Source organism: Candoia aspera, chromosome 5, assembly GCF_035149785.1.
Source record: "Candoia aspera isolate rCanAsp1 chromosome 5, rCanAsp1.hap2, whole genome shotgun sequence".
In the NCBI taxonomy this organism is placed as follows: Eukaryota; Metazoa; Chordata; class Lepidosauria; order Squamata; family Boidae; genus Candoia; species Candoia aspera.
This window is the reverse complement of record NC_086157.1, coordinates 33,582,781-33,643,728: the sequence shown is the minus strand read 5'-3', so window position 1 is coordinate 33,643,728 and position 60,948 is coordinate 33,582,781. Positions and strand designations below refer to the sequence as shown.

General features: G+C 38.6%; 1 protein-coding gene across 1 annotated transcript; it reads right to left on the bottom strand.

Annotated features, from left to right (window-relative positions):
• Nucleotides 1-721: 721 nt before the first annotated feature.
• Nucleotides 722-27,977, bottom strand: ST6GAL2 (ST6 beta-galactoside alpha-2,6-sialyltransferase 2). The gene is made up of 5 exons (XM_063304354.1): nucleotides 26,990-27,977; nucleotides 19,548-19,645; nucleotides 17,271-17,372; nucleotides 6,796-6,970; nucleotides 722-1,837 (listed from the first exon to the last, which is right to left on the bottom strand). The coding sequence occupies exons 1-5, from the start codon at nucleotides 27,924-27,926 to the stop codon at nucleotides 1,575-1,577; spliced, it is 1,575 nt and encodes a 524-aa protein (XP_063160424.1). The 5' UTR covers nucleotides 27,927-27,977; the 3' UTR covers nucleotides 722-1,574.
• Nucleotides 27,978-60,948: the final 32,971 nt, after the last annotated feature.

Here is a 60,948-nt window from a genome sequence, read left to right as displayed (position 1 = left end):
ACAGTTCTCTTCCTGCCCCCCTCCGCTGCTTTTTAGTGGTTCTGGCTAAAAAAACAACCTATAAATGTCCTCCAGCTATTGTCCAACAACTCCTAGGCTTCTCATATTTTTTAATTTCTCTTCTTCTTGGTTATTCATTATTACTACCTTGGGCATAGCTGTTCAGAAGACTGCAAATTCAAATGGTCAAAACAACTTCCGATAAATGATGCTGTGCCTGGATCCTGGGAATCCAGCAAGAAAAAATATGGCACAGCCATTATAAAACAAAAAGGGATTAGAAATTACCTGTTCTGCTTCCCTACATTCCTCTACCTCCTTTATTCCAGGAACAAGATTCATTTTCCCCCTTTAATCCAGTCCTACCACACAGTAGTGACAAAGAACAGAGACTGGGTTGGATAGCTGTTAAAGACAGAAATTCTCTCCGACAGCTTGATGTATGCTTTCGTACACAGCTATTTTCATACAACAAGAGAGAAAGGAACTATTATGCTCTATGATTATTCTTCTGGGAGCTAAAATCAAGTTAAAGTCAGAATATGTTCCAAACAACATACCCCAGATCTGATTTGAAGAGGAAATCCATAATGTTGACAATCTATTCCATGGGTACTAACATTGTGGTACTGTGATGACTAAAATTATAAAGGAATTTATATTGACACCTCTAATTAATAAAAGTAATGATTTCATTGATGTCATTTAAAAAATGCCCCACTTTTAACAATTAAAGTTTGATCTATGCATCAGTGGCATTATGAAACTTCGCAGTTTTGCGACTGCCCACTGGGGTTTTCAGACAAAATGCAGGAGCAAAGACCAGAGTGAGCTTTGTGAGTATCTGGCTCAGCATGGCAGGCCAGCAAATATTTTTCTTCTGGTGCCAGAATCAGGATAATGCATCAGGACAAATTTTAGTATGCTGTTTTCTGAGACAATAGATAGTTTCTCTCTCATCGGCCTTTGCTATACATAAAATCTATCTATGTATTTAATCAAATACAAACGGTCTTAATGCATTTTAAAACAGACTAGCCCCAAACACTTTTAAGCTGAGGATGCCAAGTTCTATCACTAGAAGAATTGAAATAAAGTGTTCCTAAATGAAAAGAATATGGCTCATTGTATTCAGTACACACCTAGTAGTTATTTTTTAATTTCTTATAAGAGGGAAAGGACAGAAATCTTAGGCTATGAACTTTTCTCTAATGTTCCTTTTTATTTTGTGCTAAGAACTGTTTTATTGGATCACGTGAAATTAATAAAATGCTTCATCTGAAAGGCCTTAATCTGACAAGTGGTAGAAATGTTTGATGTTTTCTGGCAGGCCACATACAAATACTCAAGTTTGTCTTCACTGTATTTTGCAGTTCTCAAAAGGCTACATCTTAACAAACCTTGCAAAGAAATAATGAGGCCTTAGAAACAAGAATTTCCCTCATACCTGCTACTTAATTACTCACTGTAGACTCAAGACTTGGTTGGTCTAGGATCCATTTTTCAAGTATTTCTGCTATTTATCAGTATGACTATAGCACCTTATTGCACATTGTTTGAGAAAGATATCATTCTTATGGGAGTCGGAATCGTCGTCGACATCTCACCGACCTAAATCCTGGCAAAATCACTTTCCCCTTCTGATACAAATCCTCCTTGATGCCTTTGTTCATCCTCTGCACCAGCAGTTTCTCATAAAGCAATGGATGATAAGCCCCCAAGGTACAGGCTGCATCATGGTAGAATTCATGATAGTGGCAAAGATCAGTTTGTCGGATGGATGGAATGTATTCGTACACATGCACTTCACTGCACATGGACATCATGATGAAAATCCCTAAAAATAAAGCACATGTGTAATTGAAGTTTTACCACAGACTGTAGTATCAACTCCCTTCTCCCTTTTAATGGCTGCATATACAAATATCAAGTCAAACGTTGCTAAATGTACCTGGCTTTCTCAAACTTGAGGGGAAAATATTTTTATATACAGTTCAGCTACCAAGACAAAAGCATGCTCCAACCTGGTGCCCTTCATTATGTTAGAACAGCAACCGTCAGAAACTAGAATCACCAACATATCTGGATGATGCTAAATTTGGGAGCATGAAGTACAGCATAAACAGGAAGATAACATTACTGTGTATCAAAGATGAAGACTAGCATATGGTATTATATTTCTGTGCTACAATGCAAGCATACTTTGGTTGGTTAAAGTAAATGTAGCAATTCTCTGCATTAATTTTTTATCTACAAAACATTGTTTTCTCATCTGACTTTAAGGATAAACTTGAAATGTTGAATTTTTGAAAAGGATATAGTGCTCCCTGTTTCATGTACTCTCTATATACAGGCATTTCCTTCAGATACCTACAAAATCTCCTTGAATATGTAAATAATTCTGCTTTGAACTTAAACTATGATAATAACAAAGATCTGTAAAGATCTGTAAAGCGTAACCCTTCTGTCCATAAACTAGTTGGACATCAGTACATGGATAACACTGTCTGAATTGCCTTTTAAGAATAAAGCAACATTTGCTGAAAATGAATGCAACTTGTTACCAGCTGCTCTTTTTGTAGCAGCTCAGATAGTGAGCATACCTACTTTCCTGCAGCTGGCATAAAAACATAAGAAGTGCCCTGTCTGATTGGAACTCTGGCCCACCTAGTCCAGCAGTCTGTTCTCACAGCGGTCAAACAACTGCACAAGAAAGCCCATATCATTCATTCAGAATGCAGGCAACAGTGACTCCTGAGTTGACTATTCTTCTCTGGAAAATTGTCTTTGGAATGTTACGCTAGTGTGCTTCTCAGAATTTTGGCTCTCCTACTCAGTCAGGTTTGGTAATAATTTTGAGACAAAACCTGGGACTGAAGGTTCCATGCTCAGAGGAGCCAATTCTTCTTGCTCCTTGGAGTGAACTCTAGATGAATGTATTTATTGACTTCTAAGGCTTCTTTGGTTCCTCCTTATCTTCCAGGGAAGATGGCTAAGCAGGATTTACAAGTCCTGCTTAGATGAGAAAGTTGGATAGAGGATTTCTGAGGGCTATCTGAGGCTTGCTTTAATCAGCCTATCTACCTTAAGATGACAATGTTTCAGGGTTAGAGTTTGTTGCCAAGGCTACAGATTGGTTAAGATAACCTTGCGGGGAATTCAGGGAGCAACATGATAGTCTGAAAAACTCTGTAAGCTTCAGAAAGGCAATTCTTTTGTTTAAGGGGTTTTCCACACTGCAACCTTAAGCTGCTTGAGTCCCATGTGTAAACTAGCTGGAAATAAAGCTGGTTTAAGACATCCCTTTCTGGATTTCAATTGCTTCCTCAGCTGAAGACAAAGCAATTACTGTAGAGCTACAAAGTGATTTCCTGCTTTTTACTGCATACAGTATCATTGGAGCTGTAAGACAGAGTTATGGGAGGAGCGTATGTTCATGTACCTGCTTAGCTAAATGCTACTTAACTTATTAGCCTTGCATAGCTAAAAGAGAACCAGGACTCTCCTAGCTACTGTACGTTACGAAAAAAGAGAGGAAAAAATTCACAAGGAGGTCTTGTGTGCTGCAGATCTGGTCAATTCAGAACCACAAAGCGTGATAAGGAGGGTCTGAAGGCTGCTCCTTTCCCACTGCTACCACAGCGGTGGGCTGGGGCCCCTTACCTTCTTAGTCATCACGAAGTATCTCTTCCAGATGAGAAGAGGAAGAAGAGGGCTGTTCATGGCATGGCTGATATGGACTGAAGTGACTGCTGAAATATTTTCCATCTCACTCATCTACTAGTTCAACATGTAGTCTAGCCAAAAAATGGTAGACTCCCCATCACTGGAGGTTTTTAAATGTAGCTATCTGTTAAGCATACAGATTATCCTGTTTGGACTAAGATATCCTTTCAATTTATGCCTTATATGATTCCTTAATCATGTATGTGTAGCAAGAGTTGTTTTCAAGATGGGCGGTGTAAAAATACGATAGATAGATAGTTAGATAGATAGATAGATAAATAGAATATTTTCAGGCAGATTCTCTCTCTCTCTGAAGGCATGTATGGAGCGTAGCATAACTAATATAAGAACTGTTAATTTTCTTGGAGCTGAGTTGTCCAAGTTTTCTCTTTTGCAAAATATAAAGCAGCAGTATAATTCCTAATACGTTAATGCATACAATATCATAGTTGCAAACATTTTAATGCTTATTGTTCAGTGTAGTTTAACCAGCTGAAAATTTAATATTTACTTAAAATAATTTAAACCTTTGCGGGAAGAATTTGTATTGCTCCTGTTCTTCCTGTTACGCAGAGTTAGCAAAAGACAGTGTTCTACTATTTACGTACGGTAAGGCCATAACCGCTCAGAGTCCCTCTTTGCGGGGAGACGGGTGGTAGTAAAAATTTGAGAAATAAATAAATAAAATTGTTTTCCTTTTAAATTCAAACAAACAGGCCATTTTACAATGGGTGCAAAAGCTCTGAATAATTTATCCTAACAAAGGTAACTCTTTATAAACATCTAATGCAGTCCCTAGAATATCAGAGCATCTTCTTTTTCTAACATATAATTTAACTCTAAAAATAAAAATTGTCACATGTGTGAGATGGGCGTTTGCATAAATTCAATAATTCAATAAATAAATAAAAATCAACGCATTGTGAATGTGTTTTCTTCATGACATTATAAAGTATTTTTGTGCCTCCCAATATAAGCTATGAATGCTGTTACTGCAGGAAGTAAAGAAAAAAAAGCAATTTATGCTATACCCAATGCAGACTTCACACTCATCAGTAACTTTTTTTTTAAGCTCCTTTAATCTTTAGTTCTGTGATCACAGTACTCAGCAATGCAGTATTTTATCAGTTAACCATTATGGCTCAAATAAATGAAAACTCAAGAGTTATACAAAACAAGATACAATTGTTCGCAATATATACTGTACTCACACAAATCTGGGTGTAAATAAAAATTGCTAGATAATTTTATGAAAAATGTTCTTTTTAAGCTAGGAAGCTGAACACGAAATTATCACTGATACCACTTTAATTTATCACAGTTTACAAATCTGTCAGGGTTGCTTGGGATCTTCATTTTCTTGGCAGCTCTGTATGATGGAATGCTCAGATTTTTTTTTCCTGCCTGCCACCAGCTCTTGTTTCCTACCTCTACATCTGCTGGGTGCCTTTGCATGGGAAAGATACCCATCTAGGGCTGACACACAGTAAAAGAAACTGAAATTCATGAGTGAATGATTTGTAGGAGGGATAAATACATGAATGAAGAGGAATAAGTAAAAACTAATACAATTAAAATATCTTTGAACAAAATAAGATATTGGAGTGTAACATACAGTACACGTTGTGAAAGGTTGGAAAGAAAAGTAGGGATGGGGAAACTTGATAAATAAAGGACTAGGCAAGAATATAAGATGATGAATTGAACAGAAAATAATGAAATGTTATTTTGCAAGATCATCTCCTCCCTGCAAGTCTTGCTGTGCTGCCTCGTCATGCCTGGGATTGATGAGTGAAGAGTGCCAGGAGTTCATGCCAAGCGTATATATTCTCAGCAGAGTCACTCTAGGCATGAAAATCATCTCAGCTGCCCAGCTAAAGCAGGCAGAGCAATATAGGAAAATGCTGGAGGTAGATGATCATTTTAGTAACAACAGCAAAGGGCATCATTTCATCCTGCAAAGGAGGAAAGGAATGATAAACCACGCTTGTGTTTACCAAGAAACCCACATGGATCGACAAGATAAAGTGACTGACAATACAGTGTTGGATGATGGGCCCATCAGGCCAGATGGCTATTGAGAAAGAGCTGATGGAGTACACAGAAATCAATTTGACTGTATTATTAGTACAAGGAGGTGTAAGAGCTCAGTTCCAACAGCAAAGATGTGCCAGGGGCTGACTGTGGAATCATGAACTGCTTACGTCCAGGTTCCTAGTCAAGCTAAAGCATAACAACAAAGTATACAGTTTCCATGATATAATCTTGAGCATATATCCACATTTTTAAGAACATCAGGAATCACTTTGAAGTTCTGAACCTCACTGACAGAGAACCAAAGGAACTGTTGAATGAAATTAAAGAAGTTGTTAAGGATGAATGTAAAAAGGGACTGTCAAAGGCTAAGAAACATAAAAAAGTAAACTGGATGTCAGAACATACAGTGGAAAGTGCCCAGGAGAGAAAAGTCAGTGCCAAGAAAGACAAAGGATCTCAGAAGGGAACCCTAGAAGGCTCTTAGAAAAAAGAAGTATTTAAATGAAATCTATAAAAACACTGATGATGGGAACTAACATGGAAAAACAAGGAAAATCTCCCAAAATACTGAACTCAGAAGGAGTTTCCAACCTCAAACTGATATGCTAAAAGACTCAACTGACTCAAAGCAGATCAAACTAAGATATCCCATTAATATCTAAATGCCAGTGCAGACATATCTTGAAATGCTTTCATATCTAGAGTTCAACTGAAGATGATTTATGACTTTAGTCATTATTCATTAGTTTTATATCTTGCCTTCATAAGAAATCAAGTACAGCTTGGCTACCATAGATATAATTTTTGGAGCACACTTCAATAATAAATGTTTTTTTTTTCAGAAATCCCAGGATGTCCTGAAAAAATTAGGAAATATGAGCAGTTGATATGGTACCTACTATTGAAAAGCATGTATCCATCAGTCTCTGAAATATTTTTATTTTTACCTTGCTGATATACAAGATTTCAACTTATACAAGTAATTATTACAGAGACACACTCATGAGTGAATCTACCACCAGACATACCTACCAATGAAACCTGAAGAAGGAGGATTGGGTTGTATCTTCTCTTTAGTATTCTCTTGAATAATATCCCAGAGCTGCCATATAAATTTTGGATGAAGAATGTAGAATGGTTGGTTTGGATTCTTACTGCGATGCTGTACGTATGGAGTAAACAAGTTGTAGTCTGGATTCTTATACCACTGGTGGGGGAAATAAAAATGTATTTTCTTGGAGTGCTCAGTATACACCAAAACATATCTAAGGTATCACATTGTCATCTCTGTAAATATGAATGCACGTGGAATAGCACAGCAGAAGCAGAATACTACTCTTACTTAAAAACCAATCACTATTTTAGATTGTTCTGATATGAAGGACTGCAAAATGAGCAGAGATTTTGAAATGCTTTCCAGGTAACTCTAGAATATTTCAGTCCATGGTCTGAAAATTGCACTTAAATTCTAAAGAACCAGATTGGGTACTTGGGCCCTTTTAGGCCTCTTCCTTACAGAATCTAGGAAAACCTTCAGCCTAAGGTAAACCAATAGGTGTCATGTTCGCCGTTTCAATGTCTTTGATGCATCGTAACGTTTCGCATGTCATTAATTGGATGCGTGTTTCATCTTTCTCGGGAGGATGGGAACGGTTATCTTTTGGCTTTGCTTTGGAATGTATTTGTATTATCTACTGCGCTCAAGGTTACTTTCCCAGGCTAGCAACTCTGACGATTGCTAGCACCTGTGTCGGGCGGGGCTGTTACGAGGGAGGCGGGATACGTTTGCACCAAGGGTTTAAGTTTGTATTTGGCGCGCTTTTGCTCATTCTCAGCTTTCTCTGTATCTGCCTTTAGTACTCTAAATAAATCAGATTTCATTTAGCAGCCTCTTGTGAGTCTGAGTATTTGGGGCTAGGGCAACCATTACATAAAGCTGAGAATCTAAGTTCCTAACTCCGCTGGCCCCTGTCCAGGAAAGACAAGCGTCTAACCCTGTGAGGGAGAGAGCCCGCGATGACTGAACCCGACATCATGATGATGGAGGAAGGGGAACCGGACTCGACCGTGAGGCAGTCCGGCCGACCGTCCCAAGGTGGGGAGCTGTCAGCCATCCGAGAGGAGGCGAGCTCCGAGTCGGAGAGTGAAGCCGGGGGGCTGAAAACGGCCCCAGAGACCACCGTAAATTCTCCGGGCGAGCTGCTCACCTGGGATACGACCCAAGGAGATGCCACGGCAACGGGGGGTCCCTCCTGGAGGCAGAGATACCCATTGTCCCCCAACGTGGTGCAGGTGCAGCCAACGGAGGGCTCACCCACTCCGGATCGGATCCGAGTGTTGGAGTCCAAAATGGATTCGTTGGAGGCTATATTGAAACAGCTGAGCTTGGATGTGACCTCGTTGCGAGAGGTCCGGGAAGAATCAAGCCAAAGGCATTCAACCCCCTCTTCCCAGGGGCTGTCCCCGGAACGGCGACGGGTGGTGCGGAGGCGCGAAGGGGACCAGTCGGTCCGGATGGAAATCGCAGCATCGCCAGGGCGATCGCCCCGGGGCCCCGTGCCGCCCCAAGCCAGGGGAACACAAGCCGCGGCAGCACCGGTGGTGGGGCGCAGCGCGGCGGGAGGCGGCATGCGAGACTTCCCTGTCAAGTTTGATGGGGACCCGACCAAACTCTCGTTCTTCCTGACGAACGCGAAAGCCTATATGGAAGAATGGGGGGCGTTTTTCCAATCGGAAAAGGCAAGGATCATCACCATTGCCACCAAACTGAAGGGGAGGGCGGCAGACTGGTATGTCCAGATGTGCCAGTCGGAGGCGCCCGAACTGGAAAGTCTCGAGGAGTTCCTCTGGGCGTTGAAGCAACACTTCGAGGACCCCTTAGCAAAGGAGAGAGCAAAGCGAGCCCTGAAGGAACTCAAGCAGGGGTTCAGATCAGTGGCCGATTATGCTTTGGAGTTTAAAGCGCTAGCTGGGAAGGTGGATGACTGGTCCCAAGCCACCATTATCGAGCTCTTCAAGGATGGCTTGAATACAGAGGTGCTGCGCTGGTCCCTGGGGAGGGACGACCCATACACGCTGTATGAGTGGATCCTGCTGGCGGGGAGGGCTGAACATGCACAGGAGATCTTTGCCCAGCGGAGGACCGCCAAGTCGGGGCGGGAGGTGAAGCCCAGCCGCCCATCGACCACCGGGGGGAAACCGGGACAACGACCCTGGGACGAGGAGCGGGAGAAGCGGTACGCAAAAGGCTTGTGTCTGAGATGTGGTAAGGAGGGGCATCGAGTGGCAGCATGCCCGAAGGCAAAGGTAGAGGAGCGGCCCGGAAAACCGCCGGCAAAGTCCCCTGCGTTGCCGAGGAAACAGAAAGCTGCGGTGGCTGAGACCGAGGGAGACGATGTGATGTTCTACGAAATTGAAGGGGAGACCGAAATCCCGCAGCCGGCGGGAAACGCCAGCCACCTGCTCTAAAGGGCGCCGCTGGGCAGGTGGTAGAGGATGGGCGCGAGCCTCCATCGGTGAGTGGCACTTACCGCATACTCATGGTGAAATTGAAATTGGGCTCCCAATCCAAGACTGTGGAAGTATGGGCCATGATTGATTCGGGGTGTTCCCGCTGTCTTATGCACCCCGACGTGGTGGCGGCTTTGGAGCTCCCCACGTTCCCTTTACAGCGACCCATCGCTTTTACTCAGCTGGATGGGTCCGTGGCAGGGGGCCAACCGGTCACCCATTTTACAGGGCGTGTAGCCTTGCAACTGGGCAGTCACCAGGAAGGGCTGTCTTTTGTGGTGGCTCCGGTGGGGGGGCCATTGGTGGTGTTGGGGGTACCCTGGTTGGTGCAGCAAAACCCCCACATAAACTGGGTCTACCGAACTATCACGTTTAGAGATGGGTTTTATCAAGCGGCCGAGGGGAAGGGTGCCCCAGAGGAGATGGTGGGGGTTGCGGCAGCTGCGACTCCGCCTTACCCGGCCTCTCCTCTGGAAGGCTTGCCGGCCGAGTACTGGACGTTTGCTGATGTATTCGGCGAAAAGGAAGCCGATCAGTTGCCCCCCCATCGAAAGACGGACTGTGCCATAGAACTTTTGCCCAACACCCAATTGCCTAAACCAAAAATTTATTCCATGACTCAGAAGGAACTAACTCTGTTGAGGGAATTTGTGGACAAAAATCTGGCGCGCGGATTTATTGAGCCGGCAAATTCACCCGTGGGGGCGCCGGTTCTTTTTCGCCCAAAAAAGGACGGGACATTGAGACTTTGTACGGATTTCCGCGGATTAAATGCCGTCTCAATTTCCAACAAATATCCCTTGCCATTGATAAAGGACATGTTGTCACATCTGGCCAAGGGCAAGATCTTCTCTAAGCTTGATTTAAGAGAAGCCTACTATCGTGTACGGATCAAGGAGGGGGATGAGTGGAAAACCGCATTCAATTGCCCGTTGGGAGCTTTCCAGTATAAGGTGTTGCCGTTTGGGTTGGCTGGGGCCCCTGGGGTATTTATGCAATTAATCAATGAGGTTTTGCATGAACATCTGTTCAAAGGTGTACTTGTGTATTTGGATGATGTATTGATTTATACTGAAACCATGAAAGAGCATGTAGCTCTGGTAAAGCAGGTATTGTGTAAACTCAGGTCGGCTGAATTGTATGCTAAGCTGTCGAAATGTGCCTTTCATCAGACCCAAATTGACTACTTGGGGTATAGAATTTCAGATAAAGGCATAGAAATGGACCCTGCCAAGGTGCAGGCTATCATGGACTGGGAGAGTCCACGCACCCGCAGGCAACTTCAAAGTTTCTTGGGGTTCAGCAACTATTACAGATTGTTCATAAGGGGGTTCGCTGAGATTGCCTTGCCCCTAACTGAGCTGCTGCGAACCAAAGGGGTGGGCGATACTAGGAGAGTCAAGAATCCCGGAGCGCTGTTGAGGTGGACGCCTGCTTGTCAAACGGCGTTTGAGCGCCTGAAAGCAGCTTTTGTCAAAGAGCCAATTTTACAGCATCCTGATCCCTCCAAGCCGTTTGTTGTACAGGCAGATGCTTCCGATTATTCTATTGGGGCATTGTTGATGCAGAAGGATGAGGCAGGATGCCTCAAGCCCTGTGCCTACTTATCCCGCAAATTCTCTGAGACTGAAAGGCGTTGGCATGTTTGGGAGAAGGAGGCATTTGCAGTAAAAGCTGCATTAGAAGCTTGGCGGCATCTGTTAGAAGGCGCAAATCATCCCTTTGAAGTATGGACTGACCATAAAAATTTGGAGGCTCTTAGTACCCCTCGAAAACTGAGCCCCAAACAAGTTCGTTGGGCTCAATTTTTCAACCGATTCAATTTTCAGTTTAAATTTATTCCAGGGAAAAAGAACTTCTTGGCTGATGCCTTGTCAAGGCAACCTCAGGACTCTGGGGCGGCGCCAGATGTGGTAAGCACCCTATGGACGGCGCCCCAATTGGGCATGCAGGCTGTGACGCGAAGCCAAACGCGCGCGCAGCAGCCGCCCACTACAAGCGCTCTTCAGCCAAGTCCTGTGTCAATTCCCTCCCAGTTGCAACAAAAGTTTCTAAAAGAACTAAAAACGGATACTTGGTTGCTTGCAAATAAAGACAATGTTACTTTTGACAGAGGCTTTGCTTGGAAATCCGACCGCCTCTACGTCCCTGAAAGCCTCAGAAAAGATGTGTTACTACGTTCTCACGATGACAAACTTGCAGGTCACTTCGGGTTTGTAAAAACCTTGCACCTCGTTCGGAGGCAATTCTGGTGGCCCACATTACGTAAAGATGTCAAAGACTACATTGCCTCCTGCACTGTTTGTGCAATGTCCAAGCGCAAGGTGGGCAAGCCCCAAGGACTGCTGCAACCAGTGGCAGCCCCTTCTTCCCCTTGGGAGGAAATCTCCATGGACTTTATTGTCGAGCTCCCGCCCAGCCAACGCAAAACGGTCATTTGGGTGGTCAAAGACTATTTCTCCAAACAGGCGCACTTCATCCCTTGCGTGTCCATTCCGTCGGCCCGTCAATTGGCTCGCCTATTTCTTGTACACGTGTACAGGTTGCACGGATGTCCCTCCCGCTTGATTTCGGACAGAGGTACACAATTTACCTCGCAATTCTGGCGGGCGTTTCTCAAGCTGTTAGGCACGAAACAAGCCCTATCCACGGCTTGGCATCCTCAGACGGACGGGGCCACTGAGGCGCTTAACTCGACTCTAGAACAGTACCTTCGAGCTTTTGTGAATTACCAGCAGGACAATTGGGTAGACCTCCTACCATTTGCTGAAGTGGCTTACAACAATGCAGTGCATCAAAGCACTGGCCAAACCCCCTTTCGGGTAGCCCTGGGGAAGGACTTTGTACCTATCTCTGATCTACCACAACCTCCGGCTGGTGCAGTCACTCCAGATGATTGGACAACACAACTGGCTGACTCCTGGCCAATGATTCAAAAGGCATTGGCAGATGCACAAGCAGATTATAAACTATATGCTGATCGGAAGCGGGCCCCCCAACCGGCATTCCAAGTGGGGGACTCTGTGTACCTTTCAACAAAGTTTATCAAGTCATCCCAACCTTCAAAGAAACTTGCGCCTAAGTTTGTGGGTCCTTTCCCGATTATCGCTCAGATTAACCCTGTGACTTTTAAACTTGACTTGCCTCATAACCTTAAACGCTTACACCCTGTTTTTCATTGCAGCTTACTCAAACCGACTATTCCTTCTGACCGCTGGCATCGTCAACCTCCACCCCCCACCCCCATCATGATTGATGGTCAGCAACACTTCGAAGTTAAAGAAATTCTGGACTCTAGACGCCTTCGCAATTCTTTGCAATACTTAGTTCGTTGGAAACATTTCCCTCATCCTGAGTGGGTCGCTGCACCAGATGTAGCTTCCCCTATTTTGGTAGCCCGCTTCCACTCTGCTTATCCCACAAAACCGGGTCCCTAAGTGTATTTTTAGGAGGGCGGTATGTCATGTTCGCCGTTTCAATGTCTTTGATGCATCGTAACGTTTCGCATGTCATTAATTGGATGCGTGTTTCATCTTTCTCGGGAGGATGGGAACGGTTATCTTTTGGCTTTGCTTTGGAATGTATTTGTATTATCTACTGCGCTCAAGGTTACTTTCCCAGGCTAGCAACTCTGACGATTGCTAGCACCTGTGTCGGGCGGGGCTGTTACGAGGGAGGCGGGATACGTTTGCACCAAGGGTTTAAGTTTGTATTTGGCGCGCTTTTGCTCATTCTCAGCTTTCTCTGTATCTGCCTTTAGTACTCTAAATAAATCAGATTTCATTTAGCAGCCTCTTGTGAGTCTGAGTATTTGGGGCTAGGGCAACCATTACAATAGGTAAATTCTTTACAGTAATAGATTGGAGGACAGGTTAGGAAGCTCTTAATATGACATAAATTTCAGCCACCTCTAGGGCTCAAGAAACAATTATCTTACCACACACACACACACACAGATATTCAGGAAAAATGCTGACAAAAATAGAGACTGTAGTTACACTACAGCACAAATATAGTGTTTTATTCCCTATTGGTGCAAGATTCCAGTATTTGATTCTATAATGAAACCTTACAAATGGGTAAGACAAAAAAGGGGTCAAATATGACAAATTACTTTGCATATTTACAGTTCCTGCAAATGGCATAGTTCGTTAAATTTTCATAACTAATCCCAATTGCAGCATTTTCATTTTATATGGATAGTCCTTGCTTAACAACAGTAATTGGGACTGGAATTTCCATCACTAAGCGATGCAGTCGTAAAGTGTGATGTCACGTGACCACATTGGTTAGTGATGGCAATCCCAGAAGTCCCTGTTGTGGTTAAGTGAGGATTGCAGGTTGTTAAGCGAGGATCTCATGTGATCAGGATTTGCAACTTCCTGCCAGCTTCCAACAAGCAAAGTCAATGAGGAAGCTGGCAGAAAGTCACAAGTCCCAGGTGGCTCACAAGAATGCCGGCAGGTAGGTGAGTACAATGGAGTGCAGCTGGATGGGGGTGTGCTGTGGCACTGTGAAGTGAGGCCAGGTGGGGGAGGGGCTGTTGCTGTGCAGCTGGGCATGCATGCATGCGCTATGGAGTGTGGGTGGGAGAGTGCTGCAGGCGGGTGCGCACTATGGAGTATGAGATCCCTGGGATCTCATACTCCATAGCGGGCTCTTTGGGAGAAAAAGCGGCAGGAGTGACTTACAGGAGCGACTTGTGATCTTCCCTGCTAGCTTCCCCATTGACTTTGCTTGTGGGAAGCCAGCAGGGAAGGTCACAAATGACAATCACGTGACCGCAGGATGCTCCAACCATTGAAAAGTGCAAGCCACTTGCCAAGCACCCAAATCACAATCACGTGACTGCAGGGGTGCTGCAATGGCCAGAACTTCGAGGACCAGTTGTAAGTACCACTCGTTCAGCGCTGTTGCAACTTCGAATGGTCACTGAATGAGAGGTTGTTAACCAAGAACTACCTGTAAACACATCTGGAATATTTGGGCAATAAAGGATAAAGGATTTCAGGAATCCAGAATGATAGAATTAATATTGCAGGAACCCTAAACAATATTCAAGAAAAATAAGAATGATTAAAATGTGACTTTATTGTTTGTTCCTTAGTTTAGCTTAACCAGATATGTATTCCATCATTTCAAAATTTGCTCTGTACTTATGAGGACTACACATTTTTTTAACAGATTTGATTTATGACTGAACTGGTTGTAACAGTATCTAAAACTTGCACAGTTTGGTCATGTATGATATGTATCTCCCTCTATGGTAAAGAGATGAAAATTTATTTAGTAAGCCTGGCAGATTATATTTTAAAATCCCAGATATAATTTAAAATATTATAGCTCTTCCTCCCTATAGCTTTGTGGACAAACAGGATTTACAATGTTTTCCCCTCATGCCTTCTATATATTGGTACTTGAGTCAGAGGATGTATTTTTTGTGTGCGCCAGTATACTTCGTATAGTTCCTACTTGGTTGTGTGCACGCAATATGCAATGTGTTGGATTAGATCTTCTATATTAACTCACTAGATTGCATAAAATAGCATGAGCATGCCAGTAAAAGTGGCTTTGGTTGTATATATTGGGCAAAATGTACAAAATCTTATTAGCACTGTCCTTGCTATTAGCAATGACCAAGCTGTAGCCTGCTCTATACCTTTTATATTGTACTAAAAATAATTATTTGCTAACTTTGATTGACCAAAGTGCATCCATCCTTGCTCTTCTTGATCTCTTGGCAGTTTTTGATACCATCAACCTTGCTGTCCTTTGGGGCCAGCTCCAGGGATTGAGAGTGGGTGGTACTTTATTGTGCTGGTTCTTTTCCTTTCTCCAAGGCCAATTCCATTTGGTGTTGATAGGGAAGGAGAGTCTAGCCCATGGCCCCTGCGTTGTGTGGCCTCTCTCCTCTCATGTTTAACATCTACATGAAGCTGCACTTCATGTATGAGGTTATCTGATGGCATGGGGTGAAGTATCATCGTATGCTGATGATACCCAGCTTTACATCTTCATCCCTGACTATCCAAGAGTTACCATGGAGATTGTGTCTTGATGTCTGGCTGCTGTGGCGGTCTGGATGGGAACAACAGACTTCGGCTCAACCCTAGCAAGACTGAATGGCTTTGGGTATTAGGGCCCCCTGGTTCTGGGGATTTTCCATCTTTAGTTCTAGATGGTGTCTCACTTCCCCAAACAGAACCACATGCAATCTGGGGAGTCCTCCTGAAGTCACGACTCCTGTTCAAGGAATGGGTGGCACTCTTGGCCAGGAGGGTCTTTCACAGCTTCATGTTGTGTGCCAGTTGTGCTCTTTCCTGGACTGAGAGGCCCTGCTCATAGTCACTCATGTTCTAGTCACCTTCCAAATGGACTAATGCAATGCACTCTACATGGAGCTGCCCTTGAAGAGCATCCAGAAGGCATAGCTGGTACAGTAGGTAGCATTGTAGGCAGTTATGTGCACTCCGAACTGGTTACACCTCTGTTCTGTGAGCTGTATTGGTTGCCAGTCTGCTTCCAGGTGCAATTCAAAGTGCTCATTGTAACCTATAAAACCCTTCATGGCATGGGGCTGGATTATTTGAGGGACTACCTCTCTGATTATGTCTACCTGTCCCATTAGATCTGGCAAAAGAGAGATGCTCCAGGTTCCAACTACTAAGGAGTGTCATCTGGCAGGATCCAGGAAGAGAGCCTTTTTTTTCCATGGTGCCTGCCCTTTGGAACATCTTAACCCTGGAGATCAGATTGGCCCTTCAGTAAGGCCTTAAAGACTTGATTCTGTCACTGGTGGTCAGGAAGCGGGTTGAGCCTGTGCAATGGCTATATTATTTGTTACTGAGGGATCTGTTTTTACCCTGGTTGCTGTTTTATGTGTGTTGTTTTTTGTTTTTTCTGTTTTTATATTTCTAACATTGTTAGCTACCCAGAGTCATTAATTTGAGATTGGCAGCCATACAAATTGAATGAATGAATGAATGAATGAATGAATGAATGAATGAATGAATGAATTTCTATATGCATGGCAAAAAACTAGAGTAAGTAGATGAATTTGATGGAGCGTTTACTGAAACTGGGAAAATGGATGGAGATATTTTCAGTAATGTGATGGTGGTAGACAAGTATGAGTTGGCAGTGTGAGCTGGTACATCAGGAGAAACATAAAATTTGAATGAAACCTGAATGGTATAATGGAAAACAAGAAGAAATAGAGTAAAAAATGAATTGGTGCTGAATGAATGTAGGCTGAATACAAGAGTTAGTGACTAGTACAGCAGTCGTATGTTAGGGGGGTTTGGTCAAACAGAGAAAATGAGTGAATGGCTGCACTGCAAAAGAGATATATGAAGGAGAAATAAATGGACTGAGAGGAAGGAAAAGTTCAAGAAAGTTGTGGCTGAATTGATATTCTAAAAAAGACAGAAGGAAGAAGTTTAAAGAACACAAGGCAGTGTACAAAGCAGGGTGGAAACAAGGATGATGAAATAAGTAGTGAGAGGTCTAATGAATTGTCTTGTTTCATTTTCATTTCTTATCTCATGCCTGACTTTTTTTTTTGGCTATTTCACTTTTTTTTTTTTGCTTACTATTACTCCTTTTCTAAACCTTGGTTACCTTGAAAGAGAATAGTGGGATAAGTAAAGGGTGTTCATGTATGTGTGCATGTATGAATCAGAGAACATTAAAAAGTTAGAAATACAGAGAACCGCTCAAAGCTAGAAATCTAAAGATGGCTACAGTTCAACTGGCAATGTACTGGTAGATCTTTGGATCAATCATTTTAACTCCTGGAATACATACATTTAATGAGATATGGAGAACAACACTGGTTTTCAGTACTTTAAAAATTGTAGTCTACACCTTTAAATGATTTAACAACTCCTAACATTCAGAGTTCTCAGTTGACAAAAGCCCTAAAGAAGACTTCGAATCTCATTTCTTTTGAATAAAGAAGTTACACAATGATGTTAACACATTAACTGATGACTTACCATATCCAGATTTGCAGAATAGGGAGCAGGATCCCAAGCCACTAAAATAACATCTTTATATAAGGAGTTATCGACGAAATGATAGTTAGGATTAGTAAGAATCTGTTAAATGCAAAGACATACATATCTACTAAAAATCTTCCAAACTTTATTTTCCTTCTTTGTTCCTACCATTAGCTGCCAGTTTAGCTTTGAAGAAAACAAAAAAACCCTCTGTCACCAAGTTTAAATCCCCCCACCCTTTGGAAAGAAATTTGAAGTACCCTTGCACATTCCATATATAGAATACCATTACAAAGAAAAAGGTAAGTGTTCTCATATCACTTTCAAGGGAGAGAGTAATAGTGGGAATGGCTCTGCCAAAGACCGTGTTTTTATTTTTCTATGTAGGTTTCAATCAATAATTGTCACTGTTAAAATAATACTAGCTACTAATAAGCCACAACAGCCAAAGATACAGTATTATGATATTGGCCATGGTTTTTAGGTAAATATAGGTATTGTGCAACATATTGAATGGAAAAAGCATTTATATCTCTGCTTTTTTTCACACAAAATAAAGCAAATTAGCAGGGTGTAACATACAGGTAGTCCTCGCTTACTGACTGCCTTGTTTAGTGACCATTCAAAGTTACGATGGTCGAAAAAAAAAACAGCTTTGCAACCAATCCTTGCATTTATGGCCATTGCAGCTTCCCATGGTCATGTGATTGACATTTGGGTGCTTCACAACCAGTGGGTGTTTATGACCGTTGCAGCATCCTGCAGTCACATGATCGCCATTTGCACACTTCACAACCGGCTTCCAACAAGCAGAGTCAAAGGAGAAGCCAGCAGTAAAATCATAAGTTGTGGTCACGTGATCCTAAGCTGTGGTCACGACATTTTCTAACACGTATTTAAGAAATAATTATGGACTGAGGAGTGGGGGAGTTATTAGCTGCAAGTCACCGATAAGAAAACTAAAATTCAAAATGCTTACAAATAAGTTTGTCTTGGAGTGAACAATGTACCTACCACAAGAGGGCAGTGCAGATTTTTTTTTAAAAAGAGTATTCATTCTGCTGGGTCATGAATCTCTAATCACTATGGCACTTAGATTCATTCCAATCTCCACATCTCCATTTGTTTAGGTCACCTATATTTTATCTTGTGGGCTCCTAAGGTGTAACAGTCTGAATATTCAATGCCAGTACCATATTTCCTAATTTCTATATCCATTCCACCCAATTTCCACATCCTGTTGGATTTTTAAATTTCAAAAATTCTATTTACTTCTGCATAAATATCTAACGTAATTTTAAACACATCTTCTTCCAAAATATTTTTGCATGCATTTTTTAAGGTGAGAATTACATATCTGGAAAAATGTACAATCCAAAAGATCTGTTCTAACCTGATTAGGAAGTACAAATCTGGACACTTAAAATGCAGACAAAATGAAGTTATTTAAGATACAGTTTATAAAGAACTAAACAATAAATATGGTAGGGACAGAGAAATCAACAAAAGCCACTGGATCAGGCTTTCCTGTTTTCTTTTCCACCACTGTCTTTTTATGTGATCCCTAGGATATACAATTTAAAAACTTACCTATATATTATGAAGCTAGGTAAAGGTAAAGGTTTCCCTTGACGTAAAGTCCAGTCGTGTCCGACTCTAGGGGGCGGTGCTCATCTCCGTTTCAAAGCCTTGGAGCTGGCGTTGTCCATAGGACACTTCCGGGTCATGTGGCCAGCATGACTCACGGAACGCCGTTACCTTCCCGCCGAAGCGGTACCAATTAATCTACTCACATTTGCATGTTTTCGAACTGCTTGGTGTGCAGGAGCTGGGACGAGCAACGGGAGCTCACCCCGCCGCGCGGTTTCAAACCGCCGACCTTCCGATCGACAGCTCAGCGGTTTAACCCGCAGCGCCACCGCGTCCCTTATTATGAAGCTAGAAGCTTATTATTTACAATCACAGCAGAACCTTACAGTGAAGCTAATAGTTAGACATGTTGGTTGATGCTTATCAACAACCTAAGAGCAACAAGCCATTTTTGATTAATAAATAAAATATGGGTTACACAAACAGCAGAATCTAGTAACTTAGATGATTTTAAAACTCTGTTTTAGAGTGGTAAAAAAATCCTGTGAAGTGTATGTATGGAGAATGGGACAGATAGATACATGTACAAATTTAGAAATGTGTTCATTAAGTTTCATAGTGCTAACGAAAAAGTTGAAATCTCCTAGAAAATAATATACATTTATGGATCTTTGACAGATTTACCTGGGAATTAATGATGCGCATAGTAGTTTTATTTCCAACATCTTTTTCATAACCCTTTGTTGGAGCAGAATTGAATCGTAGAACTGCATCATGAGAATCTAAAGTTAAAAAAAGTTACATTTAGTTGGGTTTTTGTACATGTGCAATCATATAGATGCTTACTTAAAAGTAGATACCACTATATTCAAAAAGCACAAATAAGCTGTGCTTGATCTACAGCTTATTAAGCACCAATACTTTTATTATATTCTACTACAGTATTCAAATTCACTGAAGATTCAGTACAGAGAACAATCTAAGCTGAGATGAATATTTAAGCTTTTAAAATTAGAATGGAAATGTGAGCAGTCCATGTAAATAGAAATTTCATTAAGCTTTTGAAATTAGAACAGAAGAATTAACAGTCCATGTAAATATTGTTCTATTGTCATATATAATTGTTTTCTTCACAAAGAGACGATAAATGAAAATATCTAGTTGCAGAACTAGTTACTCTTCTATTTTTTTCATTATTGTTTTAAAATTTATGCTCTGAAGAGATACTCAGCTGTAATGAACCTCCTAAAGTTTATACACTTCGTGTATTTTTATGATCTTGGGTTTTTATCTTCAAATACACTTTTTTGCTGTCTCTTTGATTACTATGCCAACATTTAGATTATTACAAAGTGTGAGACTACCCTGGCAATGTTGATTTCCTCATCAGCCGTGGTTCAAAAGTTATTCCTACAACACACTGTGATTCTGCTATGATACATTTCCCTACTGCATGGATAAGGCCTGGGGTTTTGCATTATGTGTATTGGTCAGATTAAATAGTATCTGAAAAGTCTATAATACCAGGAAAGGTTGAAGGAAAGAAAAGTGGACATCCAGCAGCAAAGTGAACTGACTCAATTATAGCGACAGTGGGTGCTCCATTATAAGACCATTATAAGACCTGAAAGACCAGGCTGGGGTCAGATTGTTCTTGAGAAAAATCTATGTGGTCACCAAGGTTTGTCACCAGCTTGATGGCACAAAATCAATCTAACGTAGCTGTCAGGAACAAGAATGGTCTGTGGGAATATCCTTGAGATGGGAGGAAGAAGAGCCGCAGCCAAGGCAACGTCAGATGGTATTGGTTTCTTGTCTGGACTACCTCAAAGGGCTGACAGTTCCGTTGTGTGATACAAGGAGTTTTCAAAAAAGCTTTTTGTTATGTGACTCTTTCATTCATGGTTTTTATAGGAAGTCCAGATGACAGCATCTTCCACTTCTATGCCCTTTCTCTCATGTTTTATCATCTATCCTTCATCTTTTCCTCTTCCACAAAAAAATGAAAAGGAATTGGATTAGTAAAGTAGGGGCCCTCTCTTCGTTAAGTACCAACACAAATATGGTACAGAATTGCATATTGAAACTGTAAGTTTTGAACCTGTCTATGACAGCAGGCCCCATGAGATTTGATGTGATATAAGGCAGGATGCCTGAAGTAAGCAATAAAAATAAAGTGAGTATTAGCAGAAGTAACATATGTGTAGGCAGGAAGATAAAATATATATGCACTAAGAAATAAAACATTTGTCTTTTCCTTCTGTACATTCCTTTCTCAGTAACTAAAGGAGAAAAGAAAAGAACAGCAGCCTCAATGTAAGAAATTGCAAAGAATCAAAACTGAGCCAACAAAGGAAGAAAAGGATGGTAGTTCATGAAGAAAAGAGAAATATGAAAGAAGTGAATACTGTATGGATTGCCATTCAAAAGAATCAACCTTAAATATTTTGCAGCTTGTCTCATTATTTGCTGAGATGAATGTATCACAAAAGTGCTTTGAACATCTGAAACATGCCAGATAAAATTATATGTACTACTATTATTATTGCTGTCATCATCAGCCTAGAGGTATAAGTGAAGCACTCCAGAGCAGGTAATAATGAGTGAAACATTTGGTCTGGAATGTTAAAACACAATTTTAAGAGAGAGAAAGAGAGAGACAAGTGTGTGTGTGTGTGGGGGGGGAGAGAGAATACTGAGAATGTCACTTTCTATAAATGAAAGTTAGGACTCTGCCAAAACAGAAGAAGACAGCAGAACAAGATGGGTTGCCAGGGATTAGATATGGTAGCGTGATTTTCATGACTACAAATTGTTTGCAAAATTATCACGGTTTCACATAGACACATATTTAGCTCATGATAAATGCAACAGGGAAGCCATTCCTAAGCATCTGACTGGAAGCCGAACTTCCTGTATCCACAAGTCCTAAAGGCAGTATTCCATGTGAGTACATGCATTTGCAGTTACAGGCAAATGTGTAAGTGTATAAGTGGTGCTTAATGATTTAGCAACAGTAGTAAAACAGAAATAAGATCAAGATACCCACTTCCAGTCATATTTGTTTATTCTAGATTAAGACTAGGTATCATCCACCGAGTGCCCATCTCTCAGACATTACTGTGGTTAAACTTTATTTGAATTTTCTTCTTTTTCTTTACTGATCTCATTAAAATTAATGGGAAAGAAATTGCTTTTTGAGATGTGTTTTCATGCTAAATTATCTCTCCTGAATTCCCATGTTTCAAATAGATCCCAGAGGAAGACATTATGAGGAAACTCCTCCCACAGGGATTTCTCAGATCAAGTAGAAGGACGGCCAGGGAGCCACAGAGTGATGAGAGATACAGATTGATTCTCAGGACCTCCTGCTGCTTCACAACAATAAGCAAAGCTCATAATCATCACCAAAATGAATTCTAACTCATCTGAGAGTGAGATACAAAATAGAAGCTTTTTTTTTTTTTTTTGCAGAGGAAGAAAATTCTGGAAGAATTGGAAAAATTGGAAGAAATATTTTGGCAGGTATTATTCAAGATGGAGTCTTCCATAGGGAAGCTGGTATCAGTACTTGCATATATACAGGGATGTTTAATGAATATTTTGAAGGTGAGAAAAACTGCGTATCAGTACAGAGGCAGGAGAAACATTTTCAATAAAGCACTAATCACAGTGTAGTGAACACACTAAATAGAAAGAAAGATTGGGTCCTGCGGGATGGTTATGTTGGAGACCAAATTTTAATTCTGTTTAAAAGACAAAGGCCAGTGGCAAAAGTGGTACACACGTTTATACAGTAAAGGTCATTGTGCCCTCGAAATCCTTAAAACTAAACATGGCTCAGAAAATGTTGACTAATGTATATTCAATGAATCTCCAAGGAGTAGGGACATAAAGTAAAAATGAGACAGTGAGCAACTGCAACCTTTTAAAAAATCCATAAATTGAATTGTTTTATTAGCAGCAGCAGCACACTGTAAGAAAGGGGGAAACTGTTAAGCTATTTCAGAAGTTTTCAAACCAGTCGGACTTCTCTTAACATTTGAAATGACTCAGTTTTGATTTTCAGGGCGAGGACAACATGGCTGTTATGCTGAGCAGGGATGCCTACTGAAGTAGCTGGATAATGATAGCACTTTCAATGCTCACAGAAATACAGATAGTCCTCGCTTAGTGACCACAATTGAGACAGGAATTTTGGCTGCTAAGCAAAGCAGCCATTAAATAAATCCAAGCTGATTTTACCACCTTTTTGCAGTGGTCATTAAGCAAACCACATGATCATTAAGTGAATCATGCAGTTCCCCATTGATTTTCCTTGCCAGAAACTGGACGGGAAGGTCAAAAATGGTAATCGTGTGACCATGGGACATTGTGACGGTCATAAATGCAAACCAGTTGCCATGCACCCAAATTGTAATCACGTGACTGTGGGGATGCTGCGACTGTAAGTATGAGGACAGGTCGTAAGTTTATTTTTTCAGCACTGTTGTAAGTCCAAACCATCACTAAATGAATGGTTGTTAAGTGAGGACTACCTGTATAACGGTGAATCCATTTTAGTTTTTGAGGAAGGAATAACAAATAAGAAGATAAAGTAGGATAGTTCAATGTGAAAATAAGACTATCTTTTAAAAAAAATTAAATATATAGAAAAACTTAGTATTTGAGAGTTTTAACAATAAAATAACTCTTCTCTCTCTTTTTTTAGCCCAGGGTAGAGGAACTTGTGGCCAGTGGTGAATGGAAAACTGCCTGTTTAGAGGCCCTCAAATTTTGCATACTTCTTAATGGGTACAGACATGGGTTTGCATTATCCCTAATGAAAAGGGTTTATGTTTTAGCAATTTGTTTTGCACTCATAAAGGGTACTTTTCATGTCTGAAGTGGAAGATAAAATGTCTTATTGAGGTTACAAATGAAATTTGTAAGTTTTGTCTTGTAGATGTCAAGAGAAAACATGTTTTTGTGGCCACATGAGTTTATTAGTCATGGGAATTAAGTCATTACTTTTTCATCTGTCAACTTCTGATGTTAGCTGGTTAACATTTTTCAACACTTAACTTTTTATAAAAATAATAAGATACAATTCTGTAAAAACTCCAGCCAAACCCATAGCCATTTTAAAAGTTGGAGAGGGGTACCAAAAAGTAGGGGAGGGGAGGCAGTTTTTGCTACTTCAACTGTTCACTATTACAATACAGTACAGAGATTATTAAATTATGTTTGGAAAAATTGCGGGGGAGAGGAGATTTAGGAGAAAGGAGAGGCAAGTGATTCTGCCTGTTATAGTTTTTAATCTAGGTACCTGACTCTTGGGTTCCTTATTCGAGGAACTAAGAATAGTGTGCCTTCTTAAGAAATGGGCCTCTTGACTTGAGAATCAAGTCCCAGAATCTGTTAGCTCATGCTGGATTTTTCTGCGCTGCAGAATTCGACAAGGTGGACATTTGACTTCACTAAAGCAAACAGCTCATATTTATGTCCATTGGGATTTCATGATTAAAAACTATTAAAAAATACTACACATTTTTTATATTACTATCAAGTGTTCTTAAGAAGAGTTTGGGAACAGCACTGTTGTTTATTGGAATATGATGATGGCCATCAGCTTGGATTGCCTTAATTACAACTCACATTTATGAACAACAGATCAATTGGTAGCTATTGATCTGGTCATCTATAAGCTACCTCCAGGCTCCGAGGCAAGATTATCTAACAAGAGCAGGAAAGGGAGCGTGCCTCCATCTGTGGGCTTTATTTTCCTTTATTTTCTTTTTCTTTTAATTGTTTTTATTCTGAAAACATTTATTTGAAAAAGCAGAAAAAAATGATATTACTGTTTAAATTTCCTATTACATAAAAATATCCTGAGTGTCGTGAACTAACAAACTACTTCACATGAGGGGAAAAATCCCAAACCCTGCACACTATTAATGGTGAACTGCTTTATTAGGTTAAAGCTACTAAAAACCCCGTGTGAATTGATGGCTACGATTAATCAATACTGGTTAATGATTGATTAGTCTATGATCAATATTGGGCTATTCCCAATTCACCACACATATAATTGGTTAGCATTTTTGCCAGTTTCTATCTAAGTATATTATATGTAGATAAATGACTCTTTTGTTCATGACTCAAATTCATGTGCTGACATATAATGATAATAGAATAGAATGCTGCATTAAAATTAACTGAATACATTGTGATACATTTACTGATATTTTTATTATAATTATTGTAATTTCATGTATCGGGTTAAAAATATTTAATCTTAATGTCCTTTCATACTTTCAAATGTCTCACTTGCCTAGGGACATCACTGCCTGGGGACACCACTGCCTGGGGTCTCCAGATGTTGCTGTTCTACAACACCTGGTAGCCTCAGTCAACCAATGGTAAAGAATGCTGACAGCTGCAGTTCAACATCTGGTGGGAAACAAGATCACACTTCTGATTTAGCCTTTACATAAAATCTATTACTATAGTGAATTCATTGTTTCAACTTTTCTATTTCCATACAGTAATGGAATTTCATCTGAATTAACATTGCAGTGCCTTTTGTGATTAAATGTATGATGTATCCAAAGTTGAGTCTCACTGATCCCTATTCTAGTTTACTGGAATGTTGCACCTGTTTATAGTGTAATGGAATTTTAAGCAAGTTTGTATAAATCTCTCCAACCTTAACTGAGTTTTAAATATGGCATTTCTGTTCAGACTGAACAATTATTTGACAGGGAAAAAGAAAACTAAAATAAATGAGAACTTTGTTTCATACCTTTATATAATCATACATTTATATGATTATAAATGGAGTATTCAATCTTGCTTGATAACATTTCCACTTGAGATGGATAAATCTGAAAAGTTGGTTTCTCTCAATTTCTAATTTTTCAAAGCCCAAGTATGTTTATCCTATTTCTGAATCACTTAACAAAATATGCCTAAACTTGTATTTACATCCATATGCATTTTCCTTATACCCATATTTTGTGAACCCTTTCTCCTAATATATTATTTTTTTAATACAGATTTTCAAAATTGTGGACTATATATTTTAAAATTCAGAAGAATACAATGTGCATTTTTTTCTACACTGATTCAGGTCATGTGAGTTATGTACATTCAAATTAAAAACAAAATGTACCAATTTCTCTTTTTCTTTATTCTGATATTCAGTAGAATTGGAGTGTTTACAGCCTTTCGTCTACAGATAAAATGAAGTCAATATCCTTTAACTGGTGTCTTTTTCCCATTTTCAACAGGCTCTGACACCACTTTTGATCACATAAACACATTTGAGCTTGACCAATAGACAGGCTGATAGCCATGCAGACAAGCACTAAAATTGTATCATTGTTTATATTGTAGTAACAGCTATTAAAAAGAAAACCTGACATTTATTATGCTGTACTGAGAGGTCAGTCATGTCAAATGCACTCCATTTTAATTGGCTGAGATACAAAAAGCCTTAGGCCATAACCATGTACTCACAATAATCCTGCCAATTTGCACATCCCACTGTATATTCTTCCTAGGCTCTAGATACTGTTCCAAAAAGTCTGACTCACAAAAGCACTTTTTTGGGGGGTGGTGATGGGAAAGTTCATATAAAAAGGGAAAACTAAGTGTTGGGAGAAAAACAAGCACCTTTCTCAGAATACTTATAAATTCATTGTCTTGCAATGAAGTTATAGGAAGGAGATTCATAAATGCCTAAAACCACAAGACAATGAACCTGCAGAATTCAGCTGCTACAAGATGTGACGATGCTCTCTAACTAACTGCTTTAAACTGAATTGGATGGATTCATGGACAATAAATTCATCTATGGTCATTACATATTACCTCCCAGTTCAGAGGCAGTATGCCTTGCTATAGTGTCATTGTTAGGGAATAACAATAAGGGAATACTGTTGTAAAATGCTGTTCTGCTTGGCTCCAGAAAACGGATATGGTTGCCCCCACAGGAAATAGGATTCTGTCTTAGACCTTTGGTCTAACCTGGTGGACCTCTTAACTTATCTTTAAAGGCCAAAGTCTACAGAAATAGCCCGTTTATGACTGTTTGGATTCCAGCTACATAACTGATCTCAAATAAGCTAAACATCCTTACCCACCTATTTCATGCCCCAGAGAAGAGTTCAGTATGGCACCAGCAGACATAACGACAGCACAGCTTCCAAATCCATGAGGATATAGTTTACTCAGTGAAGTTTGAGGGACGTGTTTTTTCCAACCAAGAAGTGAAAAGGGAGCTTCCTCGCCATCAATGGTTCTGATGTTTACACGTGCCTTGAGCTTACAGAAGAGCTGTTCTGAAGTCAGTTGGGAGTTTTGCTTCCCTCTGAACTGAACCCCGTGCTTATTGGCACTCAAGTAATCTTTCATTGCTTTCTGAAGGCGAGGGTTCAGCATCTTGGAGGAGACATCCCCCCTCCAAAGCCTGAACAGGAACGATTTTGACATTGTAGAATAGATTTCATTCCATTCATGGGACTCTTCAAATAATTCTCTTCTTCTGTGATTTATGTGTGTTTTCTTTATCTTCTTTTGAGGGAACCAATTATTCTGCAAAACATTCCTCTTCTGATCCTCCCCCCGTGCAGAGTTTAATTTCACCTCTTGCTGAACATTACTTGGTGACTGAGGTTGACCAGCAGCAAATAAATAATCACTGTTCCTCTGATGAAAATTGCTTTTGGATTTTCTTCTTAACTGAGAAGGAAAAAATTCTTCACTTTCAAAACTATCATCTAAGCCAGTCCACTTTTTAATATTCCCAGTCTCTGATTTCAATGAGTCTAAGACATCTTTGTTGAGGAGCATCTCATTTACTGTTTCGGAGAAGGCTGTGTCATGTATTGCTCCCATGATAACCCTCTGCTTGCCTTGAATGGGCAAGAGTCTTTTGGCTTCAGCATAAGAGAAGGAACTAGGAACTGCATCAGTGATGTTGCTATCTGTGAAATATATGAAGATAAATAGGAACAGGAGGCCCCAGGCAAATATTCCAAACAGCATTATTTGTTTCCACTGTTTCAGATTGGGTTTCATGGCAATGTCTGTGACAACTCCTCTGCACCTTAAAGGATTTATGAAAAGAAATAAAACCTGGAAAAAATATAGTATTAATGAAACTTTTGAAACGTTCACAAGATAGCAGAGAAGCAGTATATTTTGCACAAAAAGAAAATACTGTAAATGTGATAATCATTCTGAAAGACCTGTCCAATGTTAGTCTAACACGTATTGTTAGATGGGCAGATTTTCTTTACAAACGGTACAATCAAGTAATTTGTGATATAACCATAAGTTTTTCCACACTTTTTTTAATGGTATAAACATTCTGCAAATCATTGTGGTATTAACTTCTTACAAATCAGGAGGAGGGATAATTTAAAACCTCCTTACTGGATCCCTTCTTCCAAAGATTCCCCAGTAAAATGTAATTATAAGAGGCTGCTACAAGTCAGGGTGAACCTCCTGACATCCCTGAGTGTGTCCAGATGGGAAATAATTATCTTTTCTACCTAGGACTGTACTGTTTAGCCCAATTCTAGAAAACAGAAAGGAAGAATCTTCTCACACAAATAATCACAGAGAAATTTACAAACCTTGTGCTATTCTGAAACACAAGGGGCAGCTACATAATCATATATTCTTGCATGTAGGAAAGTTTTTAATGAGCAATTATCTTCTAAAATCAATCAGGTCAATCTATACACCCAGACACCCAGACACACACACACACATACACACACAGTAAAGGGCAATAGAAATGGAAACACAGGAAAACAACACACACACATAATTCCAAATATAAGAAAATATGGTCAAATCTAGCTAAACAAGTTACTTATTATCTCCTTGGATAAGCTTTTGGTTTTTAGCACATATTTACTGCAAAAAGAATGGCTGGAAATGATTTATTATTTATTATTATTAATTATTTATTTGGGCATTCTGTTTGGATGTTCCTCATTATTTTCTTTTGAATCTTTATCCTCAGTTTTATAGTTAAGTGAAGTGAAAGCCAATCTCACTGGGGACACTGGTGCTTTACTGAATCAAGGCCAATGCTCTATGTATGATGCCCTGAGTTTAGCCAGCAGATCAGGAATTATCTAGTAGACTAAATCCATCTTCCTAAAGACCTTTGCCGGAATCTTATAGGAAAGGTCTTGTTTCATACATTCTTCCTTTGTATTAATGGAGAGGTTCTTTTGGGAAAGCTGAATTCCACCTAAATTACCCTAAATTATTAGGGTAATTTATCCCATGGTTTTGGGCACTGTTATGCCATAACTAAACCGTGGCTGGTAAGCTAGTGGCAGAATGACACAACTCCAGCAAAATGAAATTGTTTTACTCAGATTTAATTCTCTGATTTAAATGAGTCTAAGACATCTTTGTTGAGGAGCATCTCATCTACTGTTTCGGAGAAGGCTGTGTCATGTATTGCTCCTATGATAATCCTCTGCTTGCCTTGAATGGGCAAGAGTCTTTTAGCCTCAGAAAACAGATGTAATACTTTCACAGCACAATCTTATGTGTATCTACTAAGGAATGAGTCCTGCATAATTCAATGAGACCTTCTTTCAGTTGCTAAAGATCTGGGAGGGCTAAAATATGCTAATAGAAATTTAATTTATTGATATACTGTATCATGAGAGGATCATCAATGCAACCTAATATATAAACTCAACCTTTATATAGATTAAAACGAATAGACCTGGCATGTAATATTTACTGTAAACGTCTGCTGGGCAATTATCTTTTTACATAATCATATGCTGTTCTCCCTCTCCACACCTATTTTTGAAAGGTGAGGCTAACATGGCCTTTCTTACAGCAATGCCAAAAAGTTGTGGAGCAAGCTTATTAAATAATTAAAAGCTCTACTTAAATGGTACTATTAATATTACTTGCACTTACATTGCAATACAGCAAAGTCATATGACAGTTAAGGGTCCCAGATTTGATCATAACAGATCACCATTTACAAAGAGCATTCTCTGGTGAAACATGTTGTCCTGAAGGAGCCTTACTTTTCCTTTGATCACATACAAATAGTGAAGTGCAGCCCCTATTATTTTGTAACAAAAGGCACTTGAAGGTTTCTAAATTAGATCTCCTATTTATTATGGGAGAACTGAATGGAAGAAGCATCTCTATTCCTTTCAAGCATTTCTTTCATTACTTCCTATTGCTTAGGCTTCCTTTTTTGTTTTTGTTTTATTTTTTTAAAGACAAGCATTATGAAGTTAGATAATCTGAGTTCAAGTTTAGGTACTGTTAAGTAAAAGAAGTAAAAGAAGGATGGATTCCCCTCTATCATAGCTTTTCAATTAGAAGTTCATCCCAAGGTTAGTAAAGATTCTGAATTGTTACAATAAGACATTCCACTTCTGGTGGGGATATGGCCGACTGTACAGCTGTGTCCATGAGCTTCGTGGACAGAACTGACAAATATGGTTCTTTTTTGGGCTCGGGAAGGCTTTTTCCTGAAGCCCAAGAGCGACTCCACGAAAGAAAACGCTGGGAATCATCCCATTTGCCCTTTAGAACTGTGACTTGCAGCCTGAGAATCGCAAACAGCATTTGCGCTGATCAGGTAAGAGTGGCCAGGAGGCTGGGACATCATCATTTCCCAGCCTGAAGGGACACTAGGTTGAGCCACCTCATTTCTAAATCACCCAATTTATATTTTTTTAAGGTTATGTATCCTAAGAGAGACTTTCTACAGCAAGGAGAAATGATCTCTATTGGTGCTTATCATTATTTCTGGGATTAATTTTCAAAAATCTTTTAAAGCTTTGACTTGTTTTCCCATCTGGATATTGAGGAGGATTGAAAATAAATAATTGTCTCCCTGTTATTATTTTTGTATTGAATTTGAAGGATTGGACATTTTCCTACACATTGAATCTGCTGTTTTGAATCTTCAGTTTTCTGTTCACTTTCTCTGAGAGCTGCTTGTTAGCATACTTTCTCCTTTGTCAACAACTTTCAGAGATCTTCTGTTAACTCATTAACTCCTACGCCTGCCAGTCAAGTATCTAGGGGATGCCATAATCTACTGCCTGAAACATGGAGGATTTCAAGGAGACTTTCTCAGAGTTCCATTGTGAGCTTCGCTGTGAGATTAAACAGATCTTTAAACAGATCTTTTATGATACCTGTCAAGCTATTCTGCAAGGTATTCAGGACATTGCCGAAAATACCAGCTTTAAAATGTTTCATCTGGCTGAGGAGGTTGTGGAAGTTCATTCTAGTGAAGAAGGAGTTGTTTCTACCGACAGCAACGTTGAAGCTCTTGTTGTGCCAGATGACCAGATTTTGGTGCTGAAGGAGTTAAAAGAACACACTGACTTGCAAATCACAATTCAGAGTCCTTCTCAGGGATCTTAATGGCTTCACATGGGGCTGGCTTGCCCAGCCTAGACCCTCCAATCATGGGGAAGGGAGGGAGGCTGGGTTTCAGGACAGAGTAGGAAGCTTTCATGCATACACCCATACTTTGTACTATTTACTTTGGTCATTTTGCTTACATCCAACAGAAGTGACAAGAAGCATGTCAATTATAAACAATGGCTGGACTCCCACATCACTTTAAGGTATGATTAGTTTATTGAATAAACCACAGTTGGCTAGGAAAACACAAAATGCTAGATCTTCAATCGTAAAACATGGTGTATGGAATACTGGTGCAGAACAGTGCATAGGTTATCCTTGAAAGATTCTGAGGTTTGAATAAACCTCCTGTTCTGAGGAATTCAATTTGAAAATCAAAACTGAGAAAAGCCAGGCAGTTAAGTTTCAAATGACAACTCCAAGTAACCGTTGTGAGTAGCCAAAACATTACATCAGTGCACAGACACAAAATCTGAGAAAACGGCAGAAAAAGAAAGGAGAAAACCTTAAAAATTCAATCATTTTTTTAAAGACATAGCCAGGAAAGTGTAGATCAGAGAAGAAAATATCATAAACAGGAACAAAAGGAAGCCCAACATTCATAGGATATTTATCTCTACCTGCTAAGACTTTCCTATAGATCAAAAAGATCCCTTGAATCACAGGAAACCACTGAGTTTTTATGGCCAAAAAGCATGTACAGTGAGCTGTATAAGAGAGTAACTGATAGCAATTCTCAGGCCACCTTGGCCTCTCAAACTGGTCAAGACTGTTGCATTATTTTAAATGCATCATGCAAGCCATTTGGCTGATTTCCAAAGGATGGTGATTAGAGAAACTTAAAAAAAAACTTATTATGCAACCACAAGGAAAGCTGGTGTGTGAGCAAATGAGAATATCTCTGCTATTCTCCAACTTCAGAGGAAATGTGGTGCAAGTCATGTGGCTTTTTTTGACCAGAGATGGAATAAGTGGTTCAGTGTCTGTGAATCATAGCTGGGCTCATTTAAAACAGTTATTCATGAAGCCTCAGATTCCCATCTCTAGTGATTCTTGAGCAGTAGTGCTCACTGAATACATTGGCAAAGAATCTAAAAGGGACTGTCCAAAAAGAGACAAGCTTTTGAAGGCAAGTGCATGATACAGTTATATCACACTGACCTTTCCCCTGTTTGGTGCATCACATGGAATATTTCGTCTTTGTAATCAGCCTTCTTGAAAAAAATGACTGTGCCAATCAAGCTGTTGAACAGGTAGTATGGAACCCATGTCTTAACATAAAGAACGAATTAATATTCTTTCTTAGTGAGGAATGGAAACATAGCAGGTAAGAAGAAAACATTTTTCTCTATGATTATGAATATAACCTAAGAAATTAATAAGAAAGATCAGCTCTACCAATAACAATATGAGTAAAGGCCTGAGCTAGTTATATAATATTCTTTTTATGGGGGGGGAGTAGAAACAATCAGCAGCTTGTTCGAAACAGTGCACCTGTCATGTTCACTGTTTCAATTTTTATACATCATAATGTTTCACATGCCATGGCGCTGACACGCGTTTCTGTTTGGGAGGGAGCTGCTGTGAAACCTTGTACCAAGCTCTGTATCTGAATTCATTACAATGGAATGTGTTTGGGTTATGTTATCTGTTCAAGGCCTTTTCCCGCAGACCATCAGAAGCCATTAGGAGCACCTGGGATTGTGAACTTGAGAAGATTCTACAGGGGGAGGGATTTCATTTGCACCGAGGGTTTTTAGTTTGAATTTGGCGCGCTTTCATCATTCTCAGCTTTCTCTGTGATCCTGCATACTATTCTTTAATAAATCAGATATCTTTGAATTCCTGTTCATGAGTCTGACAGTGTTTTAGAATAGGCAACCATTACAGCACCACTGAAAGTAATGAACTGGAAACCAAAAATTGCAAAACCAAGGCCATAATAAAAAGGCGGGATATAATAATAATAATAACCATCCAGACTAGAATAATAGCATAAGAACCACAGATACATATATCCATTGTGCTGCTCCATTACATCAATTTAGTCCTGAATTATGCATTTCAAAGTAGCATATAATATTCAGATAAACCCTCTAATTATAACTGGCAAATCAATTAAAAATATAAATACCACAATAACAATTTTTAAAAATGTAACCAACAGTTAGAATGTATTAACGTGATATGTGCGCTGATATATTTTTAAAGCTTTCTGGTGAAAACGTAACAAAAATGATTCTATCCTTCGTTCTCCCTCAGTCAAGCATTCCAGATCTATGTGTAAGCAATATCTTCCATGCACAACACAGAAAGCCAATTTTCCTGTTGTCGTATTTATGTAGCCAATTTACAAAAAAAATGTACAGCCCATGCAATTATATGAATTATTTCAAAATAACTGAGCTTTAAAATATGAATAAAAATAGAAAGCTGTAAATAGATTACTGTAAGGATACAGAGGACAGGAAATAAAATTAAACAAAGAAATCATGAATAAATCAATATAACAACATTCAGGTTTATTTGGAACTAATATTACAAAAGCTTGTTTTGCTTAGTGCCATGCAAAATGATAATTTACGGCCCAGACATATGTGTAAATCAATGCCCTCCCCAGTCAACTTTTAACTCTCTATAATTTTAATCACTTCTCTCCCCACATTTTTTTTAAAAAAGTGATTATGGATTCCAACATAGTTATAGACCAGAAGCACAAAACATAGACTATCAAGGTTTTTTGTTTGTTTGTCATTGTTTTTACTTTAACACAGTAGAATAGAAAGCAGGTCAAGCCTTCTCTCAAGAAAAATCCAGATCCTGCCCAAAGGAACAACATTTAAAGAGAATGAAAACAATTCAAACATTTTGTCCACAAAATGCAACCTTAGAAAATTTTAAGATATGAATAATTGTAAAGAAAAGTGCTACAGAATGATTCAAGTGCTATAGATGTGATCAAGCAATATCCCAAAGAAAACGAAAGTAATAATGGGTCAAATTTAATCAATTGTTGTAAACCGCCCAGAGTCCTCTGACAGAAGGAGATAGGCAGGGATAAATTAGATAAATAAATAAATAAATAAATAAATTGTTCAGTGCATTTTGAAAACATCTGCAGTACATCAAAGCTACTTCAATACCAAGTCTCTATATGTGAACTTATCTTAATTGAGGGCTAGAACTTAGAAGCAGGGAGTGTGCAGAGTGGAACACACATGCACACACACACACACACAAATTTTACTAAAATGTAATTTGATGGTCATTTATTTTGCATGTACAAATCAATCAATACAGACTAAGATAACAAATCTAAGTTTGTTCATCACACATTTTTAATTGAGGTAGCTTTTAAACTGCCAACATGCTGAGTAATCAAGGGACATGACAAAATTTAACTAATTTACATACAGGTGTGAATTAGCCCTCCTCCAAAAATTGGAATGTGCACAAATGGTTGCTGTCTTTTTTTTAAAAAATGAACTATATAATCATCCATTAATTTAATCTAATTAAATTTAATCTAATCAAATTAAATTAATAATTTTTACCCATTTAATAGCCTTAAAGCCAAGCTTGAAGAAAAAGGGGGAGGCAAAAAATGAAGAAAACAGTAAACAATGTAAACAGTATTTTGTAGCCAATGAGATGACCTAGAAATTTAAGTAATACCTATGAGACCAAACTATATAATTGTCTTAGTCAAATCCTGTGAAAATGATTGAAGAGAACAATGCAGGCAGAGACTTAATTAATTCATTTTCAAGTAATTCTTTCCTTGGCAGGGAAACTGCTTTGCAGGATTTGGAATCTGCTTCCTGGTTCTTGAGTGCAGATTTCTATTGCTAACATTTCAATGCCATACACATTTATAATGCATAAAATCTGGATTCCTGATCTTGTGACATGGACACCTAACTACACTGCAACAGTGACAAGTTATACTGATGTACTGCTATATGGTGGTCAGCTGGGAGGCAGCAGGTTCTTCAGGACTCACAGACAATAAACTCAGAAAAAATAAACTGTGAAAAAAAGATTTAATTGAATAAATATTAAAAGAATTACAGAGAGAGATATTCCAGAAACCCCAAAAGTGGTAGAGGACAGACCCCAGGAGTAGGCCAGTGGTTGCCCAGCCCCTATTCTTTTCAGGACTTTCGGTCTAGTCCGAGGTGTATAAGGGCTTCTACCACCTTTTTATACTTCTCTTAAGAGACAGGAACTTAAACAATAACACATGGAGATGGCTTAGTAGCACACCTTATCACTGACTTGGTCATAACCACTAACTTGGGATCCCAGAATAGTGACCCTTTGCTAAGAATATTTTTATAGGAAACACAGTTTCTAGTGTGTAGCCATGGCTCTCCTCCACTTAGCAGGTGTTAAATTAGGGAGTTCATGCTGTTCCCTTTAATTGTTACAGGCAGGAATACAGATAAAAGGCTTACAGGGAGAGTAATTTACAATAGAAATAAGCTTGCTAAGTAACCTTTTCTAAGTGTACATGTGGAGAACTTTACACACAAGTTGTCTTAGCTGGCTAAATAACTTTTACTACATGGGTATTTATTATACGTGGAAAGAAAAAAAAACCCACTACCACTATCCAATCTTCTGTGGTGCCAAAACAACTATCAAGTAGATGGATTATTTGTCACATTTCAGAGGCTGATACTATTCTTTTTAGCTGTAGCTAAGGCAGATAGCAAAGCAGATGAAAAACATCTAGTTTTAAAATGAGAACAATCCTATTAGCAAACCCCCAAGAATGGTAAGAGTCAGGAGTATGAATTATCATGCACAATTCTGCTGTGCTAACATCTTAGTTACCTATGCCTAATTATGTCTGCTGAGGAAGAACAAAAAGGTCTTAATTTTAAACTCTGTTTTCTAAAATGTCCCCTTTCCTACAACCTGATGTATTAGTTGAAAGGTTAACAGTGGTGTTATTAAGCACTTTGTGGTTGGTAAAAATGAAACACAAGGTAATTAGCACAATTTCGAAAAGGAGACAAATTGAAAAGCTGTGGTTCAAAGAAGCACTGTTCGGTTCTAACATGGTACATAACTGTATATATGATTACAGGAATATGCTAGGTATATTAGGACTGGAGATCCTGTGAAAGATGTCTTGTGGAATAAATGAATCATTAAGGTCAATAAAAGCTCTATTGTCACTTCCTTCCTCCCCAAGTGTCAGACCTGAAGAAATGCATGCATGCATGCACGCACACACACACACACAAAGACATGGATTGTATTCCAGACATTATATTTAAGGAAACAGAATAAACAACAGATCTTAAAAGTTGAAAATATTTTGAAAGTATAAAAAATTTGCAGTCTCCAAAAGTCACATGGACACTTCTGATTAACTTTATGACATAAGTACCAGAAATATGACAAAGTAAACTTGTTTTATGTTTTCATATATACATTTCCTTGTAGCTAAATTTGTCTACACTGGCACACTAGAAATCAAAATTGAGAACACATGCTAAATTTTAACAGTAAAGAAACATAAAAAATTACCCTTAGTTACAAAGCTGAGTGATAATTTTCATAAATCTGAAGTTAATCCCCAGCAGAAACGTTTTCAGCATAAAGAATATTTGAGTTACTGTCTGATGGTTCAAAAATGAAGCACTGGATCTGGAGCAAACCTCTGCCAAGGACTTGGGTAAACCACTCTCAACTTCAGTTTTCCATCTGTAAAATGGGCATACAAATAACTTTCTTTATAAGGTTTTTGACAGACATAGATAAGACTATGAATCAAGTCTGGAATTATACACTGAATAAGTATTGTATAGCTAGCACAAAGCTGTATGAAGAGTCAAACATCCCTGGATATTTTGTTTGTTATTTATATATGGGACTTTGGAAATTTTTAATCCACGTTTACCTCTGCAGCCATGAAAAGAATGAAGAGGAAAAAATGTGATCAGGGACAGATAATGAACTTGTACTTTATCTATCATTTATAGAATTGACTTTCTTTTATTGGTGTGTTATTTATTAATTATTAACTTGAAAATCCTTAATGGGGTACCTTTTATTTATTTGCCTTTTTTATTTAATAGAACAGAAAGAAGAAAAAGAAAAAAGGAGAGAGAGAGAGAAAGAGAAAGAAGCAATGCAACAAGAAGGATATGGGGTTGATAGTGTGGGTGAGCCCATTTTTCAGTCATAACGGTATTAAATATGGGATGTAATGAGTGTTCTCAGCTGCTATGTTATTTTGTTAGTTATGTTGTTTTTAATTTTCACTGTTTTTACTCTGGTTTTAACTGTTAGCTGCCCAGAGCCATGAATATGAGATGGGCAGCCATATAAAGTTATTAAATAAATAAATACAATATGACATAGTCTAGCGTAGTGGTTCAGGTGCTGGGCTAGAAACCAGGAGACTGTGAGTTCTAGTCCCGCCTTAGACGTGAAAGCCGGCTGGGTGACCTTGGGCCAGTCCCTCTCTCTCAGCCCAACCTACCTCACAGGGATGTTGTTAGGGGGGAAAATAGGAGGAGGAAGGAGTATTTGGTATCTTTGCTGCCTTGAATTATATATAAAGAAGGTGGGATAAAAATCTTATACGTACATACATACAGCACATACATACATACATGCTTATTTTATACTTTTTAATGTAACAGTTTCAATAAAATGCAACCATATTTCATTCTCCATGCCTAATCTCCATCTATAGCCAACTTGTTCAGAAGACACCATATTAACAGCAGGTCTTCAATCCACTGGGTAATTAGGGTGATAAATTTGTCTTTAGTTGAAGAACTGCCAATGATAAAGGCATGAAGAATTCATTTCCGCTGTCCAGCTGTTAATTTCCATGGAGTTTTTGCAGATCCTGCCAGGTACCTTTAGCACTGATACTCAAGGTTTTACCCTTTTCCTATATTATGGAAGAAATTTCTATTGCTCTTAAGGTTGATCCCACCTTGTTACAGTTTAAGAGAAGGCTCAATATTCCTATATGTTTTGTTGTTTATTTGTTCAGTCACTTCCGACTCTTCATGACTTCATGGACCAGCCCACGCCAGAGCTGCTTGCGGGTTGTCGCCACCCCCAGCTTCCCCAAGGTTGAGTTCAACACCTCTAGAATATCCTTTATACCCAGGAATAGAAGACTTTTTTTTTATGCTGCTGACCATGTGGCTTTAATGTTTATATTTTTGTAAGCTGCCCAGCGCCATTTAATTTATTTAATCTGTAGATTAAATAAATTTAAAATGTGTGTGCCATGTCTGATACACCACACAGAAATATGCACAGCTATTTTTAAGTCAAAATATGTCACTGAAGCTTAATGTGAAACAGAGCTAAGTCTTCCCATATTTGCTTTTAACAAGAAGGAATTAAAATTATACCTCATCCTGAGGAGAGGTAACCTCACTTCATCACTGAACAAACTCAGCTTAATTGAATATATCTCATAGCACTAAGAAACAAAGTTTCAGGGTCAGTTGGCTCATGACATTCCTTTTTTTTTTTAATTTAGGTATATAAATCCTAATAGGAGGAAGGAGGAGTATATGTTCGCCACCTTGAGTTATTTATAAAAATAATAAAGGCGGGATATAAAAAAATAAAATAAAAAAAGGTAAGTAAATAATAATCCTAAACCTAATATGCAATCCTAAATATACTTACATAGAGAAAGCTACACTGAACACATTACGATTTAGTTCCAAACATATGTAGAACTATTGTTACTGCTATTGTTTATGAGCAGAAAAAGATTTAAGGCATGTGCCTTAAATAATATATTAATACTTCTTTTAACTTATGTTCTTTCTCTTTAATAGATTACCAACAGGTCAACTGATATTTCATTTTGATTTAATTTTGAAAAAATTATAACCTTTTTTTCCTCTTTGTATTAATATGACTTCAGAGAGGATATTTTCATAAATACTGAGAAGGCCAACCAGCATAAAATATTTAAACCTATGTTGCATAAGTCATATTAATGTTTTAGAATTTAGTCTTCGTTGAATGTTAATAGTAATCATATTAAAGAAAATATATAATACATAACAAATGTTTATTGCTCTAGCTTTGGATATATATTTATATTATTTGGCTACCATATGCTTGAAAATGCCATGACAGGCTGCTATTCATATTTTTATGATGTTGTATACCCCCAAATTATTCTAGGAGTTTAATTTAAATTTATTCAGGGAATTTAAAGTTGTACTGACAATGAAGATTCAAATCAAATCAAATCATATTTATTTGGTCAATGACCAGCAAAATTTAAAAGGAGAAAAGCAAAGTAAAACAAAAAAATACAATAACATACTACTGACTCATAAGATATATCACATATCTCAGAAAATGTGACAAACTAAGATTGTAAAAAGCTGTTTAGAGGCTGAATATTTTGTCAAAATTACAATTTGAAATTCCTAGATTAGTACTGTTTTTCTTTCATGACTTAATAAAAATAACATGAAATTAGTTTGCATGGTTCATGACAAGCCAATAAATTCTAAACAATATAACTTAATTAACTTTTCCATATAAAATAATGTTTGTGTTTTCTGATACTTTCATGTTCAGCTGCTTTTTTTTTTAAGCATCTAGACTAGGGTTTCTTAACCAGGGTTCCCTGGAAGCCCAGGGTTCTGCGAGATGTCACTAGGGGTTCCCTGGGAGATCGCGATGTATTTAAAAAATTATTTCAAATTTGGGCAACTTCACATTATAGAGTTAGGTTTCATTCTTTATTTTCAGTTTAAGAGCATTATTAATCCATATATACCAGCCTACACATGAAACGGATATAATAATTTTGTAACTTCTGGCCTACATTTGAGCCTGAATGTGCAGGGGTTCCCCAAGGCCTGAAAAATATTTCAAGGGTTCCTCCAAGGTCAAAAGGTTGAGAAAGGCTGATCTAGACACTTGTCATGGGTTTTACTTGGCTAGAAAAATCTGTATTTAAGCTGTGTGCCTATTCATCATTATCACAAAAAGTATAGTTTCATTTCATTCTGGTTGAACAAAGAGTTGATCCATTACTTATTTCTCTAAGATATACCACTTTCAGTATTTTTATTTCATATATCAAATATTAAAGAAACAATTTTTCTGTGGGAGGTTTTAAAAATATGTATCATTATTTTGTTGCTTAGTAATTTAGTGACTTCCAATTCTTTGTGATGGACATAATTTTGCAAGCACTGTCTATCACTACTTGAATTCTTTAAGCTTATGCTTTTATTATCAGTACACTAGCTATATCCATTATATACAGTTCCATGCATAATACAAGAGCATGTTGAATAAGGAATGCTGAAAACGAAAGGCCTGTATCAGGATGTAAAATTACTATTTTCATTTGAAATTATTATCAGCTACTTTGGCTGGTAAGTCTACCTCCATTTTCACACAGAACCATGGAAATCTTCATTCTGAATTTAATAGCAGTATTTCCTCACCATATTACTGAGCCAGAAAACAGTTAAAATATCTCTTATTTTATTCTGCCTACAAATCTAAAGAGAAAGCTTAAACAGAAAGGTATTAACACAGAAAGCTTTGTTGTTAATCTTAGCAGTAAAGAATTTTGAACCAGGGTCTCTGACTTTTACAGCTAACACTCTTCCCTGCCCATGAGACAATCTGTAATTTCCTTTCAAATGTTCAAAAAAGTTTATCTGAAGTCTGATCCCAAGATGTATAGAATAAATGCTTGAGGTGGAATGATAATTCCTATTAATGATTAATTCTAATAATTTTAGGCCCTGGAATGAAGAATTCTACAGTTTTAGCTCAGATCTGTAAGAGATTCCCCCCCGCCCCCCGCATCAGAATGATGAAACACCACAAAAATTTTGTTGAGTTGCAAAGGTTGGTGGGGCTGTGTAGATACTATTTTTTCCAAATCATCTACCTAATGTTTGACTGTAGAAATTAGCCTCTCTTGCAGTCCATGGAACAGATAATATGTAAATATTTTCTTTTAATAAGGTGAGCTACCATAAGACTTGTGCCCAAAAGCTTAAGTTTTCCCTCTTCAGCTCTCCATGATAAATCAGGAAGTCTTCAATTAACCTTAGCTTCCTGTTACACCTGAATTGGAACAATGTGATTATCAGACTCCCTGTTTTGAAGTTAACAGAGATTTCCAGAATGGCTGGGGTCAAAAACATTTAACCCCTTTTGGATTTTGAAGGGAAAAATAGGGTCTTGCACCTGTCTTCAAATCTATTAAAATATTTATAGATTTACATTCCTTAAGCCTTGCATTCAACTTTTGAGGTATGGCCTTCAATAATACCCACAATGACTGGTTAAGTCCTCAGTCCAATATTGGTTGCATATCCATTTTAACATTTTGTTCCCAAGCTGGGAAACAATAGTTTCTTTTGTTAATTTGGTATACTAAGATCCAGTGGCTTTTTTCCTGGTTGCCTTTGGCAAATCAAAGCCTTAAAACATCTCATAAAACAGGTGGGAAAATAGCAATAGTCAGCAATGCTGGCCAGGTGAAACCATGGTGGGAAGTGACAGGAATGTGGACATTCATCCTCACTTACAATTCTAACTTGTAGAATTTACATGCTTTTAAAATGGATGAGAAATGTTACCGTTAGCTCTGTCCTGTTATACAGTGTCAAACACCAGGAATCTGAAATAACATTAACAGAAGGCAATCAGTCAAACCTCATAACCTTTCAAATTAAAGGAGGCAAACTAACAGGATTAGACTCCAAAACACGATATAAGCAGGCGCTAGGTACCAGGCTTCTAAGCAGCAAAGCTAGATCAGGCAAGAATCAAGCACAAATAAAGAATAATTGACAGACAATGGCCTGAAAGCTCTCATTTTGATTCAGATTATGATCTTTAGCACTCTACTAGTCAGAAGAGCTACATTCTCAAGGAGCCTTTCTTGCATCCTAATACCACTGCATGTGCCCATTTTCTGGCTTCACAGCCATATGGTTTTGTGTTCCTGGGGGCACAGCATGGCAACTTCATCCATACCTGAATCAGGAAATATCCTTCACAACTGTTTTAGAATGGGCTCCTATTTCCTTTTCCTTTGTCTAACTCACAAACTCCTCCAAAAGACTTGATACAAGAATTTGGCAATGTCTATTATTTAATTTGTCAATTCAATTTATAACAGGAATGTAAGATTGTAATCAATTTTTTTAATGTCTGAGCCTAGCCAGCATTTGGCAGGCCCTAGGCGGTGGGCCTTTTCTGATGTGGTAACCCACTCTGTGAAATCTTCTTCCCCCTGAGGTGAGGTTGGCCTCGTCACTGTTGAGCTTCCAGAGGTCCCCAAGACCTGGTTATGGCAGCAGGCCTGGGGACCCCAGGGGATGGGTGAGCTAGTGAAATGGCTCTGTTATTTTTAACATTGCTTTGTCTATTATTCTGATTTGTTTTTTTATACCTTTTAAAGTATTTATTGACTGTTTTTAGCTTTGTTGTATGCTACCCAGAGCCACTTGATTGTGAGATGGGCAGCTATATAAATTGGTCAAACAAACAAACAAACAAACAAATAAATAAATAAATTCTACAGAGAAATTAATCATCAGCTTGATGCATGCATGGACTGCATGTGCTAGGAGGACATATTTTACTACCTTAGGTTAATTCACAATCAGAAATATAAGACATTTGCCCATCCACAACCAATAAAAACAAGAAACCATGTTAAAGCATAAGGCCATAAAGTTCGAAGTATAATTATAACAGAAAGAGCTGTAGTTTACAGTAACAACAAATGCATGCAGAGAATATCAGAATATCATCTATTATCCCAATCACAGCTATTTCACATTTTCTGATAAAAACATTGGACAGCCTTGCAAGTTGACAGGGAGCACTGAGGCAGCAGCAGCAATGTTCTAACTTGATACAAAAAAGTTTCATTTGTTCTTACCTGACATGGAAATCACACCATCATCTTATTCCTAACAAAGTAAGTTTTGAGGCTATTTGTGATGGTAGAAAAATTATGTTGTACAAGCTCTAAAACACTTCTTTAAAAAATAGTACTTTACATGTTCCAGAGCTAAATTTTACTTATTTGTTTGCTTATTAGATGTACATGGTGCTCCCTCCTCAAGTTTTTCCTTCCAACAATCAATTGGTCTGAGAGAGAATGACTGGCTCAAAGTCATCCTATGAGCTTCTATGGCTGAGAGTCAACTAGACCTTTGGTTGAATAGTTAGTGGCTTAACTACTGTAGTAAATAGACTTTCATTTAACGTATTATCAAAACAGTTTTCTACTGGTAATAAATTTGGCTTCAAGTTACATCTTGAAAACAGGGTTCAGGGAAGCAATCAGGGCAGTTCTAACCATTAACTCAGTCAGTCACAAAGTGTAGTCTGTTTTTATTTTAGAAATAGTTGAAATACCTCATGTCATGCACTTTGTTATTTTTTCTTCTTATCTTTCAGCCAAGGACTTTTTAAAAAAAGCGAACAAGTATTTTGATTTGAAAAGTATTGCATTTCAAAGAGAAGAGGGTGAAGGAGAGATGATTACGAGAATAAGACAGAGTATCAGCTTTTGTCTTGAAAGCACTAGCACGTATAGATAACAATGTATAATTGTGTATCACTTTGGAGTGTTTTATAAGAAATCACGTATGATTTATTTTAAGTACAGCAAGGATATATTTTTTTTTATAAACCTAGCCTGATCTTTCTGGGTTTCAATGAATGGAAAAAAGGAAGCTTATTTCTCTATGTGGAGGATGCTAATGGAGCCAAAGCGGTGTTGAACTAGGATCAGGAAGATCCTGTTTCAAATCCACCGTCAGCTATGGGAACTTACTGGGTGACTTTGGGCCTGTCATTATAACAAAGCCAAAGTTGCTGCTATGTGGAAAAATTGGAGGTAGGGGGTGTATTTTGCTTTTAGCCCTTAGAGGCAAGATGGGATATAAATCACATTAATTCCAAAAAATAAATAATCAGTTTACTCTTTATAAAGATTATAGAGATTACATCAGGGTCATATCTGCATATCCCACTTAGCCCATCACCAGTACTGGTTGCCCATCTCTTCTGGAGTGCAGGGAATACACAACATTTGTGCTTGAGCTACAATTCCAAAGCAGTGCGTTTTTCTGCCCAAGTTACCTGAAGTCCTTCAGAATGGGCCTTTTCAAGCACTCCATTCCAAGGTAGTTAGCACCCCCAGCTGTGATTGGCTGCCTGGCTTGCCATGCACCCTCCCCTCAGCTAGTTGCTACCCTATGCAACTATTTCCTCCTAGGATGCCCAACCCCTTGCTTGTATACGGATTTGATATTTGATACACACACAAACACAATATCAAACCCATACACAGTAATAAAAACTTTTTAAAATCTAGCAAGGTGGCTCAGCAGTGATTTCCCAGCCTCTGTATAAGCTCCTGCTGTGCTCACTCCTCAATTAAGTACCCTTCACTTTCCCCACAAACTACTGTATGTAAAGCTTGATCTCCTTCTCTCCCACCCCTTGCCCATTGTTTGCAATATTTGTCCTTGGTTCTGAGACTTATAAGAAAATAACTCAAGATAGGAACATTGCATCAACCTTCTAAACAAACAGCAAGGGAGTTGAAAAGAAGGAGTTGAGGCTTCTGGTGGGAATGGTGGCAAATGGTGTTTGCCCTGGGTGACACAGACCCTAGTTGCGGCCCTGTTCTTATATGCTCCAAGATGGAAGGATGCACAAATTCCCTCAGTGGAGGATGGGATGATTGAGTTAATGGAATTGGCGCAACTGGCTATTGGTAAGAGAAAATACTGTAACTGGGTTTGTTTCTATTTGGAAGTCGCTTTTGGACTATTCGCTTGTAACACAAAAAAATTAAGTTTTGATTTTGGGTTTTGATGATTAAATGGTTTGATTTTAGAGAAATAATGTTACTAAATGTTTAATTAATAGCAAGAGATTAACTTTTATATCTGTGTTGGAGAAGGTCAGAAGCTACCTGTCTTATACATTTTTCTGTCTATTCTTGCACTGTTTTAGTTTCTCTTGTTTCTTTTTTAGACTTGTATTCTATCCATTCTATACTCTGTATTTTGTGTTTTAATTATATCTTGAAAATTAATAAAGCTCTATGGAAAAAAAAGGAGTTGACACTCTAGCAATAAATTATATATTTATTATTGAATATATAAAGCATAAAGAGTGACTTACAATGCTCATGGCATATGAGCATGACCAGACTGTACACTCTCTCCTTTTATATGCTGAAAATATATTAAGGGAAGCTGGATTGGAAAAAGATGGCTGTGCTTTTACAATTGGAAGAGCAAACACCAATAACCTGCGCTGTGCTGATGACATTACAGGTACTCTGATAGCCAAAAGTCTACAAGCTCTATTATAAAAGTCAAGGATCACAGAGAAAACAATGGGACAAAAATTAAATATAAAGAAGATAAAACTAACAACAACAGATACAACAACTAGCCTTGACAATGAAGGTATGAAGTGGTGGACAGCTTTTGCCTTTTTAGGATCAATCATCAACAGTAAAAGAACGAGCAATCAAGAAATATGCTGCAGACTAGCACTTCCATACAGCAGCGGTGAAACCCTGGAAAATACAGTATATTCAAATGCCATGATGTGTCTATATTTTATAAGTTGCCCAGAATCCACTGGAGTGGGTGGCTATATTAAATAATAATAGTAACAACAACACCTACAAAGACCAGAATCATGTAAGCCATGGTATTCCCTGTAGCATTCTAGGGAAGCAAAAATTGGACTTTAAAGGAGCAGGATAGGAAGAGTATTGACGCTTTTGAACATTGGTGTTGGAGAAGACTCCTGAGAATACTGTGGACAACGAAGAAAACAAACAAATGGATCGTGTGAATATTTGGCAACAAACACAAGTGGTGCTGAAATAGTCAAAGTGTCAAACAACCTTTTTGAATCTCATGGTTTATCCTGGAACCACCATGTTGACATTTGCACTAATGGTGCAAAAGCAATGGTGGGTAAAACTGCCAGAACAAATCAAGGCAGTGGTACCAAACTACTAAAAGTCATCATATTCTTCACTATCACACACTCACAGTAAAAAAAAAAAGGCAGGTTCACTTAATAATGTCCTTGATGAAAGAGTAAAAATTATTAATTTTATGAAATCCTGACCCTTGAGTTCACGTCTTTTTAATATTCTATGTGACGAAATGGGAAATATACATAAAACACTTCTGCTGCATACCAATTACAGTGCTTGTTTTGAGGAAAAGCACTTGTTTGAGCAGCGAGTTGAACTAGCTACTAGTTTCACAGAACAGCATTTTTACTTGAAAGAATGACTGACAAACTATGGTTATTCAGACTTACGTGTTTGGCAGAAATGTATTTCTTGAAAATGAAGGAAGCGAGCCCGTCACTTCAAGGAAAACAACTGACCATATTTGTTGCCAATGATATAATTTGAGCTTTCAAGTAAAAATTAGAATTTTGGAAAACTTGTATCCGCCAAGGTGAGCTTAACAGCTTCCCAATATTTAAAGACTTTTCTAATGAGATTGATGGTGATATTAATGTGATTTTTAAAAATATATTATATAATGAAATGGATGCAGCAGTATGTGTTATTATGGCAGAGCTTTTGTGATATTTTACAATAATATCTTGTATTATTTATATTATAGTAGTGAATTCATTTGCAAACCAGCGACTATCGATAAGTATAAATATAAGATAGATTTTTTCTTTTCCTTTCTAGTTTGTATTTTTAATTTTTTTAAGTTCCTTTTTTTGTAAGATTAAAGTTTTTTTTTACAAAAAATAAAGATATTAAATAAAAAAATTAAAAAAGTATTGTATAATGAAATGTCTCAACCTTTGGAAGATCTGTGTAACTCAGTGAACCAATATTTTCCAAATGACCAATGCATGTTACAAAATCATGGATAGATAAAATTCCATTCAAACTGTAAGATAGATCAATTGATTTTAATGTAACAGAGTACAAAAAGTTCACTGATATGGTTTCAGATTCCACACTGCAACTAACCTTTAAGAAAGTACCACGTCTCAAGTTTTGGTGTAGTATCAAAGAAGAATATCATAATTATATGAAAAGGCTGTTAAAATATTCCTGCCTTTTCCAACTACATATCTGTGTGAGGCTGAATTTTCTCCATATATTTCAACCAAAACAACATATCACAACAGATTGAATGCAGAAGCAGATATGAGAATCCAGCTGTTTTCTATTAAGCCAAACATTAAAGAGATACTCAAAAAATGTAAAACAATGCCACTCTTTTCACTATTAAAAAATAGATTTTTAATTAAAATGTTATTTATGTTACAATGTAATAGATTTATTGTTATTTTTAAATGAATTACTATAACGTATTATTAAACATTCTCAGTTTTTATTTCCAATAAAGTAAATATTGATAGATATAACCTAAATAAACAAATCTCTTTGGGGTCCTCAATAATTTTTAAGAATGTAAAGTGGACCTGAGACCAAAAAGTTTGAGAACTGCTGATCTAGAACATTCTCAACAACTATTCTCATTACCTGACAGAATATTTTGCATTGTTTACAGGGACATAGTTCCATGAACAGAAACTGTTTGAAAAACTAAGCTTGCCTGTTTAATAAAACCTCTGTCAGAAGTTCTTCATCAGGTATCCTAACCAAAGAGAGATCTTTTCATTATGATATCCATGGAAAGCAAATGTTTTTCAGATTTAGACATTTATTTGCTGTCCTGCAATTAACTACTTAAGTTTTCATACATTTAATTTATATTTTATTAAGTTTGCAAGCTATATCAGGAAGTTTTTTGAAAAGTGGGATATACATTTTTTAATAAATCGTTTTAATCTGCAAAATACACGATAAAACAAGTTGTTGGAACCTTAGCTTACAACTTGCTCTTCCAGGTGGTATTTTATATAATGTCAAGTTTCTGACATAACTTTGTCCCAAGGTATAGCTGTGGTTTCATTTTGCTTTTTCAAATTGAGATAAATTGGATTGAGCATTCCAAAGATAAAAGAGTTCCAGAAAATGAAGTGTTCTTTAATTTTTGGATATTTTCCTAACTTTCATTGGCTTGTACTTTTAAAATGACTTGGCTGAAAAAATTAAAACTTGCCTTCAAATTATCTTGGCAACCTCTAATGCTTATTACTAATGTGACTGTGTTGAGTTAGTGAAGCTGAATTATGTGCACAGTATAAGCACTACCTCATTGCTGACACCAATACTGTAAAAGTTGTTTGCGCATATTATGAATTTATGCTTCTTAGGCAATTTAGACAGATTTTTTCCCATCTCCTCTCTCTCCTCTTACTAATATTTCACAACCATAATTACAAATCCAAAAACTATACTTCTATCAAATAATCAGACTGTAACCATATTATTTATTTATTTACAGCACCTGGATAGGAAAGAAGACTATACTGTTCCAGCAGTAAGACCTTATCAAGGTCATTATCTGACTGAAAAGAACTTGAACAGTCAATTCATAGCATGAAGTGACAGCTCAAGTTCATTAAGTAGACTTAATCCCTTTGGGAAGCATCCATAGTTTTGAGATAATGAAACCCCACTTAATTTGGTCTTGTAGTCTACAAACTGAATCAGGTTTTCCATCCCACTCCGGTCGTACCCCACCCCACTGCAGACTCAGCAGCAGTTGGAAAGGGGGGGGGGCACTGTAGATTTTGTGGCCTTCATCTCAATATATAGTTCAAGTGCTCATTAAAAAAGAGAGAGAGAGAGAGAGAGAGAGAGAGACTATTGTAGATTAAAAATTGCAGTATGGTCAACAAAATTTCAGAAAGCAAAAAGTAACTGAATTTTTGTGATGCTTAAATACATGCCATAGAATCTTAGCTGGATGCCACACTACTCTGGAGATCACGTTTTACCTGTCCAACACCTCCTTCCCTACCATTTTATTATTTCTCTGCTCCTTTTCAACCATAGAGAAAATCTATCCTAGGAGTTGAGAACAACTTGATGGCATAGCATCCATCCATCCATCCTTTTCAATGTTCAAGCTTCAATTCTAAATATATTTATCTAATGCCAAACCAACCCCTTATTATTTAAACAAATTTGAATAACTTCTAGTTTTGAAAATAATACCTAATTGTAACTATGATCAGGACCCTTAACAATGTAAGCTTTGTGAAGTGTTGCTATAGAACAGCAGGTGACATAATCAGTAATTATTTCCAATATACTGTACAGTGAAGGAGAAAAAGAGAGAGAGGTGGGAAACCCATAGTTTTCTAGACAGTGTTGTACTCTCAACTCTCATCAGTCCCAGTCCTGCCAATTATGAGGACTGCAGACCCATAAATTTGCTGTAGTTTGGAAATAAAATGTTGGAATTGGAAATAAAATGTTGCCGTGCATTAAACTCAGTGTAGTGTTGGACTGAGATCCAATCCAAAGCTTCAAGAATGGTTTAATATCTTCTGGACTGAACTGTATTCTCTTAATCCAACTTGTTGCCTGAATCCAGAGCAACCTTTATCTAGCATGAGAGAAACACAAAGGGTTTGTTTGTTGTTGTTACTGCAAGCAGACTGCATTTTTATAATAGGACATAGCCTGCCAAATTTCACCAAATTGGTGATGGTGTTTCCAAGATATTTGGTGGCACTGGGATATAATTTGGTGAAAACTGCACCAAACAGTAATTCTAGGACAGGGAACACTCATGCCATATTTCAGAGTTAAGATCTGGAGGATTATTTGTTGGGTTTTTGCAAAGGAAAGGAGTATTCCTAAGTCCTTTTTGGAATATGGTAGACCTGGTTTTCTCAGGTACTGCAGTGGAATATAAGGGAAAAATCTGATTGCATTTATCAAACAAACTGGATGGTGACTGAATTAAATAAACTAGTTTTGCTGGTTTACTTCAAAGGACAAGAGAGACTAAACCAAGAAGGAGCAAAATAAATTCAACATTGAATCACTCGCAAAACAAATTTATTGAAAGCATAAGCACAATAAAAGAAATTGTTTGTTTGGTCATAAGGAGTCCCTGTTTTGAAGGGATAGCCCAAGTTATGGTAATCCCATGATCTCTCAATTCACTATTACCTTCTCTCTTCCTAGTTTATAAGGAATTTTTCTAAGAACACTGTCATTTTACAGTGTGCTGAAGTTCAGGTGCGTCTTAGAGATCTGATTGAGAATTGGCTCAATCTGAGCTTATGTCACTTAGCCCACATGATTCATCTGATGCGCATCTGAAACTGAGATTTATTCAGATCAAATGCAAATTCCCAGAAGAAACAAATCCTTAAAAGCTTACCCTTTTTAAAGTGCAAAGAAATAATTACCTTAGAATTTGGCTTTGCATTTTTGCATGCTTCATTATTTTTAATATTTATTTATTTATTCATCAACTTTGTCACCGCCCATCTCCTCCCACCAGAAGAGATATTAATTGTTGAAAGGCATTTCCGCCCCTGCTGTACAGAGGGAACAGGTTAACTGTTCAAATTAGATGCTCTCCAGAGCATCTGGAACTTCAATTCCTAGAATTCCCAGTGTTGAGTATTCTGGGAACTGAAGTCCAACTGACTGGGAGGTATTTAAGCTGGGGAAACCTAAGCCACCTTCTCTAAAGGCAGGCATCTGAGTAATAGAATTATCTGATTCCAGCTGAGGCTGACTAGACAGAACTACACTAAAGCAGCAATATATCACATTAAGCAGCCAGACTCCTTTGTGAATGAGTGTTTTGGGTTCAGAGAATATTTATTTTCCTTAATATGTGATTTATCAACTACTGTTCTTATGGTCACAGAACAAAAATCAAAAGACAATACTGAGGAAAACATAATCATAAACCAATTGGAACTGGCTGTAAATGCCTTAAGATTTATCCTGTTCTAACCAGCATTATCTTCAATTAGAGCAGATAAACCATTCACTCACATATGTACATGCAACAACATCATTTTCCTTTCCAACCGTCACTCTGTGTTCCATGATCAACCAAATACTCTCATTTATTATTTTGTTGTTTCAATTAAAAAAAAAACTTTCTTAGATTTTTGCATAGTGGTTATCTCCTATTCTTGTTTCTCAGCAGCTCTACTTTGCCTACCCTTAATCAGGGCCTATATATATTCAGCATTTGTGGCAGCTAAGCCTTTTTTAATTATGCTTCTTCACTTTGTTTTTAATAATTGGGGAGAAGTTCTTTGGCAAATTGTATAGTTCTCCAAGTTTTCCTCTTACATGTGAATCACGTTTGTACTACATAAGCCTACATCAGGGGCTAAGTCTGTGAAGCCCATCTACAATTGCTAGCATCCCTCCCACTGGCCATGCTGGTTCAGCTGTTGGCAATTACAGTGGCAGACCACAGACTCAGGATTATAATTTCCCACCTCTGGCATTCATGCTCAGAATAAGTTTGCAACAAGATAATAAAAACAAATGCATTGTGAGAAATGGCAATATTAAAAAAAAAAGTGCTGGTTCAAATGCTGAACACCTAACAATGCCCTGTGTTTACCAGGAGACAAATCATGCGTTATTGCCCTGTATAATTCCATACCAGATGCTATGGTTTACTAGAGAGCTGGAGTACAAGTAGACAAAATTTTGTGGCTTGGATTAAGGCCCATTTAAAGTCTTATTCTACAAGACTGCAGCCAAGAAAACAAACAAATGTATTATTGAGCAAGTGAACCCAGAGTTCTCATTTGGGGCACAAACAACCAGGCTCAAATGATCATACATCGGACACATTATACGAAGGCCTAACTCTTTGGATAAACCTATAATGCATGGAAAGGTAGAAGTAAAGAGAAGAAGAGGATGACCAGCAGCAAGTGGATGGACTCAGATACAGTGGCAATAGGTGCACTGTTGGAAGACTTGAAGGACCAGATTGGGCCAGATTCTCCTGGAAAAAAACCTATCTATGTGGTTGCTAAGAGTCAACACTGCACACAATCAATCAATTAATCATAGTATAAGACAGGAGGTAGAACAGAATATTTCCTTCTCTGTCTTCGTTGTGTTGACTAGAATCGGTGAGCATTTCTTTACTGTACTGTTCAGCTTACTTTCACCAAGATGCAGAACAAGAGGAATCAAAATAGTTAGTGCCTTGCTGTTAGCTATTTGCATTATTCTTAACAGACAGTTACAGAATCACTGAGGTAGAAGGTGCCATAATCAATTGGATTCACATAGCTTAGACCCCTGTGTTGGGATAAATCACAGGGATATAATCTCAGCAAATCCTTGTCCTATTCTTCTGGATTTATTTCAGTTTGTAGATTTCAAGGATATATACAGGATGTGTGAAGAGATGAGAACTACCACTTGATTACTTAATTGTTGCTCCTCCCAGTTGATTAATTGATGAGGATGGGATTTGCCTTGTCCTTTTGAACAATTTGGACAAATATTTTTGGAATGTTTTTGCTTGATGTCTTGTGTGGTCTCTGTTCTTCTGTTTCCTTTAATTCTCTTGTTATATGTTTACATTTTTTACATGGATATAATTTTTAAAATATTTTCTGAAGATGCTTGGTCAGACTCTATCTGGTATACATATGACAGCTTGCTCCTGTGTTGCTCCCAGAGAGCCCTACCCTCAATCGTTTTAAGCTCTTTATGTCACAAATCAGTATTCTTTCATTCAAAAAACACCATAACATACATAAAATAAAAATAAATAATTCTCCAGTCATCCATTCATTGTGCATGTTCATCTTCCATTAGAACACTCGTATGTACAATTTTGAGCTTCAATGAAATAAAAGAGATTATCTAGAAATAGTGTTTAGCTGTTTGTTAATACAACCATCAAAACAAGTAACTATTAATTTTCCCTCATTCCCAATTCTCACCAAACAAAGGCAGTAGATGTGAAGGAAAATAGCTAAAAAATTAACAATTACCCATTTAGAATTTACAGAGAGAATCAGCTGACAAAAAAATCTAGGACTCCATTTTAATTTATATTTTCTCTTCATTTTGGCAAATACAGGTATGCAGTGAAAAATGTGAGATATAAAGGATCCTATTCTTTACAAATCCATGCATGCATGGCTGCCAGTGATAGATACTACAAGATACATTGAAAGGAAAATAACGCAGACATATTTGCAATTATCTGTTGCATTTTCAAAAATCAATACACTATTATAGTTGAGTACACACAAGAAATTCTCACATTTATATAATATTAAACATATGACTCAAAGCCTACAAACCCATACAATTTATATTACTTACTCAAAAGAATGAACTGCAAAACCTTTCTCTCATCTCTTGGTTTAACTAATGACGTACTTACCAGAGATGTTTTCTGTGGATGGCTTAAATGCTATGTAACTATTTTCTGCAGTTGAAGCACACAACTATGATGGGTCTGGGAAGAAAACAGTATTCCTGTTTTCAAATTCAGTCATTATTGTTCACAAAGAACTATGCTAGTACTTCAGGCAAACTTCCCACATTGAAATAATTTTTTGCCCAACCCCAGTTCCTAGGAGAGCCACTAATTGCTATATAGTTCAAAGAGGCATTTTTCAACACAGAGTGCAGTATGTTCTTCTACCCATTTTAATCTTGTTATTTGGTTGTCCCAGCAAAAATGCCACTTACTGCTTTTAGTATGAACCAGTGCAATACCTACTTGATATCATGGGAACTCAGGTTCTTATATATTTTTAAGCTAATGTAAGGGAAGAAACGCAGTGGCGCTGCGGGTTAAACCGCTGCGCTGCTGAGCTTGCCGATCGGAAGGTCGGCGGTTCGAATCCGCGCAACGGGGTGAGCTCCCGTTGCTAGTCCCAGCTCCTGCTCACCTAGCAGTTCGAAAACATGCAAATGTGAGTAGATCAATAGGTACCGCTTCGGCGGGAAGGTAACGGCGTTCCGTGTCATCATGCCGGCCACATGACCACGGACGGGTCTACGGACGCCGGCTCTAATGGCTTAGAAACGGAGATGAGCACCGCCCCCTAGAGTCAGACACGACTGGACTTTACGTCAAGGGAAACCTTTACCTTTACCTAAGGGGAGAAACAATAGCAAGGAAAGATGAGCACCCGGTAGTTAATCAGGTTCTTCTTACAACTTTTAAGGCTGCTACTGCTGACACAAGTGACTTCTTTGTAACATGCAACCTGACTAGGGGAATCAACCCTGCCCATGCTAAGGGCAATTCCCTTAATGTGTGAAGCTACTGTGTGAAGGATATATGGAGAAAATACAGTAGCTACCAGGTCATTAACAGGCTTCTTGCTATTTCTTCTACTGTATGTAGAGAAGCATGCATACATATGCCCATGAATGAAAAAAAAAGGGGTGGGGTGTCTACAGCCATTTCATTCTAGTCACAAAAGTCAACCAGTTACACAGCTCAATGACTGAAATAAAACCTGTACGCAGAACATATATAGGACAGGTCCTCCAGGGGAAAGATTTGATTTTCCTGCAAGAGTTTTTTTAAAAAATTCCAATAACACTGCATGCCACCTGGGCTTTTCGTAATGAAGAGAAAAAGATTGACCTAATAAATGAAGAAGCTATAACAGCAAGGTCATGAAATGTCACCTTGATCACTAACAACATCAGCGGGAAAGAGTATTGTGACAAATACTATAAGTTCATGCAGTCTCCATCCAAGCAAAGTCAATTTTGGAGCAAATCTATTTATTTATTTATTTATCAAATTTATATGGCTACCCATCTCACAAAAACAAAATTTAATAAGATGGAAAGGGGTGAAGCAACAAAAGTAGAAACCACAACTCCGCAGAAAACAGCATAAGCAGAACAAAAGTTGTCCGTGATGCATTCATTTTAGATCAATGGACTAAGTATACTGTCTTCCTAAGTTGAAGCTCATCCAGGTGTATCTTCCACAAATTCCATTAGTTGATATGAAATAAATGCAATTTACCCAATAGGCTTGTAATTTTGTTCTAATTCATGTAGCCAAATTGCATCAATCAGCAGCACCAATCAGTGGGAACAGGGAAGTTAGGAGGGGAAAGTAAAGGAATTATTGGACTTTTCCTTGCTGCTGCTTCAATCACTACACTGAAACTTAATCCATGTAAGCCAGAGGTTCTGGATAACAGAAAATAGGCTTATTGGACAGAGGCATTAAGATTCTGAGGGAACTGCACACTCTGATGGACTAATTTTGCAGCTTGGAGTCCAAATCTCAATATGCTTGCTTTGAATAAATTGGTAGTTAAACTCACATTCTGATACTGATTTTAAAGTGTTTTTACTTGTTAAGAGTCATGGCATATTTTAAATGTGTTTTTTAAAAGCGGGAAGCTTTATTGTATTAGTAATTATATTTCTTTTTGGATGGTGCTGCCAGTAATTTTTTAGTTTCGGGGAACATAAGCATATCCCAAATAAGGTTACAAAATATGCAACAGGTATCTTCATCCATTAGGTGCCCTATCTGGAAGACTGTGGAGATGAAAATTTACCACAGTGCAGGAACTCTTATCTGTCAACCATTCTGAAACAAACGTGAAACACAGAAATTATATTCTGAGTTTTAAAAGCAACCAAGAGAGCTAAGATATCCAATCCCACAATAGCAGTATACTTCTATCTAGGATAACAAGGGCAGACTACTCATTTAATCTTTGATCATTTCATTTCATATATTTATATAAGCAGAATGGTGGGGTACACATTTGGAGGAGGAGGAGGGGAAGGAGCGGGAAAACAATACTCATCCCAAAAGCATTTTGTTTTAAATTGGAGAAAATCTTTGGTTGTCAGTGTTGGGTGGCTGCCTATGGAGAAAAACAGATTGCCTCTTCTCTACATTTCATTCTGCTTCCTATGCCTCTGCTCTCATCTTGCAAGAAACGATATCTCATCAATGCTTGGCCAGCAACAAAACTAGATAGAAGTGGAACGCTTGATGTGCTCCTTTCTGATTTCAGCAATGCATGATGGAAGAAGACTTGGATGTCAAAGTTTTCTGCTCTTTTTACTGCAGACAGCATGTTTATTCCTGAGCTTGTGATCAACTTACTGAATAACAGCAATATTTAAGCAGATGCATAGTTTTCTTATATTTCCAAAGAGTGAAAACAGACAGCAGGCATAGTCATCCACTTTCATATGGCTCCAGGCACATGGGATATTCTCTGGAGTCATATAAGATTTCTCCACTTTGCTTAAGTGTGGCATGCCTTGACCCTTCAGTTGCTGGAATGACTTGAGGTTCCTAATGAGTGTTCATATGTGGAATCCTGCATGACATATGCCTAGAGCTTCTGAGAGCAAGCACAATACCACCACTAGTAGTGATATTGTTGTTAGTCTTAACTGTTCCTCTGGGGTAATTTTTCTCTCTCACAGAAGCTCCTCATTACCAAATTAATGAACCTGCACCTATACCTCCAAACTTGCAATCCTTCTTCTTCTTAGCGTTATTCCCGCACTATGGCAGGGTCCACTTGTCGGCATATCCGTCTCCATTTGACTTGATCCAAGGCATCTTCAGGGGTGATGTTCATGCATTCCATGTCCTCCTTAATGCAGTCCATCCACCGTTTCTTGGGTCTACCACGGGGTCGCTGGCCACCAGGGTCCAGATGCATGGCTGTTCTCACCACTGAGTCTTCTTTGCCGCATACAACGTGTCCATACCATCTAAGCCTTCCTTCCTGCAGTTTTGCCACAATTGGCGCAACTCCCAGTCATCATCGTACGTCATTGTTCATGGCATGGTCGAATTGCGTTAGTCCAAGGTACCATCGGAACAATTGCATTTCCATCATGTGCAGGGCCTGCTCGTGCTTTGCTGTCACTGGCCAGCACTCCGATCCGTAGAGGGTGACTGGGTGGGCTACCATTCTGTAGACCTTTGACTTGAGGTGTAGGGGCATCTGACAATCACACAGGACTCCAGTCACCTGGTGCCACTTCATCCAAGTGGCATTGACATGGGCGCGGGCATCTGGAAAGCTATTGCCGTCGCTGCATATGAGGGAGCTGAGGTACTTGAACTGCTCTACTTTTTTCAAGTCTTCTCCACCAATGCTGATGATTCCATTGGTTTGGGGGCCACATTCCTTATATTCCATTTTCTTAATGTTCAGTCGAAGTCCAAATTCACCGAGCCGTTCATTCCATTGCCACATTTGCTCTTGGAGACCTTCACATTGTTCATTCACCAAGAAGACATCGCTGGCATAGAGGAGTGACCATGGATGAGGCGATTGGAGGTCAAGTGTCACAGTGTCCATGCAAAGGATGAATAGTAGGGGCGAAAGTGCTGATCCTTGATGTACTCTGACGTTGATGGCAAAGGGAGGTGATGTTCCCACTGCACATCAGACCATGCTGGTGACGCTACAGTACAGTAGTTGAATCCACTGGACGTAGGCTTCAGGGACATTATGAGATTGTAGGGCATGCCAAATGAGTTTGTGTAGGACAAGATTAAAAGCCTTTTCCAGGTCAAGGAATGCCATGTGGATGGGCTTAGTCTTCTCACGGTGCTTCTCCAAAAGCAACCAAGCAGTGTGAATGGCATCCGTCATTCCACTCCCTTTGACAAAGCCACATTGGTTCAGAGTGAGGGAGATAATCTTGCGGAGCCTGGCATCAATAACCCATTCAAATATTTTCATGGCATGACACAGCAGCTGGATCAGCCAATAATTCGAGCATTTGGTCATGTCACCCTTGCCCTTCCAAACTGGTACCGTGGTACTGGTTGTCCAAGCTGCTGGGGCTGCACCCTCATCGATGATTCGGTTAAAGAGGGCAGCGAGAATCATGGCACCTTGGCAGCCGAGGATCTTCCACGCTTTGGCTGAGATGTTGTTGGGGCCGGTCGCCTTCCCATTCTTCATCTTCTTCATCGCTTCTTCGACCTCCTTGATGGTAATTGGTGGCACAGGTCCAGAGACTGGATCGACACTTTGGATTGGAGGGTGGTCAAATTCCTCATTGCTAATTTTGGAGAAGTAATTGCTCCATCGGCAGAGGATGGCAGGTGGGTCTTGAAGGAATTGATGGTCTTCATCCTTTATATGCTTGACCTGGCCAATGTCCTGAGTGGCTTGATGATGTGCATTGGCCAAGCAATAGATTTTATTTTCTCCTTCGGGCCTGTCCTGTCCTAACAGTCAGGAGCCACGCTGAGACGAGGAATAGGTCTCTGGTGTTTATTACTGCTACATAAGACAGAAAATCCTAACAAACTGAAGAAGCATGGGAATACCCAGACAGATAAACCCCAAAAGTCAAGGCGGGTCTGTTCTGTGTCTCTTTGAGTGGCTGCTTAACTCCTCAGTACTACGCATGCGTTTTCCCCCCTGGATAGGGGCCCCCTCCAGCTCACCATCAGTGCTCATGACATGTCCAATTTGTCGGATACGTGGTCGTAGTAAGCAGCCTTGGCTGCCGTTACTGCTCTCTTGGCAGCCAATTTTTGCACCTTGTAATGCCAGAGATCTTCATCCGTGTGGGACTGAAACCACGCTTTTAACGCCTTCTTCTTCTTCTTCACAGCTATTTGCACTTCTTCATTCCACCACCAAACTTGCTTACAGATGGCTAGTTTCCCTGGCTTCGTCTTTTCAAGGATGGCTCTTGCTGCAGCGTGGACTTGTCTGACCAATTTGTCCCACATGGCCGATGCTGGCTGGTCCATATCCACACTGATGGGACCAAGGGCAGCAGCGAACTGAGCTTTGTGCTCCGGTAAGGTCCACCATTTTGTCTGCTCCACTCCAGTGATTTGGGATCACTTTCAAAACCTCCAAACCTGCAATCATCAGTTCAAAATGACCTAACTCCATTGAGCTTATTTCTTTATATTAGAAACAGGTAACATTAAATTCTCTCTCTTGAACTTCTGTTCAAATTGGTGTGGGTTGCGGCCAACAATTTGAAAACACCTCCACTAATTTATCTATGAGGGAGAAGTGCCATCTATAGCCAACAAGTAGAAGAACTTGTTGACATTAACAGAAATGGAAGGTTTATATATCCAGAATAAACAAAGTACAATATAATCATGGCATATTCTGTTAGAAGATAGAAGAGTTAGTCCTGCCACCAAACTCAGCAAATTAATACACTCTACTTGTATAATTTCATGCCTTACCAATAAACTAGAGAAATGGAAGAAACTAATTATGAATTATTCACGTCTATAAGACATATTAAAACAGGTTCTTAATATGCATGATGACAATGGCATTCAAAGTAGCAGGATTTTTTTTTACATTCTTATGTCTACTACAATATTTTTCAGCATTTTTTTAGGAAAGTATGATTCTGACTGTTCTATAACTTACTAAGCTTTCTATCTGAGACTCCTCTTCAAATATCTGCATCTTCATAGGTTGGTGAATAGTTATTGGACTGAAGAACTGATTAGGATGTGATAAACTCCTGGAACACCCCATTTATGAAAATTTGGTTAGCATCCTTATCTCAGTGTTTTCATAATGTCATGTAAAATATGCCCTACGTAACCTGATGTTTATACAATAGCTAAAACTACCCACTTTATGCATTTCTTTAAAACTATTGCTACTTTTTATTTCTACTTTCATGATACTAAACTTTAACTCATTTTGTCATTTGATGGTTAAAACTGTATCTACTACTCTGGAGACTAGTCAAAGCATAGAAGTGGGATAAAGTATTGTAATATACAGTTACCTGGCAGGGGAGATATCTTGATCATGAAATATTTTAATATAATAATTGTATTAGCCACTATAGTTTGGTTTTTAAAATATTATTTCAGTATTGCACTTGTCTAGACTCTTTGCACAAGAACACATTTTAAAACAAGCCTACCTTAAAGGAAGTTTTACTTTTATCTAAATGCACTAGTGGGTTTGAAAATGGCTGATTTTCATGCTGTTTTTTTATGTTTTAATATATCATTAATATCTATTATAAATTTTTGATTTGCTGCTTTGAGTGCCATCTGTTGGCAGAAAAGAAGATATAAACTCAGAAATATTTACCAGGACTGTATGAAGCTTCCAAGAGATGCTCTGCTTTGATGAAGGTGTGAATGAAGCACCCTGGAAGCTGCTTCACGGAGCACTGTGGATTCCTTGCTTTTAACTATTTTACTGCTTTTGCTCTGCTTCAGATCCCTTCTTAAGTTTGTCCTGCAGAGACTGAATAAGCTGAGAAGAGCTTCTCATACAGCACTGCCCAAAACACTGCAGCTTCAGCAAACACTGTGGGAATGTCTGCAGCATGCACTGAAGTTGGCCATCTGGATTGAGCTTGGTGCACTCGGAAGATCTTCCAAAAGCAGCATACACTAAAGCTGCTTAGCCTGGAGAATCCTCAGATCACTTCCTAAAAGCCACCATATTTCTTTGGCGAATGAGCTGGAAGAAGTAAGCAGTACATCTGGTCATCTCAGCTGTGCAACATTTTTCTATTCTGGGGAAGATGTAGGATAGCTGAGACAGAGACACTTTTTAAAATCAACGCTCTTACAGTCTTGTTCTTCTACCCTTCAGTGAATCTATGGAATCCCTAGGCAAAGCCATGCCAACTGACTGAAAGGAAAGGGGGAGATTTGGGATGGGGCTTATGATCAGGAAGAGGTCCTCATTCAAAGTCTTGTTGGAAGACTGA

Bases quoted from the DNA above. Each gene is read 5' to 3' on its own strand.
- ST6GAL2 (XM_063304354.1), bottom strand. From the start codon at position 27,926: ATGAAACCCAATCTGAAACAGTGGAAACAAATAATGCTGTTTGGAATA. The intron at 19,646-26,989 runs GTGGGTAAGGAT...TTTTAACTTTAG, and splicing joins TTCTCTGGGGCATGAAATAG to ATTCTCATGATGCAGTTCTA. The intron at 1,838-6,795 runs GTAGGTATGTCT...CTTTATTTTTAG, and splicing joins TCCTTCTTCAGGTTTCATTG to GGATTTTCATCATGATGTCC.